The 72,089-nt window shown below is 44.7% G+C and overlaps 1 protein-coding gene across 1 annotated transcript; it reads left to right on the top strand.

Annotated features, from left to right (window-relative positions):
• Window positions 1-45,772: 45,772 nt before the first annotated feature.
• rcn1 (reticulocalbin 1) lies at window positions 45,773-71,812 on the top strand. The gene is made up of 7 exons (XM_033038773.1): window positions 45,773-45,940; window positions 46,044-46,284; window positions 55,688-55,881; window positions 64,040-64,218; window positions 68,413-68,473; window positions 69,059-69,258; window positions 71,423-71,812. The coding sequence occupies exons 2-7, from the start codon at window positions 46,052-46,054 to the stop codon at window positions 71,528-71,530; spliced, it is 975 nt and encodes a 324-aa protein (XP_032894664.1). The 5' UTR covers window positions 45,773-45,940; window positions 46,044-46,051; the 3' UTR covers window positions 71,531-71,812.
• The last annotated feature ends 277 nt before the right edge of the window (window positions 71,813-72,089 follow it).

Raw genomic sequence — 72,089 nt, 5'->3', positions numbered from 1 at the left:
ATGAACATCCCAATCTTCGTCGTACCAGTTTTGCCAAACATCAGGATTTTATTTGTGTCGCTCTGGAGCCAAAGCGTTTGCTACTAAAATTAAAAAGAAGAACAAGCGCCTGGGCAAGGATCGGAGAAAAAGGCAAACAAAAGCATTCACGCCTCGTCAAACCGCCCGGAGATTGTCACAAAAGAATCAGTGACCTGAAATGACTTGTGGGAAAAACAAAATTGAGTACACTGCTCGAAGGGAAAAATAAAGGATGTCACCATGGTGATGTGTCACCGAAGAAAAGTCTAACTGGGCCATAGGATAAGATGCCAAAGATGTTCAAGAATGCACCTGCTGTCAAAATATATTCTTCCACTTGTTCTTGATGCCCAATGAAACTATAGCTTCGATGCACTGTCTGTACAAGAAAGGAACTTGGTAAAACATTGTCATACAAGTATAACTTCTACAGAGTGCACATAAACAGATTCACGATTAGACATGGATAATATGGATGGGTGACGTAGAGTGAATGAAGTTCTGCCTGTTAATAGTTGACACTCCCAAACAGTGATTCATAATTACTAATTTCCTTCGACCCAATTACCCTATAAAACTGTCAATTTGTCCAGCTTAAAGCACCAAACTAAATCAAGATATCTTCCCCTTATATTACTGCAGGTATTCAACCATTCTGTTCCTCAAATGTCTAAATGCCTTTAATTATTTTAACAGGGCTCACTCATACACTTGTTTCAGAGGTGGACAGATGTTTCCAAATTAAGAAGGAAATCACATGTAGAACCTATTGCCCATCCCTTTTCGGGTATATAAATGCACTTTACAGTCAAGAAAGTACTTTTGAGTGAAGTCATCTATAGATCTATAATTTTTTGGAGAATGAAGGGTGCTCGCGAAACATATACTGTAATGTCCTTAGGAGCCATGGCAGAGCAGATGTCAAGGGGAGAGTCTCAAAAGTATTCATCGTTATAGGATGACACAAGAAACTGTTGAAAAAGTTGAGCAAAACCCAAACTGCTGAAGGAACTCAGCGGCTCAGGCAGTATCTGTTGAGGGACTGGAGAGGCAATGTTTCAGGCTGGGATCCTCTTTCAGACTCATAGTTATAAGGTTGTGAGGCAATCATTTAAAACTGAGATGCATAGGAACTTCTTGCAGAGGGTGATAAATCTCTGGAATTCTCTACCCCAGAGGGTTGTGTAGGCCAGACTCTTGAATGAACCTCTCATGTGTTCGGGATCAATTCCCAATCTTTCAGCCTACCTTGTTGCGCCCCTTTGCACTTCTTTTTATCTGCACTTTCTCTGTCGTGTAACACCTTATTCTGCACTCTATTTTCTCTTTTGCACTACCTGATGTACTCATGTATTGAATGATTTAACTGGATAGCACGTCAAACCAAGTTTAACCCTAACCCCTACAATAATAAGCAAATAGCAATACCAGTTCTTAAGGAAGAAATAAATAATATTTTGAAAGATCATGGAATAAAGGACTATTGAATGGTTGGGCAGGCTGGAGGGGCCAAGTGGCTTCTACATGTGCTTCAATTTTCTTGTGTTTCTATGTTCCCCTGTTAATGCAGAAAATTTGGCAGCCTGTTGGTGCACAGCATCTATTCCAATCAGTGATGTGAAAACCTGTTTACCGAGCAAATTTACCTGCACTCTTTGAGGCTGGTACTATGTTGATTTGACAGGGTATTTGGGATCATTGTCAGAGCATTTCCTCTCTTGCTGTAGCACACCTTCTGAACTTCGCTGAAGTGTCAGCCTATAAATATCGGAGAGGCTCAGTCAGAACCTCCTACTCCTCTCCCCTTCTTCATATACTCCTCTCCCATCCTCGAGTCCCGTGTCTCCCTTTTATCCCCTCTCTTTTCCCTCGACATTTCCATTTCCACCCAGATCCCTCCCTCCATCATTACATTTCACTCCTCCTCTTCTCTCCTTATCTGACCCTTTTTGTCTCCTAGCCTTTGTCATTCACTCCACTCCTCCACACCCCCTTTTCTGTATCAATCTATCACTTTCCAGTCTTTGTCCCCCCACACCCCCCCCCCCCCCCCCCACCCCCCTCTTTTCCAGCTTTCTCCTCCCAACTCCCATCAGTCTGAAGAAGGGACCTGATTCAAGGACTTCTTCTTCTTGCGTATGGCGTGCACAGCCTAAAGTTGTAGGACAACTTGTTCTATTTGATCTTATTTGACTGTGCACACCGGGTTGATTGCATTTGTCGAAACAGGGCGGACCACGTGAAGGTTGCAATCTCCCACCCCATTCAAGGACTTAACCACAGAGACTTTACAGAAGAGAAGTGGTGCTGAACCGATATTGTCCATTCCCCCCACAGATGCAACATCGCCCATTGTGTTGATCCAGCACTTTGTATTATGCATAAGTAAGACCTTCATTGATCCATTCCTGGTGGCTATGACAATTAAACACTATTGACTCTTGGCAGATGTATTTTTATTTTTATTTTTATTTTTACGAGTATGAGTGTGTTCACTAAATCCCTACACCAAAATGTGGTGAACAACAGCCACCCTACATAGAAAGAGTTTAAAGGCAGGCACCATCCAATCCTCATACATGGAGCGAGAACGAATAACGCCCTCATGTGTAAGTATGCAAAAATAATTTCACTGTGCAGCTGCATACATGCCAAATAAAGCACCATTGAACTGTTGAGAACAAGTCATCCCAACCTTGAACAACTGGATGAAGAGAATGAGAAGAATATAAACACATTGGATGAGTGTTGTGTTTAAATATAACAAGTGAAGAGAGGTAAGCATACTCAGTAAAGGGGCTGTCCCACTTGGGCGACCTAATTGACTAGTTTAGAAGAGTTTGAAAAAATGACATGTTGAAGACCTCCTTCGACCAGCTTCGACTAGCTACGACTAACTTCGGGAAAATTGGACACCGAATAGTGGAGAGTGAAGGCGACCTCCTTCAATCTCCTTCGACCTCCCTTCGACTATGATGAAGACTATCTACGACTACCTTCGACCACCTTCGACTACCCTCGACTACATACGACTAACATGCCTACCTACTACGATTAAACCTATGAGTAAAAAAAGTATCGATTTTTTCCATGGCGACCTTTTTTTACTCGCGGGCATTTTCTAATATCTTGAAAAAAACGCCGCAACCTAGCTGAGGCCTCGAATACGCGGCGACCACTGTCGAGCATGAAGGAGAGTTACGAAGACCTCCTACGACCTCGTGTTGACCATGCTGCGAGTATGAGTCGAGGGCAAACTCGCCAGAACTCGCGGATTAGGTCGCCCAAGTGGGACAGGCCCTTAACGTCTTTTATTTAACCATAATTAATTTACAATCAACGAGGCATGAAGTTTCTGATGGAGAACATTATCCTGTGTTCCCAGTGGGGAAGCAGTGTTCACAGTGAGAATGGATTAGAGATGGAGCTACAATGTTGCAGCTTGGAGTTTTTGGTCCATTTCTCCCTGCAGGCCTGATGCCATGTAGGAAAGTCAGTGTCTGGACACAAAAGGGAAAATACTCTCATGTTGTGTTGTGAATTTCTACGCCTGTGTGATTCTACAGTGAGCATGCACCCAATAGCAAGCACTTGCTTTTCATAGTACACAAAAACACAACGAGTAATCATTTTTCATTTTTAGAGATACAGTGCGGAAACAGACCATTTGGCCCGCCGAATCTGCGCCGACCAGCGATCCCCGTACATTAGCACCATCCTGCACAGTAGGGACAATTTACAATGTTTATTGAAGCCAAATAACCTACAACACTGTACGTCCTTAGAATGTGGGAGGAATGTTTACTGTTTTAATGTTTAATGTTTTATTCTTACTGGTTTACTGTATGTCGTGTTGTTGCTTGCGAGCAGAGCACCAAGGCAAATTCCTTGTATGTGTACATACTTGGCCAATAAACTTATTCATTCAAAACTCAGAGGTCCTGGTGAAAATCCACTTGGTCATGGGGAGAACGTACAAACTCCGTACAGAGAGCACCCGTAGTCAGGATCGAACCTGAGTCTCCAGCACTGTAAGCACTCTACCGCTGCGCCACTGTGCCGCCCTATTCTGTACAAGGCGTGTGTACTTGTGCAACTGTACAGGTAAGAAATTACAGGTAAGAAAGCTCACTTTCAACCGTCATAAGGTGCAGGTTATGGGGGAAAACAGAAAAAGCTTGCATCCAAATTGTACATTTCACGATCTCTGGACCAATGCATTTCACTGCCTTAAATATTCTCTGAAATAAAAGATGGTTGAAGGTTGGACGGAGGGAAACATTTAGTTTAACTCAGGCCACATCCAGTAACAGTTTAATAAACTATTCTCCTGTGATATTTGTCCCGAGTGGCCTTAGGGTCAGGATCACCATTATGTTTAGTCGCTAACTTGCCCAGAGCCTTTCAGGGCATTGCCCTTGTACACCCGGTGGGGAAGAGGTTTTAAATAGACATATTGAGGGGTCAATTGGAGGCTAATTACTGCTGTTGTTAGATGTTTCGTGAGAATCACAGCTCCTTGTGTCCTCTCCTGAGGAGGGTAATAGAGGTACTTGAAAGGAGGCAAAACAAGCAGGCAATAAATAGAGCTATTTTCTTCTTTAAGAATGTTAAGCTACAAGTTGTTTGCATTTGCAACAAAGTGTGATGGCAAAACTACAATGGGCAGCCTTCGGACTTCTATGGATATATTTCAGTTAGCCATTTGGTTTTCAATATTATTTTCCCAAGTTTTATTCGGATTTATGTTGGACACAATTACACCATCATTAGTAAGCTGCTGAAAAGGAAATGTTTTAATGCATTACATGAGAAACGTCCATACTATTTTGCAAGATTAGTTAGAGGGGAGAGTCATAGAGTCATTGAGCTGTACATTACAGAAGCAGGCCATTCGGCCCACCTTTTCCATGCCAACCAAGTTGGCGTACAGGGCTAGTCGTATTTACCATTGATGTGTTCATCCTGCAAATGAATAAAAAGATTATTTTAACAACACGTGTTATAGTTTGTGTTTCTATGCCACTCCTAAAAATGCTAAGAACACAACCCTGTCCATTTTCGATTCCACATTGAAAGAATGGACCAGTCCTTCTAAACTAACTATAAATGAGAAAAAAAAAGGATTGGTTGCTTTTATATCATATGTATAGAACATATCATAAATATTTCGAACATCATCTTTGCTACAAATAAATAAAATGACCTCTTAAAAGTTGAAACGATGAATGACGATGTTGGCATGTGTGATTTGTTAGCCTCTTTGATGAGAAGATAAAACCAAACCTGTATTGGGCACATGTCCTGCACTTTCAGCAGCAGAGAAGGTTTGTATATCAAAGATAGGCATAAAATGCTGGTTAGTTGTTTAAGAAAGAATTGCAGATGCTGGAAAAATCAAAGATAGACAAAAATGCTGGAGAAACTCAGCAGGTGAGGCAGCATCTATGGAGCGAAGGCATAGGTGATGTTTCGGGTCGAGACCCTTCTTCAGGAAGTGCTGGAGTAACTCAGTGGGTCAGGCAGTATCTCCACCCGCTACCAATACTCGAATTAACAACAAACTAACTTTTGGAAATATGTGATGAGAACTTTACATGTTTCTCATTTCGCAAGTTCCATTTATCATTACAAATGTGACCATTCTCTGCATGTTCGGCTGGGTGAACTCCCATCCGGGATTGATTAGATTTTAAACTTCTCATCCTTTTGTTCCAAAACCTCTTTAGATGCTATTTTTTTCTCCACCCTACAATTCTCAGTGACCTTTACGCACCAACTTTGACCTGTCGTGCTTTCCTGATTTTCAGCTGCACAAGCCCCAAGTTTTAGAATTCTGGGTCCAAATCTCTTCCCCTCTATCCCTCTCTCTCTCTTTCACCAATCGCTGCCCTAATTTCCTTTCAACTGGTTTGGCATATTGCTCTTGCAGAATGCCTTCAGATATCTTCTGACGTTAACTGCATTATATTAATAAAAGGTGCAGAATTGCTGTCTTTCCAATTAAAATTGTCCTGCTATTCTGTTTTATGATATCCGTCTTGTGAATGAAAGAATGAAATACTACACCTAACGATACTGTCAATGATATCGGCAGCAGGTAGTCAGTGATATCACACACCCATATGACACAGTGTCAACTGTTTTAAGGCAGGTATAGAGCTTCTGTATCTTATCACACCACCCTCACCATGCTCTCATCCCGCCATTCCCAATGGAAAGAAGGTACAAGACCCTGAGAATTGTGACCTCCAGGTTTAAGAACAGCTTCTCCCCATCAACCATGAGGCTCTTAAATGAATTGTACAACTTTAACCTCAACCCTACTTCCGCAACAAATGACTATTGACTTTGTGCGTAGAAACATAGAAACATAGAAAATAGGTGCAAGAGTAGGCCATTCGGCCCTTCGAGCAAGCACCGCCATTCAATATGATCATGGCTGATCATCCAAAATCAGTAGCCTGTTACAGCTTTTTCCCCATATCCCTTGATTCCCTTAGCACTAAGAGCTAAATCTAACTCTCTCAAGGAACTGCAGATGTAGGTTTATACCCAAAGATAGACACAAAGTGCTGGAGTAACTCAGTGAGTCAGGCAGCATCTCTGAAGAAAAAGGATGGGTGAGGTTTCGAGTCGAGTCGGAAGAAGGGTCCTGACCCGAAAAGTCATCCATCCTTTTTCTCCAGAGATACTGCCTGACACACTGAGTTACTCTATCACTTTGTGTCTTCTATTGACTTTTTATAGGTTGCACCACGTACTTTGGCTTTAGTATCGGGGTCTGGTTTGCCTAAAATAACTGACAATTTATTGGATATTTATTTGTTGTGTTGTTGCATGAATGTGCCCTTAAAAGTGCATTCAGTAAAAATTCCATTCTTCCATGCCTGGTGCTTTTGACAATTAAACACTCATGATTCTTGACTCTTGATGCTGTACTGGGGTGAGCTTCACTGCTCGAGGCTGTCAGAGTGCATACAAAATGTCCCATGGAATTACTTTGAAGGCCAGAGGAGTTATCTCGTGTCTCAACCACAACAAAAATTCACGACCAGCATTAAAAAAGACAATTAATCTGGTTATTGTGTTAGTGGATTCCTCTTCTGCATGATTTAGCAGCTGCGTATCGCATTCCATGAGAAACTACACTTCCAAAGTGTTGATAAGCATTCAATGACTTGAAACGGTAAAGTCTGTTTCTCTCTCCATTGGCTGCGGTCATTCACACAGAATGAATTCCCGGCCAAATGCAGGCTCCGATTAAATCCAGGATCCCTGGGTGACACTCTTCCACTTTGACAAGTAAGTATGATTGTCCTTAAAGTATAGAAAGGACAAACTTCTGGAGACTTTGCGCCCCACCCAAGGTTTCCGTGCGGTTCCCGGAGGTTGCAGGTGGTTGCCGGAGGTTGCAGGTAGTGGAAGCAGGTAGGGAGACTGACAAAAACCTCCGGGAACCTCCGGGAACCGCACGGAAACCTTGGGCGGGGCGCAAAGTCTCCAGACATTTCCGTTCAGGTTTCCTAAGTGGGACAGGGGCATTACTGAACTGGTAAAAAAGAATTTCACTGTACCAAGGTAAATGTGGCAATCCAGTACCATTGGACATTAAACCATCAATAGATGCCATCGCATTCATCAGTGCACTCCATCGCTGGTCCACAGTGGCGGAGCCCAGTTTTGCTGCATGCTCTAAACATTGCCACTTGAATACTGCCTAAGATCCCAACTCTCTTTCTTAACCTGTAGAATGAGGGCTTCCATAAAAAGGAATAATTTTGCTTTAATGTGTATATATTATTGTGATTTCTAAATAAGGCGACGCAGTGGCGCAGCGGTAGAGTTGATGCCTTACAGAACCAGAGGCCAGGGTTCGATCCTGACTATGGGTGCTGTCTGTGCGGAGTTTGTACATTCTCCCTGTGACCACGTGGGTGTCCTCTGGGTGGTCTGGTTTCCTCTCACATTGCAAAGACGTGCGGGTTTGTAGATAAATTGGCTTCTGTAAATTGCTCCTAGTGCGTAGGATCCAAAACTGGGATATCAATGGTCAGCGTGGACTCGGTGAGCCGAAGGGGCTACTTCCATGCTGTATCTCTTAGAAAAACTAAATGTTTTTGATTAAAGTATTACATTTTAAATATATATTTTTTGATATTATTAACCTCAATTTTAATAGTCTTTAAATGTCTCAGGTTTAAAACAGTTTACAACCCTCATAGTTATGACATGAGATACAACTCTAGCCCCAGCACTGCTGTCTACCAAAGCCTGTCAGCATTTGGTGGGTGGAACCTCACACCTCTGGAGGACCAGTTGCTCCTGAACTCCCAACAACAGGTACCTGACTCCCAGCTTTCTGCATCCAAGCCAGGTGGGTGTGAGAAATGGTGCATCTCCGGCCGTGAAACAGGTCAGGGAAGTTTGGCTGCAGTATGTTCGAATATACTTCATTTGGTAGGAAGGAAGGAAGAAGGGTGAGAAGGATCTCGACCTGAAACATCACCTATATTGGATGAGAGGGGATCTCATTGAAACATATAAGATTGTTAAGGGCTTGGACACGCTAGAGGCAGGAAACATGTTCCCGATGTTGGGGGAATCCAGAACCAGGGGCCACAGTTTAAGAATAAGGAGTAAGCCATTTAGAACGGAGGCGAGGAAACACTTTTTCTCACAGAGAGTGGTGAGTCTGTGGAATTCTCTGCCTCAGAAGGTGGCGGAGGCAGGTTCTCTGGATGCTTTCAAGGGAGAGCTAGATAGGGCTCTTAAAAACAGCGGAGTCAGGGGATATGGGGAGAAGGCAGGAACGGGGTACTGATTGGGGATGATCAGCCATGATCACATTGAATGGCTCGAAGGGCCGAATGGCCTACTCCTGCACCTATTGTCTATTGTCTATTCCTTTTCTCCAGAGATGCTGCCTGACTCGCTGAGTTACTCCAGCATTTTGTGTCTATCTTAAATGTACTTCATAGTTGGTTAAGTGCACTGAAGTGTCTCAACTTCTGAAATACAACACTTGTTTTCACCCGACAATCCTGAAAGACCTGCACTCAATTGGTTATTATAAAATACAATATTTATTTTTATCACCACTTCCTTCTCCCCCATAATATATAATTCCTGCTATTTTATCTTTTTTTTTCCTTCTGGGAAATTCAAGATTTTATAGTCATTGGTGTCCCTGTTGAAAGATTGCTTTCATTCCGTTGGAGTGCTGTGGGGACAACCCAGGGCACCACAAATTCAGAAGCCCGATAAATTATTGAACCATCAATTATCTTTGACCTGTGCCTTGTCCTAGCTTTCTAAAGGATAGTCAAAGTCACCATATCCCCAAGGTCTAGTTATTCAGCAGTTTTACTTGGAATTTAAAAGAGCAAAATCTATTCCTCATTTTGCTAAAATTCATCATAAATTTGAATTGTAGCTTTGCGTTTGAAAATAGTAATATCTCCTTCAGAATTCTCAATGGTAATCACTGATATCACGTCGAGCAGTACACAGTGCAGGAAGGAACTGCGGATGTCGGTTTATACTGAAGATAGACACAAAACGCTAGAGTCAGGCAGCAACTCTGGGGAAAAGGAATTGATGACGTTTCGGGTGGGAACCCTCTTTCAGACAGTCTGAATGACTGCGGCTTAGTTACCGCAACATTGTGTGTCTATCATAGAGCAGTGCAGCACAGGAATACATTCTTCGGCTCACAATGTCTGTTCCGAGCACGATGCCAAGTTAAACTAATCTCCTCTGCATGCACATGTTCCTGGGATCACACCAGACTGATTCCTGGGATGTCAGGACTTTCATATGAAGAAAGACAGGATAGACTCGGCTTGTACTCGCTAGAATTTAGAAGATTGAGGGGGGATCTTATAGAAACTTACAAAATTCTTAAGGGGTTGGACAGGCTAGATGTAGGAAGATTGTTCCCGATGTTGGGGAAGTCCAGAACAAGGGGTCATAGTTTAAGGATAAGGGGGAAATCTTTTAGGACCGAGATGAGAAAAACATTTTTCACACAGAGAGTGGTGAATCTCTGGAATTCTCTGCCACAGAAGGTAGTTGAGGCCAGTTCATTGGCTATATTTAAGAGGGAGTTAGATGTGGCCCTTGTGGCTGAAGGGATCAGGGGGTATGGAGAGAAGGCAGGTACAGGATGCTGAGTTGAATGATCAGCCATGGTCATATTGGATGGCGGTGCAGGCTTGAAGGGCCGAATGGCCTACTCCTGCACCTATTTTCTATGTTTCTATGTTTTTATGTAAAAGCCTCATTAATGCCACTATCATATCTGCCTCCACCACCAACTCTACCAGGCACCAGGCACCCACCAACCTTTGTCTCCTTTAAACATTGCCTCTCTTACCTTAAAGCTACATCCTCTAGTCTTCGACATTTCCACTTTGGGAAAAAGGTTCTGACTGTCTACCCTACCTATGCCTTTCATAATTATACAGTAATTATACGGAATTAAACCGATTTATGGACTGGGTGATGGGTGAGGTGAGAAATGAAGCAGGTATATCATCACTTTTTGTTTTTTTTTCTTTTTTTCATTTTTGTCTTTTTCTTTTTTTCAGTTTTTATCTACTCACTCTTTGACCACACTCATTTGGTAGTTTAGGGGTTCTATTCTTACACGTTCACTTTCTCCTTCACTTTCTTTCTTTCTTGCTCTTTCTCTCTTTTTCTATTTCACCTTTGCTAAAATTAAAATGGAAGCTGTACAATAAATGTATCATGTCATATGCCCCGGTCTATACTTTTGTACACTGCCTCTAATAAGAATATAACTAAAAAAAAATAAAAAATAAAAATATTTATACAGTGCATGCTGCTATCAGGTCTCCCCTCAGCCTCAACATTCCAGAGAAAATGATCTAAGTTTGTCCAACCTCGCCTCATAACTAATATCGTCTAATCCAGGCAGCATTCTGGTTAACCTCTTCTGCAAACTCACCTTAGCATCCACATCCTTCCTGTAACAGGGTGACCATAGTGGACACAATAGCCTCCCTGAAAGAAATAAGAAAGATTTGCATTAATATAGCACCTTATCAACCTCATAGTGAATAGTGAAAGGCTTTGATAAAGTGGATGTGGAGAGGATGTTTCTAATAGTGGGAGAGTCTAGGACTAGAGGTTATAGACTCAGAATTGAAGGAAGTTATTTTTGGAAGGAGATGAGGAGAAATTTATTTAGTAAGAGGGTGGTGAATCGGTGGAATTATTTGCCACAGAAGGCTGTAGAGGCCAAGTCAGGGAATATTTTTGAGGCAGAGTTAGATAGATTCTTGATTAGTACCGGTGTCAGAGGTTATGGGGAGAAGACAGGAGAATGGGGTTAGAAGGGAGGGAAAGATCAGCCATGATTGAATGGCGGAGTAGACTTGATGGGCTGAATGGCATAATTCTACTCCTATTCCTTTATGACCTATGAACCTCAGTATGCTTCAGAGTTTACCAGGCAATTAAGTCATTGTTAAGTATATTCACCGTTGCAATGCCTGACCAGCTGAGTTACTCCAGCATTTTGTGCCTATTTTCAGGTTTGGAGGTTAATTGGCTTCGGTAAAATAAAAAACATTCCCTAGTGTGTAGGATAGTACTAGTGTACGAGGCGATCGCTGGCCGCTGTGCTCGGTGGGCTGATGGGCCTGTTTTCACGCTGCATCTGAAATCCAAAGTCTAAAATCAACGAGGCCGTGTTCCTGGGGGCAGAACTGTCTCAATTATACGGTTCATGCAAACACTTCTGTTGATCCATTTGCTGCTTTAGAACTCTTCGACAGAACCATTTTGTGCTCACCGTTTGAGTGTAATAATCAGTCTGTAATGCAATAACAGGGGTTAGTTAAATAAAATGTGAATGACGGTATTAATGAACTCCTAGTTGTCCAAAACTGAATTTAATTTGCCTTTGTGGGCTGCGTAATTTGCAATAGAAGAATAAATTACAGATGAAAACCCATCATATGTTTATAAATACACTAACATTAGCATTTTTCTTCATCATAAATCTATCTTCGACAACATTTAAGCTCAAGAACTGGAGCTCTGTAGAACAATGATATATTTCTCTCTGGCAGCCAAGAGTAGTGGCCCATTCATTGCCTTCACAGTTATTCAAACTGTACTTCCTCTGTTGATGTCCCCTCATTTAAAATCCATTTTAATTGAAAGATGCTCAGTGCAGACACAGTGGTACATTTACTCATCCTGGTTATACATCATGGAGCACTAGGAGGAAATTGTTTAATCTGGAGGAACAGTTCATGGTGGTCACCATTGAGCAGCAGAGTAATTACAAGATCAGATCTGCTCAAATGGCACTCAGAGTGTTCTGTGACCTATCATCTCCTAATCTGCATAGTGAAGTATAGCTTCATAACTATAAATTGCTGATTTAATTAAAACCAGGACCTTTCTGTCATTTAATTACAGGGAGAAAGGTTATTGCTTAAATGCAATTTTCCAAATGTGATTTCTTAACAGTTATTAACTGCTTTGCCATCATTTATTGTTTCTGACTTTCAATTTTAAAATGGTCTTGTGACAGAAGTAATGACTTTATGAAGAAGTCAATCTCGTGAGCAGAGCACTCCCATTTGTTTCTCAAACTAAAACAGACAAAAGTTGATGCGAAAATGTCACAGGAGGAAACTATAGCTTTCTAACACAAAGCAATAACCTTCCTCGCTATCTATTCTGTCCAGGCCTTTGCGATTTTAAATACCTCTAATAGATTCCCCTCTCAACCTCCTATGTTCCATGGAGGACAACAGTAGTTTTCCAGTCTATTCACTGAAATCTCTTTAATCATTTGCGAATGTCTCCCAATAGGTGCAATGGAACTTTAGAAAACTGTAGTACATGACTGGCTTCTTCTTTAGTTTAGTTTAGAGATACAGCATTGATCCATTTAGTCAGCTTTGAAACAGGCCCCTCATCCCACTGAGTCTATGCCGACCATTCACCCGTGCACACTAGTTCTGTGCTATCCTACTTTTGCATCCACTCCCTACCCACTAGGGGCCATTATACAAAGGCCAATCAACCTACAACCTACAACCTACAACCCACGTCTTTGGGATGTGGGAAGAAACCGGAGTACCCAGAGGAAACCCACATGGTCACAGGGAGAATGTGCAAACTCCACACAGTGACCGTCCCTGAGGTCAGAATCAAACCTGGGTCTCTGGTATTGTGTGGCAGCTCTACCTGCTGCCCCGCTGTGCTGTGAACAGTCTTGTGACAATTAAAGCATATCGTATCACGCAAATCTATCGACTAATATTAGTTGCTGAAACAAAAGCCTTAATCTGTTATTTAAAGGAATGGTGGACATGTTGACAGGGTGGTAAGGCTTTATGAAGGTTCATCTGCAGTATAAATGAACCATTTGGGCCGTATTACCTTTTTCTGATCTAGTGTCTCGGCCAGAAGCATCGACAATATCTTTCCCACCACAGATGCTGCTCAACCCACTGGGTCCCTCCAGCACTTTGTTTACTGCTCCAGATTCCAGCATCTGCAGGCTCTTGCTGTATGTCTCATTGTCTATTTCTCTGCTACAAAACACTTGTTGCTTTTATATGTTAAATCTTATGTTATAGCTTTCTAATTGTCAAGACATGAGTTGTTTCCCTGGGTGGAAATGTCAAAGACTTGAGGGTGTAGCTCTAGGGTGGGAGGGGCAAGGTTTGAAAGAGATGTGCAGGGCAGCTTTTTTTACACAGTGAGTGGCGGGTTTCCTGGAACGCGCCGCCAGAGGTGATGGTGGAGGCTGATAGGATAGTGGCATTTAAGAAGTTTTCATGTAGGCGCAAGATATGCAAGGAATGGAGGGATGTAGATCACATGCAGGCAAAAGCGATCAGTTTAACTTGGCATCATGTTTGGCATAGACATTGTGAACTGAAGGGCTTGTGCCTATGCTGTTCATCCTATGTTCTATGGGGTAGGAAGTGAAAGGCTTCTCACCTCAAGGCCTAATGACTGAGCCACTTCTTGAATGAGTGCAGCAACGCTGTTCTGGCTGTCGCCCGCTTTGACAGTTCGTGGGGTTGCATCGTATGATCACTACATAAGTCATTGTTCGTTGCTGCCCTCCACACACAGGGAAGAGCACAGGCACAATCTTAATGACATGTCGGGGAAGTGCAATTCAATGAATGATATTTTATTGTCACATGGACCGAGGTACAGTAAAATTCTTTGTGTTTGCATTCAATCCGGTTAAATCTTACAGCAAACCTCACCTGGGCAGTACACAAAGAGTCGCCATGTTTCTGGCATCGAATATCAGAAGGAAAATATTAAAGGGACGCTTTTTTTTGTCTTGTTTCTTTGCACAGTCTACGTTCTTTAGAAATGTTATGCTTTATTTGTTTCTGTGTGTCGTCTGGGTCTATGTGCCCGTGATCCTGCTGCAAGCACAATTTTAATTGTACCTGTACCTAACTGTACTTGTACGTATGACAATAAACTTGACTTGTTTAACATGGAACCATATAAATTTATAAACATATAATGGTCTTTCATTTTTCTATTCCAAATTACACATCTCATTAAATTGTCTGAAGAAGAGTCTGGACCCGAAACGTCACCCATTCCTTCTCTCCAGAGATACTGCCTGTCCCGCTGAGTTTTTTGTGTGTATCTTCAAATTAAATTTAGCTTTGGACAGAGAGGAGTTCATTAATACTGTCCTTCACATTTTATTAACCAACCCCAGTTTTTGCATCACTGACTGACTACTACATCCAAAGTGGCAGAGATTTGATAGATCAATGTGCCCAGGTACTGTATGCCTCTATTATGCTTCCATTAAGGATGGGCAACAGGAGCTGTTGCTTCCAATGATGTCCATACCCTACAAATGATTTCATTAAAAAAAAAAATCAAATCAAAATCCTCTCCACCTCCTTCCTTTTGAAAAAAAACTTCCCAATATAAATGGGTGCATTGAGCAAAGATTGCATTTGGAAACACATGAAACTGCAGATGCTGGAATGTTGACCAAAATACAAAGTGCAGGAGGAATTCAGCAGGTCAGCCATCCTCAATGGAGAGAAGGGACAGACAATGGTTCGGATCGGGACCATTCTTCAGTGCAGAATATACTTCCCAGTTAATTTCAGAAAAGACATTTTGAATATTTTTTTAACCAAATTAAGTGGCAATTACTGTTGTTCAATATTTATTGCAAAATATTAAAATCTATTTTAATGAGATGAATGCAATAACTTTACACTTCTGCACCATCAAACTAACAAAATGTAAGCATGTAAGCCATTGAAATTCTTGTAAATATGTAAAATATTTATGAATATTGCAGCATGCATATCAGGTGCGAGTATGGAACATAGGTTTAGCAGGACAGAAATATGAAGCACTCTGCTTTAATATTAATGTATTGGAACTGTATTCCTTCTGCTAATAAAATTTAACAGTCATTATTTCAATGTTTTACATCAAGTACTTTTCAAAATAAATTGAACATTCTTAATGAGGTGGTGTTAATGTTGTGTGCACAGCAATTTGCTACATGTATATTATTATTTTATGGACTTTTCTCCCCAGCAGAAAATGATTTTTCTCAAATAGTCGGGTACAATCTCACTTCCTCCAGAGCATGAACCTTCAGAGCCTTGACTGCAGTCTATTCAGGCTTCCTGAGAAGTATATGAAAGGTGCCACATAAATACAAGACCCATTATCTCTGTTTCTCCAGCATTTTTGTCTACCCATTCTTTCTCTCTCTCTCTCTCTTTTTTTCCTTCCTTCCTGATTTTACTATTCTTCCTTTTGTTCTTCAGTTTCTTGCTTTCTCTCTGTTGTTCATTTTTTCTGTCTTTCCCTCTTGCTCTCTAATTTATTTTTTCGTGCTTATTTTCTAATTCTTGCGTGCTCTAATTCTTTCTTTCTTTCTGCCTAATTACTTCTTTCCTACCTGCTTTCTCATTCTTTGTATCTTTCTTTCTTGCTATCTCTCAAATTTGTTCTTCCCTGTTCAGTTTAGAGGTACAGGGCGGAAACAGACCCCTTCAGCCTTCTGAGTCCGCGCTGACCAGCGATCCCTGCACATTAACACTATCCTACACACACACTAGGGACAGTTTACACTTATACCAAGCCAATTAACCTACAAACCTGTATGCCTTTGGAGTGTGGGAGGAAAATGAAGATATCGGAGAAAACACATGCGGTCACGGGGAGAATGTACAAACTCTGTACAGACAGCACCCGTAGTCGGGATTGAACCCTGATCCCCGGCGCTGCAAGCCTTGTAAGGCAGCAACTCTATCGCTGCGCCACCGTGCTGCCCCATGTTCTCTAAATTTTATTTTTTGTGCTCATTTCCTGTTCTCAAATTCTTTCTTTCTTTATCATTGATTCGTTCATTGATTTTTTTTTTTCCTTTTTCTCTCTCGTTCCATCTTTCTTTCACCCTTTCTTTCCATGGCAGACTATTGTTCACTTTAGTCCGGCTATAATAATAGTCCAGAGAATGGAAGTGTTCACTGTCCATTGACACCAACATCAAATGTGGCTCAGTTGGTTGCACTCTTATCTCTGAGGCTGAAGATTGTGGATTTAAGTGACTTTTGCACAGAAATCCACGTTGATCGCCTACTGTTCTACTGATGCGTACTCTGGGTGATGGGTGTATGGAATGAGCTGCCGGAGGTGATAGTTGTGGCAGGTACTATCACAACATTTAAGAAACATTTAGACATGTACATGGATAGGATAGATTCAGAGGGATATGGGCCAAATGCAGATGGGGCAAGTGTAGATGGGACATGTTGGTCAGTGTGGGCAAGATGGTCCGTGTGGCCTGCTTCCTCACTGTTTGACTCTATGATGAGATTGATGCACTGTTGGAGATGTTTGCTCAGTAACTCAACCCTGATGGGTAACGCTGCTTTGGAACTGCATATAACATACAGGGGTGACTATGTGGTAAGTGTGGCTCCGTCTACAGAGGAACGTGGCAGCCTTTACACCCAAGCCCCGTCTGTGCCCTCAACTATCTATAAAAGGCCACCTTTGCAATTGATCCCAACCAATATCACTCATCCAGATCATCCAGCCATAAAACAGATTGCTACTTCTGCGAGCTTGCTCGATGCAGGAAAAATGTTCCCAATGTTGGGCGAGTCCAGAACCAGGGGCCACAGTCTTAGAATAAAGGGGAAGCCATTTAAGATTGAGGTGAGAAAAAAACCTTTTCACCCAGAGAGTTGTGAATTTGTGGAATTCCCTGCCACAGACGGCAGTGGAGGCCAAGTCACTGGATGGATTTAAGAGAGAGTTAGATAGAGCTCTAGGGGCTAGTGGAATCAAGGGATATGGGGAGAAGGCAAGCACGGGTTATTGATTGGGGACGATCAGCCATGATCACAATCAATGCTGGCTTGAAGGGCCGAATGGCCTCCTCCTGCACCTATTTTCTATGTTTTTATGTTTCTATGTTTCTATGTTTCTATGTCCACAATGGGCAGAGATGAATCGGACAGTAAATTAGCTTATGGAAGGACCGATCAGAAGAAGCCTGATAACAGAGGGGAAGAAGCTATTCATAAGTCTGGTGGTGCACACCTCCCAGCTTCTGTACCTTCTGCCAGACGGGAACAAGGAGTAAAAGGAATGACTGGGGTGGGGCTCCACCTTCCACTGACTGGGAATTTCTGCTTGCTTATTGGAAGGGGTACAGTGGCTGTATCTTGGTTCCCTCCGCAACTCCCTGGTTAACTCATCCCTACCCACCCAAACCACCCAGGTACCTTCCCCTGTAACCGCAGAAGATGTAACTCCTGTCCCCTATACCTCCTCCCTCGACTCTGTCCAGGGACTCCGACAGTCCTTTCAGGTTAGGCAGAGGTTCACTTGCACCTCCTCCAACCTCATCTACTGTATCCATTGTTCAAGATGTGGGCTCTTATACATCGGCGAGACCCAACGTAGACCGTTCGATCGTTTCGCGGAACACCTTCGCTCAGCCCGCCTGAACCTACCTGATCTCCGGTTACCAGGCACTTTTAATTCTCCTTCCCATTCCTACACAGACCTCTCTATCCTAGGTCTCCTCCATTGTCAGAGTGAGGCAAAATGCAAATTGGAGGAACAGCATCTCAGAGAGTTAGATTTAGCTCTTAGGGCTAAGGGAATCGAGGGATATAGGGAAAAAGCCAGAATGGGGTACTGATTTTGGATGAGGATCCATGATCATATTGAATGGCGGTGCTGGCTCGAAGGGCCAAATGGCCTACTCCTGAACCTATTTTCTATGTTTCTATATTTCGCTTGGGCAGCTTACAGCCCAGTGGTATGAATATTGATTTCTCTCACTTCAGGTAGCCCCGGCATTCCCTCTCTCTCTATCCCTCCCCCACCCAAGTCGCACTAGCTTCTAATTTTCACCCTGCAAACAGCTTACAATGGCCCGTTTCCTTTATCATTGTTCCTTTTTTGCATATCTTGTATTAATTGTTCTTTATCTCTCCACATCATTGTCTATATCTCTTGTTTCCCTTATCCCTCACCAGTCTGAAGAAGGGTCTCGACCCGAAACGTCAACAAATTCCTTCTCTCCAGAGATGCTGACTGCCCCGCTGAGTTACTCCTGCTTTTCGTGTGTATCTTGTGCTGTGTATTGCCAGTGGCAGATTCATTAACACTCCTCCACAAAATCCAGCTAACACGTATTTGCCTGCACTTCCCCTCCTACTCTAGTGGAGATTTTAAGTGAATGAATTCACAATGAAAGTGTGTGTTTTCCGTCTTATTTTGCAGAGCACAGATTCACTGTGATCTGCAACTAGTTGAGCTACAATATGTGCTCCGTCAGGATCCACCATCAGCTACTAAAGACCTTCGCTGCCACCAACAGGTCTAAGTATTCTTCCCTCTCTGCAACATTTTTCAGAAATCCACCGTTCATGACATCGGGCAAGCAATTGGTGAAGAGATGGTGAGAAAAGACCAGGACTGATCGTGGCCAGCCGCGAATGACCTCAGGCAGGGCGGAGCCTGGTAGGTCCATTGTTGGCTAGGGAAGTTGTGATCTCAAGAGAAACAATGTGGAGAACTGTGGAAATTACTAGGGTGGAGGAAGGGAGTCCAAGGAGGGAGGGGGGAGGGGTGTGTAAGATAAAGTTACTTTAAAATAGTACGGCTCTAATTTTTGGTGATGCTTTAGACTTTAGAGATACAGTGTGGAAACAGGCCCTTTGGCCCACCGAGTGCGTGCTAACCACCGATCACCCCGTACACTAGCACTATCCTACACCCTAGATATCATTTACAACATTACCAAAGCCAAATAACCTACAAACTTGTATGTCTTTGGAGTATGGGAGGAAACTGGTGCACAGGGAGAAAATGCATGCGGTCACAGGGAGAATGTACAAACTCCACACAGACAGCACTCGTGGTAAGGGTTGAACCAGGATCTGCCACTGGACCACTGTGCCACCCCTACACTTCTGCATCTGCGCATTGTCAGTACCTCAATTAGGTTATCATTTCATTTTCCATACTCAGAGCGGCACAGTGGCGCAGCAGTAGAGCTGCTGCCTCAAGGCACCAGAGACCCAAGTCCTGACTATGGGTGCTATCCTACAGAGTTTGCATGTTCTCCCTGTTGGTTTGCTCCGGTTTCAGTATTTCAGTATTTCAGTATTTAGTATTTCAGTATTTCATATTTCATTTCCTCTCACATTCCAAACACATGCAGGTTTGTAGGTTAATAAGCTTCTGTAAATTGCCCCTAGTGTGTAGGATGCGGAAGTGAGATAACATAGAACCAGTGTATGGCCAGTTTCCACGCTGTATCTCTAAACTAAACTACAGAAACAGAAATCTCCTGTATGCATGGATAGGACAGGTTTGGAGAGATATGGACCAAGCGCAGGCAGGTGGGACCAGTGTAGCTGTGACATGTTGGCCGGCATGGGCAAGTTGGGCCGAAGGGCCTGCTTCCACATTGTATCACCCTATGACTCTATGACTAGTCTATTTTACCACTACTATTAACCTGCATGTTACATTTTCTATCTTTGTACTTACTTTATACTTCCTTATCACATCATGAACTAGTCATTACTTAACACCTCAGTTTACTAACATGATTACTTGGTCGCATTGGAAGATGGCTACCGAGACGTATTTAATATTTCCATTTTCTGATGTCAAGGAAGTGACAATCAGACACTTGGAGTGACATTTGCTGATTTGGTCTCATTTGCCTATTAGGCGATGCAGGGCCTTGATGGTGTAAAGCTGAAGATTCCGTTTTTTATATTACGTCAGGAAGCGATGATATTCACTCTTGGAAGCATTTGTAAATCGGAGCAAATTCAGGAAACTGCACTGTAGCAAAATCCCAAAGTGCAACTGTGGAAAACAAACATCACCTTTAAGATATGACGGGTAACTGTTGACAAGAAAATTATTCCCACATTTGCATAACTGTAGAAAAGGTTAACTTAAAATTAATTTACTCAATCACAATTACCGTTTAAAAATTTAAAATCTGGGAGTCATTGATTCATACTGGGCTTGTTTAAAGTGAATCGCATAAAGATTCATCTTTTACTGTTGGTTCTTATAAGGACTTTTTTAATGTTTAATATTCAGACTGAAAACTTTGAATATGTTTAACATTTTAACTGCTTGTCAAGGTCACCGCTGTCTCCTGTCACATTCATAATTACATGTTCTGATAAACTTTCATTAGTGTCTCCACGTCCCTCTTTTATACAATTGTAATACTGTCTCCCAGTTCGGGAAGACAAGCAACATTTTACATCAGATCATTTGACCAGTTGACAGCCATTGTGCGATGGAGCTAAAATGTGAGGAATTCGGAGACGGTGAAGGAAAGAGAGAGGGAGGGAGAAAATCTGCAGTATTTTTGCAGTTGGAAAACACCAGACACACACACACACACACACACACACACACACACACACACACACACACACACACACACACACACACACACACACACACACACACACACACACACACACACACGCACACACGCACGCAAAAACAAGTAATGAGGTAAACTGATTCACTTTATTCATGATTTATTCCCTACTGTAATTACAAATAACTGCATGGCTGTGTTTAAATACATTGCCAATTAATTTATAAAGTGAAGTACTGTATATGACTTTGTGGCATGAAGTGCAGCATCTTGTTTTGACGTTGTATCTGCGATGGAGGTGGAGGGATTAAAAACCACAATGCAGTATTGGTGCTTTACAAGATCACTCTGCCTTGATGTAATTATTCATCTCACGTTAGTCCACAGATCTAAAGGAAAATATAGATCTAATTTTTTGGTTCAGCAAGCTGCAGATATGTGAGATAACATCATGTTGCTGTTTATCTCAAACTGATACCAATTGTGACCTGGAATTATGTTTTATTGTCTGGAACTCCGAAATGCTGACACGGACATAGATATCTATCCAGGCATCAACAAAACTGGTGGATGACACAATGGGGAGAAAGGTTGTTGTATTTAATGGGGATTTTCAGTGCAGAATGTGAATAAAGCAACTGTTTAGATACCAATGGAGTAAATATAACCTTCATTTAAATAAATCTCAGATTCTATTGGTATTCATTTAGATTTTTATTGTCAAATGCACCTAGATACAGTGAAAAGCTTTGCCTTGCGTGCTACCAGTCAAATAATACTATACATGTGTACAATCGAGCCATACACAAATACAGCAGACAGTGCAGAGAAAAATACCAGAATGCAGAATAAGGTGTTAGAGCATTATAAAGTTGCAGCTACAGAGGAGATGTTTAAAAAGTGCAAAGGTTGCGACAAAGGCGGTTGGGTTATCGTTATTACACATTTTTAGCGTATTTAATCATTCAGGAGTCTTATAATAGTGGGGGGGTTGGGGGGGGGGGGGACTGCTACTGAATCTGGTGGCATGTGCATTCAAATTATTGTATCTTCTGCAGAAAGGGAGAGGGAGAAGAGAGAATAACGGGTGGAATTGATCCTTGAATAAGTTGGCTGCTTTCCCGAGGAAACGTGATGTGCGGATGGAATAATGTGAGGGGAAGCTGGTTTGTGTGATGGGCTGGGCTACATACACCACACTCTGTAATTTCTGTAGTCTTGAGCAGAACTGTTGCCAAACCAAGTTATGATGCATCTAGATAGGATGCTTCCCATGGTGCATCTGTAGAAATGAGTAAGTGCTGAAGACATGCTGAACTTTCAAGGATATTTTATAGTGAGCCTTAGTTGAAAACAACTGTGATAACAACCACAATTGATAGAGTAGAAACAAGGAACTGCAGATGTTGGTTTACAAAAAAAAGACACAAGGTGCTGGAGTAACTCAGCAGGTCAGGCAGCTTCCCCAGAGAATGTGGACATGTGACATTTCGGGTCCTTAGGGTCCTTAACTGCCAGTGTACTAAGGTCCTTTCCTTAAGTGCACAGTTGATGACGATGGATCAGTCAAATTAAATGCAGAGGGATATAGTACAGAGTTAATTTAGTACAAAGGGATCTTGAGGTCAAGTCCACAGCCCTCTTAAAATGGCAACACAAGTAGATAGAGTGGTATATGGTATGGTATAGGCATATGGTATAGGCATATGGTATAGGCATATGGTATGCTTGCCTTCATTGGTCGGGGCATTGAGTATAAGAGTCAAGAAGTCATGATGCAATTCCATAAGACTTTGGTTAAGGTGCATTTGTAGTATTGCGTGCAGATCTGGTGACCCCATTACAGGAAGAACGTGGAGGCTTTGGAGAGGGTGTAGGGAGGTTTACCAGAATGCTGCCCGCGTTAGAAGATACTAGCTATAAGGAGAGGTTGGACAAAATTGGATTGTGTCCTCTGGAGTGCCGGAGGTTGAGCGGTGGCCTGATAGAAGGATATAAAATTCGGAGTGACAAAACAACCTTTTTCCCTTGGTGGAAATGTCAATGACGAGAGGCATAGCTTTAAGGTGAGAGGGGCAAAGTTTAAAGGAAATCTGCAGAGCATATTTTTTACACAAAGGATGGTGGGTCCCTAGAACCTGCAGCCTGGAGTTGTGAAGGAAGCAGCTACTATAGTGGATAGTGGCATTTAAGATGCTTTTAGATAGGCATGTGGATTATGGAGGGATATGGATCTTGATTATTGCAAATTAGATTAATTTGTCTTGAAGTCTGAAGAAGGATCTTGACCCAAAAAGGTACCTATTCCTTTCCTCCAGAGATGCTGCCTGACCCGTTAAGTTACTCCAGCATTTTGTGTCTAACTTCGGTGTACACTAGCATCTGCAGTTCCTTCTTATACATCATTTAACCTGGCATCATGTTTGGCCTTTTTCTATATTGTACAAGGTAGAAAAAGGCTGTTCAGCCCACAATGTCAGCGGCAAGCAGAATCCCCAGATAAACGAATCCCATGTTCTACGTCCCAACTCTATGTTCCACGTAAAGATGGTCATGGGGCCGAATTTGGGAACCGGAGCAATTTGGAGGAGTGGAGATAGAAGGGCAAAAGCATGGAGGAAATTGAACAGAAGTGTGAAGGTTTTTAAACTGGACCAATACATCATCAGCAGTGGCTGATGTTGGTCTGAGAAACGGTATTGTTAACTGAATGGGAATTAGAGGAAAGACCATGAGGTTTTGTAGATATTCATAAATTCTAGGAACAGAATTAGGCCATTCAGCCCATCTACTCTTCTCCGCCGTTCAATTATGGCTGATCCATCTTTCCGTCTCAACCCCATTCTCGTGCCTTCGCACCATAACCCCTGACACCCGTACTAATCTAAAATTTGTCAATTTCTGCCCTAAAAATATCCATTGACTTTGCCTCCACAGCTGGCTGTGGCATTGAATTCCACAGATTCACCACCCTCTGACTAAAGAAATTCCTCTTCATCTCCTTTCTAAAGGTTAGCACACATCAAGAAGGCTTCAGCCATGGCTTTATTGAAGCCGGTGGTTCGGGGGGGGGGGGGGGGGGGGGGGGGTTGCGGGCAGCTGTTGAGGTTGAAGGATGTGGTTGGGGAATGGGGAATGGAGAGGGAAGGAAGATTGCATTGAATGCTGGGGTTAGATGTGGGATGGGGTTTGGCACTGTGGATCCCTCTTGCTAAAGTACACAGTGAGGCAAATCCATGGAGAACATCAGCTAATAACCTGTACATCTCCCTCCTCCCAAAGGCTCTGGGTGTCAGCGGGAAACAAAATCCAGTTAGCAAGGAATTTGCTTCCCATCACCTTTCCCAGCCGTACTACTGATCAAAAGGACCCAGCGTATCCTGAGCAGTTACATGAAACCATGAGAGATTACAATTTAGGACTTTAGAGATACAGCCTGGAAACAGGCGCTGCGGCCCACTGAGTCCGTGCCGACCAGCGATCCCCGTACACTAGCACTCTCCTACATGCTGGGGACCATTTAAAATTTACTGAAGTCAATTACATAGAAACATAGAAAATAGGTGCAGGAGTAGGCCATTCGGCCCTTCGAGCCTGCACCGCCATTCAATGTGATCATGGCTGATCATCCAACTCAGTATCCTGTACCTGCCTTCTCTTCATACCCACTGATCCCTTTAGCCACAAGGGCCACATCTAACTCCCTCTTAAATATAGCCAATGAACTGGCCTCAACTACCTTCTGTGGCAGAGAATTCCACAGATTCACCACTCTCTGTGTAAAAAATGGTTTTCTCAAAACGGTCCTAAAAGACTTCCCTCTTATCCTTAACCTACGAACCTGTACATCTTTCGAGTTTTGGAGGAAACTGGAGAAAACATATGTAGGTAGATACAGGTAGAACGTATAAACTCCTTACAGACAGCACCCTTAGTCAGAATCGAGCCCAGATCTCTAGCGCTACTAAGGCAGCAACTCTACCGCTGCGCCATCGTGTCACCTCACTGTGCCGACTACCTGTTCCTATTTTTAAAATGAGATAATAGAAATAAGCTACTGGGCATGTATGTTAGCTTGTGGGGAGGAGGATAGTGAGAAACAAGGTTGATTCCAGACAGTGAATCATTGTTTACAGAAAGAACTAACCCCCCGAGGAGATTGTACTGTGGAAAACAATCCAAACATTCCAGACATCTCCTGCCAAGGTTAAATCACCAGCTCTCACTTTATTATGATGAACCTTTCAAAATTGAAGATCTCAATCCTTGGAAACTCTCCAGTCTGATTATCAATTTATATCGCAACTACAAAGTGCAGTACTGCAATTACAAAGTGTAGCTAGCCTGCATTTTTCTGTTGCATTCTTTCCGATTGAAAGAAATAAGAGGAGAAATTCCTGGTTGTATTCTCTAGCTGCATCATGAAAGGCAGTCTTTCATTTATGTAGCGTCTTTCACAAACTCGAGATTCCGAACACTCAACAACTTATCAAAGCCCTAGTGAACATTTGATATGCAGTCTGTGGCAGAATTGATATCTAAGAGAACAGGTTACATGCAAACATCTCACATTAAAAATGATCGCTTGATAATCCCAATGATATACTGGTGTGTCTACACGCCTAGTTTTTGTTGTCCCATAGTTTAATTGTATAAAGGCATCTTAGGTTCTCACGTGGCATTGGGATTGGGTTTTTTGGTTAATCATTTAGCTTGTGTGTTTGTTAACATGTAACTCACACGCATTCACACACAGGCAAAGGTGGGTGAAGTGTCTTGCCCAAGGACACAACGACAGTATGCACTCCAAGCGGGATTCGAACCGGCCACCTTCCGGTCGCCAGCCGAACACTTAGCCCATTGTGCCATCTGTCGTCCCTGCGCCATCTGTCGTCCAAAATAGATAGCTTATTACTGAATATTGAGTTACTTTAGATGATGAGCCCACAGACCAGTGATCCCCACACATTAACGCCATCCTACACACACTAGGGACAATTTACATTTACACCATGCCAATTAACCTGCACACCTGTACGTCTTTGGAGTGTGGGGGGAAACCGAAGATCTCGGAGAAAACCCACGCGGTCACGGGGAGAACGTACAAACTCCGCACAGACAGCACCCGTAGTCGGGATCGAACCCGGGTCCCCAGCGCTGCAAGCGCTGTAAGGCAGCAACTCTACCGCTGCGCCACCGTGGCCGCCCTAAGCTATTGTCCTATGGCATAAGTGTGTATAAGCATTTACATACTATTTTGGCTTTGGGTTTAATTTCCTTGCTTGGTTGAGCGCTTATCCTGGTGTTATAGCACAAGTACTGTTTTAACAGTAATCATGGTCTTAATTTTGAGGCATTTTTGATTTAGATCTTAACATTCTCCAAGAGACAAGCCCTCACTACATCTGAAACAGCCCGTCCCTTTGTTTTGTACAAGGTATTAAGAATCAGGAGACCAATCTTCCTTCACACCTGCTCTCCCATTCAAAATGTTGGCCTCAACACCCTTTCCTGTTCTTTCCCTACACCTCCCATTTCCTTTCTGGATTACATTTCTATCAATCTCCATTTTAGCTAACTCTACTTCCACATCTCCTCCGGTGAAGAAAGTTCCAAGGATTTGTGATTCTCTGAAAGAAGTTCCTCCTCATCTCTCTCTGGAATGGGCGACCCTTTTGTTATAAAACTATGCTGCATGGTCCCAACCCCCCCCCCCCCCACTGAAAAAACATCTCCTCATTCCCCCTCCGAATATTATTATCTTTTTTCAATAACCTCACCTCTCTTTCTTTAAAATCCTGGTAGATATGGCTTAACCACCTCAACTTCAATTCATCCCAGAATTATCCCACTGAATCATGTTTAGATTAGTTTAGAGATACAATGTGGAAATGGGGCCTGAGGCCCACCGAGATCACCCGTACACTAGTTCTATGTTATCCCAGTTTTGCATTATACACACTAGAGGCAAGTTACAGAAGCCAATTAACCTACAAACCTGGACGTCTTTGGAAAGTGGAAGGAAACTGCAGCATCCAGAAAAAACTCACGTAGTCACAGGGAAACGTAAAAACTCTGTGCAGACAGCAGCCGGAGTGAGGATCAAACCCAGGTCTCTAGCGCTGAGAGTCAGCAAATCTACCGCTATTGTCATAGAGCTAGAGAGTCATACAGCATGGAAATACTGTAGACTTGTCAGCCCAACGTGCCCATGCCAAATCATCTATATTCATACCACTTCCCTGCATTTGGCCCATATCCCTCTGAACCTTTTGTATCCATGTGCCTGTCTAAATGCCTTTTAAATGTTGTCATGCCTCAACTACCCCCTCTGACAGCTCATTCCATATTCCCATCACCCTCTGTGTGAAAAAGTTGCCCCCCAGGTTCCTGTTAAATCTTTCCCCTCCATCTTGCTTCAAGAAACCATGTTCAATTTCATTCGCTGCACTGCTTTTCCATTTAAATGGAAAAGATAGAGTTTCCACAACAGCGGGCATTCCTAACGTACACAACTGGACGGAATAAGAAGCTGAGCCACATCTGGAGATAACAGCTGGGTTCTCCAACAACTTATCCAAAGCTATAGTTTTGAAAAACAATGTTAGAGTCATAGAATGATAGAGCGATACAGCACAGAAACAGGCCCTTCAGCCCACCTTGTCCATACCAGCCAAGTTGGCATACTGGTTGGCTCGAACCATTTGCCTGCATTTGGCCCATAGCTCTCTAAACCCTAAAGGACACAAAGTGCTGGAGTAACTCAACGGGTCAGGCAGCATCTCTGGAGAACAGGGAGAGGTGACCCTTCTTCAGACTCAAAACTTCATCTATCCCTGTTGCCCAGAGGTGCTGCCTGACCTGCTGAGTTACTCCAGCACTTTGCGTCCTTTTGTGTACTAACCAGTGTCTAGTTTGTTTCTGCTCTCTGAACCCTTCCTGTGGGGCTTCCTCCGAGAATAATCTTATCCACCAGCAGGTGGTGCTGGTATCACCGCAGGAGAATTCCCATTACAAAGTCAAAGATAGACTTACGTTTCCATTGCACCTTCCCTGTCCCTTCCAGAACACCCGTGTGCGCTTCACACTCAGTAATAGACTTTAGAACAAGAGCCACTGCTGCAATGGTGGAAAGAAGCAGATAATTTTCACACAAAAAGCTCAATGTGAGATTCAGCTCAGGTCAGAGAGGATCAATGTTGAGAGGCAAACAATGTCCGTTTGAGTGAAACATTTCCTTTCATAATTACGAAAATCTTAAATATAAATTCAAATGATGAGGAATTCTAAATATGGTCTGCAAACACTCTTAGCCAACTACCTATTCGATTTAAACCTTGCGCACAGCCCCAATGTGGTAAAAACAATTTAATGCACAACTCTGAAATAACAAAAAATTGTAATTCATATTAATATTTATAATTAAATTATCAATGCAACTTTCGTAACAAACACATGGCAACACTACAGCAATTATGCCAGGATGGAAGTACGACCTCACAGAATGTATGCTCCTGTCTTTTCTGGCTGTCTGCCTATTAAAGTTCTTATTTCAACCAGCAATCTTCTCTCATTTAAACTCATGCATAAATTTCATTTATATGCCAGTGTTTTAATCTGTTTACCCCACCCCCTGCAGTTAATTACTTTAATTAATCTTTTTTTTTGCTCTACACAGCCATAAAATTATACATGGAAAGTCATAAGTTCAGCAATAAATAATCCTTATTAGCTTACCCTTTTCCAATCAGTTTGATAGATTTGCTTCTGGTGCATGTCAGCATGGTTGCATTATGTTTTTCTTTTCCTTTCCGACCACACAAACCCCTGAAACCAACAGATTGGCATTTTCTGTCACCTTCCATAAACTTCCCACCTGTGCAGCGTTAGGTCATCCAGAACAAAATTAGTTTGTAAGACGTTAGTCTATTCCATGCTACAGTGAGAACGGTGATAAATTTTATGGAGAAATATGGATGCGAGGTACTGACTCACACAACATCACCAAATGGTCAGTCTCTCTTATGCGCTCAAAGAACAACCCTCATTTAAATACCACCTTCTTTATATTAAACAGTGCAATATGGGTGGCACAGTGGCACAGCTGATAGAGCTGCTGCTTCACGACACCAGTTACCCGGGATCCTAATCTCGGGTGGTGAATGTGTGGATCTTGCACATTCTCTCTGTGACTGCATGGGTTCCCTCCAGGTGCTCCGGCCTCCTCTCACATTCCAAATAAAGTGCGGATTTATATGTTAATTGGTCCGAGTGTGTAGTGAGAGGTTGCAAAAGTGGGATAACATAGAACTAGTGGACTCGGTGGGCCAAAGGGCCTGTTTCCATGCTGTACCTTTTAATCGATCACTCAATATTTGACCAGCCTACAAATTTCGTTCACTGCGTTGGCATGAGGGTACGAAAGGCACTAAGTAAAAGCAAGACTTCCTTTCCTTTTAGCAAAATAGCCCATTAAGAAATAACACTGAGCCACATAGGAGATATTAAGCAGGAGGAGCAAAGGTGCAGTCCACAAGGTTCGGCTTGAAGGACCATTTTAGGACTAGAGAGATGGTGAATTGTAAGGAGGGATTTTCTCAGCACAAGTGCATTGGGCACCAACCACTCTGAATTGAATAAAACTTGTTCTGCACATCTCCATTAAACAATGCTCCTCTCACCTTAAAGCTATGTCCTCAAGTACTTGACATTTCCACTCTGGGGAAAAGATTGTCTACCCTGCCTTTGCCTCTCATCGTTTTATACACTTCTCAGGTCTCCCTTCAATCTCCAATGCCCCAGAGAAAACAATTCAAATTTGTCCAACCTCTCGTTATAGCTAATACCCTTTAATGCAGAAAACATTGTAAGCTTTTTCTGCAACCTCTCCAGAAGCTCCATTTCCTTCCTGTACTGGGCGACCAGAACGACACAATACTCCAAATGTTGCCCATGCATGCAGTTTCCTAAAGCAGCATCATGACTTCATGACTCTTACACACAATGTCCCGACCAATGAAGACAGGATTACCATATACGTTCTTATCCAGTTCAGCCACTTTCAGGGAGCTATGGACTTGGACCGCAAGGTCCCACTGTTCATCAATGCTTTTAAGGGTCTTGCCATTAAACGCTCCTCTTACATTTGACAAGTGGAAGTTAGTTTAGTTTACTTTTCTTTAGTCTAGTTTAGTTTATTGTCAATTGTACGAGGTACAGTGAAAAGTTCTTGTTGCGTGCTAAACAGTCAGCGGAAAGACAACACATGATTACAATCATGCCATCCACAGTGTACAGATACATGATAAAGGGAATGACGTTTAGTGCAAGGTAAAGTCCAGTAAAGTCAGTTCAAAGAGAGTCCAAGGGTCTCCAATGAGGTAGATAGTAACTCAGGGATGCTCTCTAGTTGTTGGTAGGATGGTTCAGTTGCCTGATAACAGCTGGGGAAAAACTGTCCCTGAATCTGGAGGTGTGTGTTTTCATACTCCTTTACTTCTTGCCTGATGCAAGAGGGGAGAAGAGGGGGTGGCTGGGGTGCGACCCGTCCTTGGTTATGCTGGTGGCCTTGCCGAGGCAACGTGAGGGAGACAATGGAAGGGAGGTTGGTTTGTGTGATGGTCTGGAATGCATCCACAATTCTCTGCAGTTTCTTGCGGACTTGGATGAACCTGTTCCCAACACATGCTGTGATGCATCCCGATAAAATTGGAGGAGAGGGAGCAAAAAGACAGGTCTGTGTACCCTACAGTCTGTTTGCCTTGGAAGATGCTGTGGAAAGAGTCGATGTATATCTTCTCAATCCCTCCAGCAATCTGTCCACAGTGAAATTTTAGAAAGATCACAGCTATCCTTCCTGGTGCTGAGTTAATATTTCTCACTCAGTCACGAGCACAAGAACAGATCATCTGGTTAATTCTGAGATCTTGCTGTGTGCAAATTGGTTGCCCTGCTTTCTGCAAAAAAGTCCACATGCCAATTCATAGGTTATAAAATGCATCGAGTCACAAGGAATGCTATATAAATCCAGCCGTTTCTTTCCCTTTTCTTCCAAATTAGTTTATTTTGGCATCATGGTCGGCACAGACATTGTGGGCCGAAGGGCCTGTTCCTGTGCTGTACTGTTCCATGTTCCTCAATATGTTGCTCCACCCCGAGATGAAACGGACAAAGACAGGTTTATCAAACAATTGTTTCCCATGCATCCGATGCTCGGCACAAAGATTTAGAAAGAGTTAACATAAAAAGTCGGCTTTGTTAAATAGTTTAAAAAATCAAAGGTCAAAATAAAGAGAATCAAAAGCCATAAATTCCTTTTCTGTTGAAGAATAAGTCACCAGAGATTGTGATCAATTATTGTAAACTCTGCTATGCACATCTCTGCTCCACCTTGGCCAGTGCTCATGAAAAAGGGTTTTTTTTGGAACTTGGCAGCAGCTCCTGGCTTGTGTTTCTATTCTGGGACCGTGACATCACAGGGGATTACAACCAGACTGAGAAGCTGCTTTGGGAGGTATTGCACAAGTGCACTTGTCATGCCCATTATGTTGGTCAGAGAGAGACCGAGAGAGAGAGAGAGAGAAGGAATGAAGCAGCAAGAACCCAGGAACGAAAATAGTGTGGTAGACACTACCCAGCCCATCACAGGTACTGACCTCTCCACCCCACCCTCCAACCCCATCGTAGGTATCTATAGGAGGCGCTGCCTCAAAATACACAAAATTATGGGAGGCATAGATAGGGTAAGTTAGTCTGAACTTTCTTCCCAGGGTGGAAATGTCAAAGACTAAAGGGCAGAGCTTTAAGATGAGAGGGGCAAAATTTAAAGGAGATGTTTGTGGCAAGTCGTTTACGCAGAGTAATGGGTGCCTGGTACAAGCTGCCAGGGGTGGTGGTGGAGGCAGATGCAATCGGGACATTTAAGAGGCTTTTATTATATATTATTATATTATTATTATATAACTTTAATTGTCATTCAGGTATACACATAGACACAGTGCACATTGAACGAAATTTCGTTGCATTGACTCTTCAAGTAGCAGCAAAATATAACATTTATATCAGGCGATCAGTAAAAATGCTTAGTGTGTCCATAAAAAGTACTTCATGTGCATAGTTCTGTAAAATAGATATGTAGGAAAGTTTTTAAAAGTGGCAATGTATAAGAAAGTTCTAGCCTCGGTTTGATTGTGAGTTCAATAGTCTTATGGCCTGGGGGATGAAGCTGTTGCAGAAACTGGTTGTCCCGCTCTTCATGCTGCGGTACCTCCTCCCAGAGTTCAGCAGTGTAAACAGTCCATATTGTGGGTGTGTGGGGGCTCTGGTAATGCCCTTAGCTCTTGTCAGACAGTGTTTGTAACCAATGTCCATGATGGTGGCCGACTAGGAAAAGGGGAGTAGACAAAGTGTTCAAAAGGGAACTGCAGATGCTGGAATATCGAAGGTACACAAACTTGCTGGAGGAACTCAGCGGGTGCAGCAGCATCTATGGAGCGAAGGAAATAGGCGACGTTTCGGGCCGAAACCCTTCTTCAGACTGATGGGGGGTGGGGAAAGAAAGAAGGAAAAAGGGAGGAGGAGGAGCCCGAGGGCGGGCGGATGGGAGGGTGGGAGGAGACAGCTAGAGGGTGAAGGAAGGGGAGGGGACAGCACAGGCTAGCCAAATTGGGGGAACTCAATGTTGATGCCATAAGGGCGCAAGGACCCCAGACGGAATATGAGGTGCTGTTCCTCCAATTTCCGCTGTTGCTCACTCTGGCAATGGAGGAGACCCAGGACAGAGAGGTCGGATTGGGAATGGGAGGGGGAGTTGAAGTGCTGAGCCACCGGGAGGTCAAGTAGGTTAAGGCGGACTGAGCGGAGGTGTTCGGCGAAACGGTCGCCCAACCTACGCTTGGTCTCACCGATGTAAATAAGCTGACATCTAGAGCAGCGGATGCAGTAGATGAGGTTGGAGGAGATACAGGTGAACCTTTGTCGCACCTGGAACGACTGCTTGGGACCTTGAATGGAGTCGAGGGGGGAGGTGAAGGGACAGGTGTTGCATTTCTTGCGGTTGCAACGGAAAGTGCCCGGGGAGGGGGTGGTGCGGGAGGGAAGAATTGACGAGGGAGTTGCGGAGGGAGCGGTCTTTGCGGAAGGCAGACATGGGGGGAGATGGGAAGATGTGGCGAGTGGTGGGGTCACGTTGGAGGTGGCGGAAATGGCGGAGGATTATGTGTTGTATTTGCCGGCTGGTGGGGTGAAAGGTGAGGACCAGAGGGACTCTGCCCTTGTTGCGTGTGCGGGGATGGGGAGAGAGAGCAGTGTTGCGGGGTATGGATGAGACCCTGGTGTGAGCCTCATCTATGGTGGCGGAGGGGAATCCCCGTTCCCTGAAGAACGAGGACATTTCCGATGCCCTGGTATGAAATGTCTCATCCTGGGAACAGATGCGGCGTAGGCGGAGGAATTGGGAGTAGGGGATGGAGTCTTTACAGGGGGCAGGGTGGGAAGACGTGTAGTCCAGATAGCCATGTGAGTCAGTGGGTTTATAATGTATGTCGGTCAGGAGTCTGTCCCCTGCGATGGAGATGGTGAGGTCAAGGAATGGTAGGGAAGTGTCGGAAATCGTCCAGGTGTATTGGAGTGCCGGATGGAAGTTGGTGGTGAAGTGGATGAAGTCAGTCAGTTGTGTGTGGGTGCAGGAGGTGGCACCAAAGCAGTCGTCAATGTAGCGGAGGTAGAGGTCGGGGATGGGGCCCTGGTACGCATCGAACAAGGATTGTTCGACGTACCCGACAAAGAGGCAGGCGTAGCTGGGGCCCATGCGTGTGCCCATAGCTACGCCTTGTGTTTGGAGGAAATGGGAGGAGTCAAATGTAAAGTTATTGAGGGTGAGGACCAACTCCGCTAAGCGGAGGAGAGTGTCAGTGGCTGGGTGAAGGTTGCTCCTCTGGTCGAGGAAGAACCGGAGGGCTTTGAGGCCATCCTGGTGGGGGATGGAGGTGTAGAGTGACTGGACATCCATGGTGAAGATGAGGGGGTGAGGGCCCAGAGAGTGGAATGCGTGGAGGCGGCGGAGAGTGTCTGAGGTGTCTAGAACAAAGGTGGGGAGGGATTTGACCAAGGGGGATAGGATGGAGTCAAGGTATGTGGAGATGAGTTCGGTGGGGCACGAACACGCAGAGACAATGGGTCTGCCGGGAGAGCCGGGTTTAAAGGGGAGATGCAGCGAGACCTGGGTGTCATGGTACACCAGTCATTGAAAGTAGGCATGCAGGTGCAGCAGGCAGTGAAGAAAGCGAATGGTATGTTAGCTTTCATAGCAAAAGGATTTGAGTATAGGAGCAGGGAGGTTCTACTGCAGTTGTACAGGGTCTTGGTGAGACCACACCTGGAGTATTGCGTACAGTTTTGGTCTCCAAATCTGAGGAAGGACATTATTGCCATAGAGGGAGTGCAGAGAAGGTTCACCAGACTGATTCCTGGGATGTCAGGACTGCCTTATGAAGAAAGACTGGATAGACTTGGTTTATACTCTCTAGAATTTAGGAGATTGAGAGGGGATCTTATAGAAACTTATAAAATTCTTAAGGGGTTGGACAGGCTAGATGCAGGAAGATTGCTCCCGATGTTGGGGGAGTCCAGGACAAGGGGTCACAGCTTAAGGATAAGGGGGAAATCCTTTAAAACCGAGATGAGAAGAACTTTTTTCACACAGAGAGTGGTGAATCTCTGGAACTCTCTGCCACAGAGGGTAGTCGAGGCCAGTTCATTGGCTATATTTAAGAGGGAGTTAGATGTGGCCCTTGTGGCTAAGGGGATCAGAGGGTATGGAGAGAAGGCAGGTACGGGATACTGAGTTGGATGATCAGCCATGATCATATTGAATGGCGGTGCAGGCTCGAAGGGCCGAATGGCCTACTCCTGTACCTAATTTCTATGTTTCTATGTTTCTATGGAAGGAAGAGAAGTCCCAATGATTTTTTCCGCTGTCCTCACCACTCTCTGTACAGCCGCCGCACCACATAGAGATGCAGCTGGTCATGACTGATTCAATGGTGCTTCTGTAGAATGTGGTGAGGATGGGAGGGTGGAGGTGTGATCTTCTCATCCTGCGGAGGAAGTACAAACGCTGCTGTGCCCGTTTTACCAGAGATGTGATGTTTGTGGTCCAAGTTAAGGTATCCGTTATATGCACTCCCAGGAACTTGATGTTTTTCACCTGCTCCACTGCTAAGTTGTTGGTGCACAGCGGAGTGTGACTGGGCTGATTTTCCTTTCTGAAGTCGACGACAATCTCCTTGGTTTTGTCCACATTTAGGAGAAGGTTGTTCCTGCTGCACCAGCTCACCAGCTGCTCCACCTCCTCTCTGTATGCCAGGTCGTCGTTGTTGCGGATGAGGCCCACTACTGTTGTGTCATCCGCGTATTTGATGATATGGTTAGGAGTGGACCTGGCGACACAGTCATGTGTCATCAATGTGAAGAGCAGCGGACTCAGGACACAGCCCTGAGGGGAGCCGGTGCTCAGTGTGATGACCGAGGAGGTGTTCTTCCCCACCCACACAGACTGGGGTCTTTCAGAAAGGAAATCCAGGATCCAGTTGCATAGTGTGGTATTGAATCCTAGGGGTGCCAGTTTGCTCACCAGATGCTGGGGGATTATCGTATTGAATGTTGAGCTGAAGTCAACAAACAGCATCCGCACGTGGGTGTTCTTCTCCTCCAGGTGTTGTAGGCTCAGGTGGACTGCAGAGGAGATAGCATCCTCTGTGGAGCGGTTCGGGCGATAAGCAAACTGGAACGGGTCAAAACTGGAGGGGAGTTTAGAGACCATGTGCTGCTTAATAAGCCTCTCAAAGTACTTCATTATTATTGGTGTGAGTGCTACGGGGCGGTAATCATTCAGGCAGGTTATTGTGGACTTTTTGGGAACTGGTATGATGGTGGCTGTCTTGAAACATGATGGAACAATGGCCTGGTTCAGGGAGTTGTTAAAAATGTCTGTCAGAACTAGGGCCAGCTGGTCGGCACATCCCCTAAGCAGACGCCCCGGTATGTTATCCGGTCCGGCTGCCTTTCGCTTGTCAATGCCCTCCAGGATTCTGCGGACTTCAGCAGTTTCAAAAGACAGTGTCTGTTCTCCTGGTTGTGGCTCTAATTTCCTCACTGTAGTGGTGTTCAGTGCCTCAAACCTGCCGAAATTATTATTGAGTTCATTGAGAAAGTCTGTGTCATTCTTACAAGACATCTGAGGGGCCTTGTAATTTGTTATAGCCCGGATGCCTTCCCACATGTTCCTGGTGTTGGTATCATCCTGGAAGAAACCCTGGATTTTCTGTCCGTGGGCGTGCTTTGCTTTCCTTATTTCACGGTTGAGGTTGGCTCTCGCTGTTCTCAGAGCCCCCAAATCACCAGATTTAAAAGCCGCATTCTGTGCTTTCAGCATGGCACGCACCTCTGCAGTAATCCAAGGTCTGTGGTTGGCCCGGGTTGTGATGTTCCTGATGACAGTGACGTCCTCCATGCACTTCTGTATGTATCCCGACACAGACATGGCATACTCATCCACATTGATGTTTTGGTTGTAAGTGGCTGCTGTCCTGAACATGTCCCAGTCCGTGCACTCAAAGCAGTCCTGGAGTGCTTCTGTAGCTCCCTCAGACCAGACTCTAACCTGCTTCACAGTGGGTTTCTCTCTGATCAGCAGGGGCTTATAGGCTGGGATGAGCATTACAGAGAGGTGGTCAGAGGAGCCGAGGTGAGGCCGGGGTGCTGCTCTGAAAGCCTGCTTGATGTTACTGTAGACCCGGTCCAGCGTATTCTCTCCACGTGTAGCAAAGTCCACATATTGATGGAAATGAGGGAGGACAGTCTTCATGTTGGCCTGGTTAAAGTCCCCAGCAACAATGACAACGCCCTCTGGATGATTTCTTTGCAGCTCACTGATGGAACGGTAGAGAATACGCAGAGCCTCCTTAGTGTTGGCCGCGGGGGGGATGTATACAGCAGTAATGCTAACCACAGTAAACTCCCGTGGCAGATAGAATGGCCTGCATTTCACAGTCAAAAACTCTATGTCCGGAGAGCTGTGGCTGGAAACAGCGGTAGCATTATTACACCAGCTGTTGTTTGTGTAGATGCACACACCCCCACCCCGGGATTTACCAGTCAAAACAGTGTCCCTGTCGAGCCGGAATGTTGTTAGCCCCCCTAAGCTAACAGCCGCATCAGGTACAGATGGGTTTAGCCATGTCTCTGTCAGAACTATAGCGCAGCAGTCTCTCACCTCCCTTTTTGTTGTGAGATCCAGATGTAAATAATCCATTTTATTTTCCAGAGAGCGGACATTCGACAGGAGAACGGATGGGAGCGGTGTCCTCCACGGGTTAGCCTTTAGCCTCGCCGTTAGCCCCCCTCGACAGCCCCGCTTCTGTCTTCTGTAGCGCCGCCTCCGTGTCCTTCTGTAGCGCCGCCTCCGTGTCCTTCTGTAGCGGCCAGTGTTTGTGAATGTCTCCGCGGCTCTGCAGGCCGCTGGGTCCTCCCGACGCAGCAGTCCGAGACAGTGCAGGCGTTCCTCAAGTTCAACGTCCACGTAGTCTCTACTGCTTAACTGTTGTAATTCTAGTAATGACCCACGATCGTACGTTAACTTGCAACCGGCCCGCTGCAAGTTATGAAGCCGGATTGTAGAAAACTTGTCACTAATCGTAGAAAACTTGTCACTATCGCTATCGAGAGTCAATGCTGCCGCAGCCAACCAGGGCGCCGCCATCTTCGCCGCCATGTGCCCATTTTAGATGGGCACATGGATTTACAGGGAATGGAGGAATATGATCACCTCCTGATCAGGCCAAGATTTGTTTATCTTGGTATCATGTTCAGCACATACATTGTGGGCCGAAGGGCCGATACGTGTGCTGTTTAGTTTAGTTTAGTTTAGAGATACAGCGCAGAAACAGGCCCTTCGGCCAACCGAGTCCATGCCAACCAACGATCCCCGCACACTAACACTATCCTACACTGACAAGGGACAATTTACAATTTTACCATGCCAATTAGCCTGCAAACGTGTACATCTTTGGAGTGTGGGAGGAAACCGGAGCTCCCGGAGAAAATCCACGCAGGTCATGGGGAGAATGTGCAAACTCCGTTCAGACAGCACCCGTAATCAGGATGGAACCCAGGTTTCTGGTGCAGTAAGGCAGCAACTCTACCACTGCACGACTGTGCCGTTGCATATTATCAGAGGATCAAGAGACGGAAGGGTCTGGTCAACATCCTCTGCGGGCATCTCATCAGATATTTGGCACGTCTCACATCGAAGCATCGGCTTGGATTCCACGTGGGGCTAGGACTTGAACCATTGACCTATCTGCGTCAATAAGCACAAGTTATTTCCTCATGTAAATGCAAATGGGAGCATCGTGGCGGGTGAGGGAGCGCTGAGTCAAGTCACCGCGGGGCAGTGGGGCGGGCAGCGGGAACTGTGAGACATGATACATGGCGTTGAGAATGAGGGCAACAAATGTCAGTGCCATGGGGCATCTCTGCGGGACAGAGCTGGCTCAGGGATGATGCTGCGGCTTCTGAGGGCTGCCCCCCCCCACCCCCCCCACCCCCCCCCAATGATGCCCAGCAAGGTGCAAGGGCTTTTCACAAGATTACTCCAGGAACAAGTGTCATTGCTCATCCATGTGAGCAATCAGAATGTCACACAGAGCCATTGCTGGGAGGATAGACAGAAACTCACAATCTCCTCTGTGATTTAATCTTCACCAAACCACAGACGTGTGTGAACAGGCAGCCAGAATTTATTCAGGTATTCAGTTCTGCCATCGAGTGACGTCTTCAGGCGGTCAAGAAACAAGAGAGAAGGATATCATTTGGCAGACCAGTAGTCATGGCTACATGGGACATTAGGACAAGGCAATGGGACCTATCCTATATGTATGGCCGCACGGATAGGCCTTGGGACAACATTGGACTGGAGAAACATAGAAAATAGGTGCAGGAGTAGGCCATTTGGCCCTTCGAGCCAGCAGCGCCATTGAATATGATCATGGCTGATCATCCAAAATCAGTACCCCTGTTCTTGTTTTTTCCCCATATCCCTTGATTCCGTTAGCCCTAAGAGCCGTATCTAACTCAGGCAGCATTGCGTCCCATTCTCATACACCACCCTACTGCAGCCTCAGGAGGTGCCGCACGCCAGAGGCCTTCCCGCGGCTGCGAGGCTTGTCGGTCAATGGGACCGTGAACCCACCCGAAGGCTCGTTGGTCTCGGAGGACGGCGTAACCAGGGGGGAGCTGGAGATGTCGGGTGCTGGGAGTGGGCTGGTCGGAGCATGAACATCTTCTTCAGCGCCTTCAAGATAGGCTGCAGGAGGCATCCCCGGGACACAAGGATGGCCAGGCGAGGAGAGGAGAGGGACGTCAGTTCGTGGGAACAGCTCCAGTACATCGAGTGCGTGGGCCGGCTGGACTTTGGCCTTTGAATAATGGCACCAAAAATGGCGGCGCCCGCATGTGTAATACACGCAAAACGAATTTCACTGTGCAGTTGCATCTGTGACAAAAAAAGCTCCTATGAACTATTGAACTATATAACAGGCCCCTTCAGTGGAGTGTAGAGACAACACATCTGTCATCCAAGCCATTTTATTTCTGCCAGAGAGCCCCGCCTTACCTCTCTGAGCTGCTCCACCTATATGCTCCTGCCCGGTGCCTCAGGTCAGCTGATCAGCTGCTCCTTGAGGTACCAAGGTCTAAGCGGAAGCTCAGAGGGGATAGAGCCTTTTCTGTTGCTGCTCCGGCACTCTGGAACACCTTGCCGTTGCACATCAGACAGGCCCCCTCACTGTCCATCTTCAAATCCTCCCTAAAAACATATTTTTATTCTTTGGCTTTCGACACTGGCTGAGGCATTGCTCCTGTTTTTAGTGCTTTTAATGTCTTTTAATTTTTAGTGTGTTTTTTATAGTCCTTCGTTTTACGGTTTTTAATGGTTTTTAATTGTTTGTAATAGCTTTTTGTTCATGATTTCTCATGTACAGCACTTTGTGGCAACTGTAGTTGTTTAAAGTGCTTTATAAATAAAGTTATTATTATTATTATTATTTTCAGGTGTTTTAAGACATAGATTATATCGCTCGCGTTTCTGCATTCAATGTCCCCCACTCTCTGCTCTCACCCCCCATTAAATTCTCACCGTCCCCTCTCTCTCCTTCACTCACCCCTCACTGCCTCCCATTCCCCCTGTCTATCGCCCTCACTCCTCTCACCCCTCCCACTCACTCCACCTTCATTGCCCCCATTCATTTCCCATCACTCCCCTCCCAGTGCCCTCTCATTTCCCTCCATTCATTACCCATTGGCCCAATTCCTCCATCTCAACCGATGCCTACCTGGGCTAGTCCCATGTGCCTCTCTGTGGCCCATATCCCTCTAAACCTTTTCTACCCACGTTCCTGTCCAAAAGTCTTTCAACCAATGTAATTGTACCCACCTCTACCACTTTCTCAGGCAGCACGTTCCACATACTCACAACTGTGAAAAAGGCCCTTTGTATCTTTCCCCTTTTTCCTTAAATCTATGTTCTCGAGTTTTAGATTCCCCTACCCTAGGATATTTGCAGGTAGACAAAAATGCCGGAGGAACTCAGCAGGTGAGACAGCATCTATGGAGAGAAGGAATTCCTCTCAGTAGGTGAGGCAACATCAGATCAGATGCTGTCAGCATCAGCATCAGCATCAGATGCTGTCTCATCTGCTGAGTTCCTCCAGCATTTTTGTCTAACCTGCAAATATCCTGACAAAGCCTAACAAGAATTTTGTATGTTTCAGAGATCACTTCTTAGTCTCCTGATTCAGTGTCGGCACAATCTGGTTAGGATCTGTTCATGGAACAAACCCTGGTCTAAGATTTAATCCTGGGAACTTTCACGGACCTCCCTCTATGTGCATTTACGAAGGGTTCTAGATTTCTGCTTGTCCAAAGATGTACCAAAAATTGCCCAGAGATTGGACGCCAATGTGCTCATTCTTTTCATACAAATTCCTGAAAGATTCAATGTCTGCACGTTATGTACCACCAGCTATCTGGGCCTGGCTGATTAATGACAATCAGGAAATTGGCCTGAGTATTCCAGGGCTTGACTCACCCGGCACCAATCCCATGCCTTCGCCATTGCCAGAAGAAATGAGAGGATTTGGGAGAAACCCATGACTTTTGTTTTTCCTTCATTATACCTTCAAACTCTTCAGTGCAAATACCTATTGCCTCAGATATTATCCCTCTGTCACAGGTTCTGTGTATAACCTGCAGGTCAACACCTATGAGTGTCTGGCCAAATGTTGTGCCTTCCACCACAGTGATGAATGCTGTGGTGGATGTTTGTGTTAAAAAAATGTATTATGTTTTTATGTGTTCTTTTTCATTGTACTGCTGCTGGCAAATTCATTTCACTTGCACTTTATGTGCAAGTGACGAATAAAACTGTAATTGATATTGTCTTAAAAACAGCAGATGTTGGAAAGACTCAATGGATCAAGCAGCATCTGTGAATTTAGTTTAGTTTAGAGATAGAGAGCGGAAACAGACCCTTTGGCTCACCAAGTCAGCGCCGACCAGCGATCGTCGCGCACTAACACTATCCTACACCTACTAGGGTGAATTTACAATTATACCATGCCAATTTACCTAGAAACCTAGGTGGTGTGGGAGGAAACTGGAAATCCCGGAGAAAACCCACACAGGCCACGGGAAGAACGTACAAACTCCCTACAGACTAGAACCCGTATTCAGGATCCAAGCCGGGTCTCTGGTGATGTAAAGCAGCAACTCTACCTCTGCGTCACCGTGCCACCTATGGATAGAGAATCAATGTTTAGGTCTGAGAGCCTTGAACAGAAATGGGGGAGAGAGAAAAATATATTATTTTTCTTTCTCTTTCCTAGTTTTCATGAAGGGTCTCAGGCACTGTGTAAGGCAGCAACTCTACCACTGCGTCACCCTTGTCCTTGCCGACCAAGTTGGCAAAAGGGGTAAGTACCGTTTGCCTGTACTGTCCCATCAGTGTATCAAACTTTCCTATCCACATCTCTGTCCGAATGTTTTAAAAGTTATAATTGGGTCCACTTCTATGGCTTTTTCTGGTAGCTCATTCCTGCTAGGGAATACCCCGAGTGAAAATGTTGCCCTTGAGGTCCTTCTTAAATCTCTCCCCTCCGACCCTAAACCTATTCTCTCTAGTTTTAGAATGCAGGGAAAAAGACTGCTAGCATTTACTTTATCCAGGCTGATCATGACCTTGTACACCTCAGTAAGGTCCTACGCTTCCTACACTCCAAAGAAAAAAGGTCCCTGCCTATTCACTCTCTCTCTGTAACCCAAGCCCAGAGTTGCTGCCTTACAGAGACCCGGGTTCGATCCTGTCTACAGGTGCTGTATGTACAGAGTTTGTACGTTCTCCCCGTGACTGCGTGGATTTTATCCGGGATTTTCGGTATCCTCCCATACTCCAAAGACATACAGGTTTGTAGGTTAATTGGCTCTGTATAATAGTACATTGTCCCTAGTGTGCATAGGATAGTGTTAAGGGGCTGTCCCACTGTGGCGACCTAATCCGCGAGTTCAGAAGACTGTCTTCGATCTTCATGCTCGAGGGCACTCGCCTGAAAAACCTCGCGCTGGATCGACTGACCGCACACACACACACACACACACACACACACACACACACACACACACACACACACACACACACACACACACACACACACACACTGCAAAGGCGGGGGACAGGGAAAGCAGGGGAGCGCTGTCTGAAATTCACACCCGCGATGAACAGGAAGGTAAAAGACGGCTGGCACATAACGGTAAGTCCTTTAGAGAGCGCGGAGGGGGGAGAGAACGGGAGAGAAGGAGAGAGAAGGGGGGAGAAGGGGGGGAGAGAAGGGGGGGAGAAGGGGGAGAGAAGGAGGAGAGAAGGGGGAGAGAAGGGGAGAGAAGGGGGGAGAAGGGGGAGAAGGGGGGGAGAGGGGGGGAAAAGGGGGGAAGGAGGGGAGAGAGGGGGGGTGGGGGGGGGAGTAGGGGGGGAGAAGGGGGGGGGGGGGGGGAGAGAAGGGGGGGAGAAGGGGGGGAGAAGGAGTGGAGCCATGCCAGACAGCTTTTAATAAAGTTTAGCGGGCATTTAACGTTACCGGTCGGTTTAGAAACATAGAAACATAGAAAATAGGTGCAGGAGTAGGCCATTCGGCCCTTCGAGCCTGCACCGCCATTCAATATGATCATGGCTGATCATCCAACTCAGTATCCTGTACCTGCCTTCTCTCCATAACCCCTGATCCCTTTAGCCACAAGGGCCACATCTAACTCCCTCTTAAATATAGCCAATGAACTGGCCTCAACTACCTTCTATGGCAGAGAATTCCAGAGATTCACCACTCGCTGTGTGAAAAATGTTTTCCTCATCTCGGTCCTAAAAGATTTCCCCCTTATCCTTAAACTGTGACCCCTTGTTCTGGACTTCCCCAACATCGGGAACAATCTTCCTGTATCTAGCCTGTCCAACCCCTAAGAATTTTGTACGTTTCTAAAAGAACCCCCCTCAATCTTCTAAATTCTAGCGAGTACAAGCCGAGTCTATCCAGTCTTTCTTCATATGAAAGTCCTGAAATCCCAGGAATCAGTCTGGTGAACCTTCTCTGTACTCCCTCTATGGCAAGAATGTCTTTCCTCAGATTAGGAGACCAAAACTGCACGCAATACTCCAGGTGTGGTCTCACCAAGACCCTGTACAACTGCAGTAGAACCTCCCTGCTCCTATACTCAAATCCTTTTGCTATGAATGCTAACATACCATTCGCTTTCTTCACTGCCTGCTGCACCTGCATGCCTACTTTCAATGACTGGTGTACCATGACACCCAGGTCTCGTTGCATCTCCCCTTTTCCTAATCGGCCACCATTCCGATAATAGTCTACTTTCCTGTTTTTGCCACCAAAGTGGATAACCTCACATTTATCCACATTATACTGCATCTGCCATGCATTTGCCCACTCACCCAGCCTATCCAAGTCACCTTGCAGCCTCCTAGCATCCTCCTCACAGCTAACACTGCCCCCCAGCTTCGTGTCATCCGCAAACTTGGAGATGTTGCATTCAATTCCCTCGTCCAAATCATTAATATATATTGTAAATAGCTGGGGTCCCAGCACTGAGCCTTGGAGTACTTCACTAGTAACTGCCTGCCATTGTGAAAAGGACCCGTTTACTCCTACTCTTTGCTTCCTGTCTGCCAGCCAGTTCTCTATCCACATCAATACTGAACCCCCAATACCGTGTGCTTTAAGTTTGTATACTAATCTCTTATGTGGGACCTTGTCGAAAGCCTTCTGAAAGTCTTACTTACCTTTACTCACCTTTTTTTTCTCAACAAGCTTTACCTTCGACTACCCTCGATTACCTACGAATAACATGCCGACCTGCTACGAACTACCTCGACTAAACCAACGAGTAAAAAAAAAATGATATTTTTCCATGGCGACCTCTTTTTACTCGCTGGCATTTTTCAACATGTTGAAAAATACGCCGCGACCTAGCTGAGGCCTCGAGTACGCGGGAACTACTCTCGAGCATGAAGGAGAGTTACAAAGACCTCCGAAGACCTCGTGTCGACCATGCTGCGAGTATGAGTGGAGGGCAAACTCGCCTGAGTGAATGGAGCAGCTGGGCTTGTACGCTCTGGAGTTTAGAAGGATGAGAGGTGATCTCATTGAAACATATAAGATTGTTAAGGGTTTGGACACGCTAGAGGCAGGAAACATGTTCCCGATGTTGGGGGAGTCCAGAACCAGGGGCCATAGTTTAAGAATAAGAGGTAAACCATTTAGAACGGAGACGAGGAAACACTTTTTCTCTCAGTGAGTGGCGAGTCTGTGGAATTCTCTGCCTCAGAGGGCGGTGGAGGCCGGTTCTCTGGATGCTTTCAAGAGAGAGCTAGATAGGGCTCTTAAAAATAGCGGAGTCAGGGGATACGGGGAGAAGGCAGGAACGGGGTACTGATTGGGGATGATCAGCCATGATCACATTGAATGGCGGTGCTGGCTCGAAGGGCCGAATGGCCTACTCCTGCACCTATTGTCTATTGAACTCGCGGATTAGGTCGCCACAGTGGGACAGCCCATTTAGTGTGTGAGGATCACTGGCCAGTGTGGACTCGGAGAACTGAAGGGCTTGCTTCCACGCTGTATCTCTAAACTAAACTAAGCATCTGCTGACTGGATAGCACGCAACAAAAAAGCTTTTCACGGTACCTCGGTACACGTGACAATAATAAACTAAACTAAATCTATTCTGCGCCCTTTCCAACTGAATGACATCCTTCCTGTAGCTGGGCGATCAGAATTGCACAAAGCACTCCGAGACATCCGATCATGCTGTCCCAATGTGGTGAATGTGGAAAGTGTGAGGCTGGCGTGCGATGAGTTGGATTCACGAAGTTTGAAGACGTGGACGAAGGTTTCAGCAGAAGTAAAGCTGAACTGATGTGGACAGTGATGGCCGGGTGTACGTGTGGAAGCCCATCACGGTACACGTGCAGCCTGTTGACACGTCTAACACACAATACACAATTTGCATCTTGGAGCGGGATTCAAACAAACGCATTAGGAAGTTGCCGTGCGCCTGCATTTACACCTCCAGCCCCTGCAACGTGGCGATTCCACCCCCCTCCCCTCCCTCCGGGTCGCGGACGCGCCCTCTCGCCAATCGGAAGCGTTTTAACAAAACCTGACAGCGCTGACTGGGAAAGGAAGCCGTGTGTTGAGTGGCTCAGGCCGGGATCAGAGGGGCCGGAGCGGCGGGGAACCCAGCAGAGGCAGCCGCTGGGTTTGAACTGAGTGCAACTTGCACAGGACAGATTGCTGAGTGCGTGGACTAAAAGGCAGTTCAGTAAATTCGAGGGGTGGTGTTTTAAACGGGAGGGAGATAGGACATTGAATAGAAGGGGAAAAAACTTGCTACTTTTCACGCATTGTATATTTTATGTGCCCTGTGTTTGTATCGTGTTATTTCCACTTGTAGGTTACAATGTATCCGAACGCGGGCCGTTCCAGGGCGCTGTATCTGCTACTGTTCTATGTCACGGGCGGCTGCTCCAAGCCCACGCTGAGGAACGAGCGGGTCCAACAGGACTCTGTCCTGAGCGACAAACTGCACCAGGACGTGGCCAACTTCGAATACGATCACGAGGCCTTTCTGGGCAAGGAAGACGCCAAGACCTTCGACCAACTCAGCCCGGAGGAGAGCATCGAGAGGCTGGGGTAAGTTTAGCACGTAAGGGGGAGAGTGTTGCAAGAGTATTACAAGTGTCAATTCAACCAGGGTGAGGTTTCAGCGATGCCACCCACCCCTGCTTATCACTCGCTGGTCAGTTAAGTTAATGCTCTTGACTTGACTAATGAGCGCTGGAGTTGATGAAATGTTGTCAGCGCAGAACAAGCCGGAGAGCGTTTAGTCACTTGCAATGCAAAGTTTCCAACTCCCACTGTTGCAAAGAAAAACTCCCGGGAACATTGTGGGGAAGTGTCATGTTAATACCAACACGTGGCAGTCGGCTCTTTTCCAGCTGCTCTGGCATGTAAAGGGTGGGGGGTTGGGATCCGACCGTGGCTTTAAATAGCAAAAGGGGACTTGGCACTTTGCAGCCAATAAACTATTTTGAAGTGCAGCCACTGTTATAACGTTAGGAAACATCGCCGCTTATTTGTCCCCACAAACAGCAAAGTCACAGTTATCCAGATCATCTGCTTTTAAGAACATAAGAAATAGAAGCAGAAGCAGGCCATTCGGGCTCTCACCAATTTCCCTCATGGGAATCTCTCTCATTGGATCAAGGCAGGAGAATGGGGTTAGGAGAGAGAGATAGATCATCCATGATTAAATGGCAGAGTAGACGATGGGCCGAATGGCCTAATTCTGCTCCTATCAAATGACATTTTACCTCTGCACCACTATTCCCTCCATTATCAACCTCTGTCTTAACTACACTGAATTGGATTAATTGAAAGAAACAGCTTTGAAACAGGCCCTTCAGCCCACAGAGTCCACACCGATCATCAATCACCCATTCACGCTAGTTCATTGTTATTCCCATTTTAATATCCATTCCCAAAGTACATGGGGTAATTTACAACGGCCAATTAACCTACATGCCCGCTCATATTTGGGATGTGGGAGGAAACTGGAGCACCCAGAGGAAATCCATGCGGTCACGCAGAGAACATGCAAACTGAGGTCAGGATAGAATCTGGGTCTCTGGCGCTGAGAGGTGGCGGTTCTACCGGTGGCACCACTATGCTGCTCTCTTGGGAATCGGTTATCCTCCGGCTGATGAAATTTGTTCAGTCCTGTATGGCTGATGTGTAGTTTTGTGTCTCTGATCCTTGGTTCCAGGCGCACTGGCCAGGGGGGAATGTCGTAAGTGCATTTGCTCTCTAAGCCTCAGAAGAATCGTGTATGTTTCAGAGAGATGGTCTCTCCAACTTCGAAACTGTAGCGAGCACTGGCCCTGTTTGATGAAGCCAGCCAACTCCGGGATCATTCTGATGAACACCCCTTCTATAGGCCACAGCCTGGTAATGAACAGGTTCTGTTCTTATAGGCGTCCTTAAGTCAAATATGTCCATAAGTCAGACAATAGGAACAAACCACTCAATATGATAACCACACCTCCACGGTATTGTGATGAATGGCACCAAAATCACATTAAACTGATCAGAAAAAACAATTATTTTAAAAAAAGGTAGCGAGAGTTCTGCCATTCATAGGAAGGAACAAGATATATAAATGTACAAAGATAGACACAAAATTATTCCAACCTTTTGCGTCTTTAGACACAAAATGCTTGAATAACTTGTGTCCCTCTTCGGTATAAATCAGCATCTGACATCCAACACAAGATATAAACACATGTTGGACTTTTGGAATTTAATAATTTCAGGGAGCTTGTTCATGTGTAGGGGTATCCTTAAGTCAGGCATTCATAACCCGAGGGCAGCCTGTGATTATTTATGTTGGTTAATTAATTGTGTTGGTCAATTCAAGTAAAGTTTGTGGGCACAGGCACAAGATAAGTGAGGAAAAGGTATAATGAAAATCTTGCTTGCAGCATCGTCATAGGCAAATGGACTCATACCATGCATAGCTACATAAATTATGCATAAATCACACACAAATTCTGCAAGACAGTAAAAAGAGATAATAAAATAACAAGTTGGGAAAGTTGGTGTCAAGTTTGGAAAAGGGGAAATACAAAGAGATCTGGGGGTCCTTGTTCATCACTCACTGAAAGTAAGCATGCAGGGACAACAGGCAGTGAAGAAAGCCTTTGCTCCATAGATGCTGCCTCACCCGTTCAGTTTCTCCAGCACTTTTGTCTGCCAGTGAAGAAAGCTAATGGCATGTTGGCCTTCATAACAAGTATAGGAGCAAAGAGGTCCTTCTACAGTTGTACAGGGCCCTAGTGAGACCACACCTGGAGTATTGTGTATAGTTTTGGTCTCCAAATTTGAGGAAGGACATTCTTGCTATTGAGGGAGTGCAGAGTAGGTTCACGAGGTTAATTCCCGGGATGGCAGGACTGTCATATGTTGATAGAATGGAGTGGCTGGGCCTGTATACTCTGGAATTTAGAAGGATGAGATGGAATCTTATTGAAACATATAAGAATATTAAGGGATTGGTCACGGGACACGCTAAAGGCAGGAAACATGTTCCTGGTGTTAGGGGAGGCCAGAACCAGGGGCCAGTTTAAGAATAAAGGGTAGGCCATTTAGAACAGAGGGGAGGAAAAACGTTTTCACCCAGAAAGTTGTGAATCTGTGGAATTCTCTGCCTCAGAAGGCAGTGGAGGCCAATTCTCTGGATGCTTTCAAGAGAGACCTAGATAGGGCTCTTAAAGATAGCGGAGTCGGGGGATATGGTGAGAAGGCAGGAACGGGGTACTGAATGTGGATGATCAGCCATGATCACAATGAATGGCGGTACTGGCTCGAATGGTCTACTCCTGCACCTATTGTCTACAAGGCATTAGTGGCAAACACAATTAGTAAACAAGTCCATGGTAGTGCAAGAAATGGTCCGTGGTGTTCTGTTGCCAAAGCACGATTAGTATTGTGTGAGCTGATTCAAGAATTTGATGGTGAGGAGGGCCATTCCCATGATGGACCAGGCTGCATCCACCCTTCTCTCCAGCCTCATGTGTTGCATTGCAATTGCCATACTGTAGCAGATCATGATGCAACCTGTCCAGATTCCTTCTACGTGGCAGTAGGCTTTTTTCCAGCGATCGGCTCTCTCTGGCATGCACAGGCTAGTGAGGCAGGGCAGGAATGGGTACTGACTGTTGTTGACTCGGAAGAAGGAACTTGGTACTCTGCAGGCAATAAACTCTTTTGAAGTTTAGCCACCATTGTAGCATTGGCAAACATGGCAACCAATTTGCCCCACTAAAGGCAAAGTTACAATTTCCACAGTCGTACAAACAACAAGACGTTGGTGCAAAACACAACTAACAAACAAATCCACGGTAGCACAAGAAGTGGTCTATAGTGTTCCATCGCCTATGTAGGATTAGCATTGTATGGGTCAGTTTAAGAAGCTAATGGTGCTTTTGATGATATCCCCGTGTGGAGTTTGTGGATGGATGGCATGTTGGTCACCACTCTCTGCAACCTCTTACATGCCTGTTCATTGAAATATCAGTACCAGGCAATGATGTGTCTAGTCAGGATATTTGAAGAATTATCAGTGCATCTGAAGAGGTTTGGTAGAGTATTCTCAGACATACTGAATATTTGTGAACTTCGAAAAAATTAGAGATACCCGCGTTCCATGTTCAAGATTACATCTATGTACTGGCTCAGGGGGCAGGGCATTGGAGATGTTATTGCCAGGATTTTGAAGCTATTAACTTTCAGTTAATTATGTTGGTTGATGAATAACACCATTTCTTGAGAACCCACCGACTGCTGGCATTTTTCATCAACGCAAAGTGCGGAGAAGTGCCTCGGGGGTCAGGCAGCTTCTCCGGGGGACATGGATAGGAGATGCTTTGGGGATTGAAAGAAGGGTCCCGACCCAAAACCTCACCTATCCTTGTCCTCCAGAGATGCTGCCTGATCCTCTGAGGTACTCTAGCACTTAGTGTTCTACGCAATATTCCAGCATCTACACTTCCTTGTGTCTACATTTATATTTCTCAGCTTGGCTTGCGCCGTGGTGCCACTAAATTATAGCACGTTCTCGCTGTTAGCATAGAATATTTCCTCAAGGCTTTTGGAGTGAAGCTTGACCCATTGTGCTCTAAATCAGAGGCTGAGGGGCTTCCCAGTGAACATAGTGGGGATGGAGTTCAAAGTAAAAGATGAGTGAGACTCAGATATGATTCGGACCCAGAAACGAGAAACTAGATGCTGGAAGTAGGAGCAACGGACACTGTGCTGGAAAAACTCCATCGACAATGCCATTCCATCCACAAACTCTGCTCCACCCGTTGAGTTCTTCCAGCATATTGTTGGTTGCTCGTTTATGAACTGTGTTGTTTTTCTTCTCGTGGTGCGGTTTTAAGGAGTTTGTAATTGAGGTAGGTTTAAGATGTAGCAGAGAGATATTTTTCTGGAACTTTGTAATAAACTAATATGGAATAACATTGCAGTAGGAGGTATGGCACAACATTTCCACTTGTGTGCTAAATTTCAACCTGATGCAGTTCAGGTGCAGTACATGGCCAACTTGATTGTAAACATCTTAAGCCTGTCTCTGATTAATACAAGCCACGTCGACAGCTGCCCACAGCTTTCAAACTTTCGACAAATAGTTAATAGTGAGAGAGTGGACGTGGCATTCTTGGTCATAACACTCCCGCATGGACACTGAAGAAGGCTGAGCTCTGGTCCAAGGCTCGACCGCAGGGCAAGTGCCAGCTGTCTTATTATCACAAAGCAAAATGCTGCAGATGCTGGAAATCTGAAATAAAACAGAAGCTAGAGACGCTCGGCAGATCAGGGATCCTTTGTAGTGAGAAACGAAGCAAATGTACGAAACAAAGTGCTGGAGGAACTCAGAGGGTCAAGCATCTGTACAGGGAATGATGATTTGGATTAAAGAAGGATCCTAACCTGTAAATATCTGTCCAATTCTTCCACTGATGCTGCCTGACCCACTGAGTTCCTCCAGTATTTTTTTTTTTACAGCACCTGCAGTTCCTTGTCATGGCATGATCAGCCATGATCTTATTGAATGGCGGTGCAGGCTCGAAAGGGCCGAATGACCTACTCCTGCACCTATTTTCTATATTTCTATGTTTGTCCCGATAGACCTAATGTTCCTGATTGATGACCTCTAATCAGAACACTTCAGAACTTGGTCTGTTTCTCTTCTCTTCTCACACACTTTCCATTTTCTATGATAACAGACTTGGGGACATGGCGATTTTCACTGGGAGTTTATACCTGTCAGTATGTACTCAAAATAACTGGTTGGGTCTCTTTGCTTTACAATAGCAGCAGATGGAAGTCACTTAAACTGCAGTTGCTGGAATTACATCAATATAAATGAAACATTAGTTACATGCATAGATACATACGTGCATGCATACATACCAGAGATACCAGCATGGAACTGAGCATTAACTTTGTTTCCAGATGTTATTCTCCAGCATGTTTTATCGAAAAGTAATTTGAGTGAGAATTTTCTGATTCTGGGAGGGTTTGATAGAGTGTGCGTACATCAAAACTAACAACTTGAAAATGGAAGGACAACATCTTATCGATGGTTACAGATTAGAAATGTTTAGGGTACAAATTTCTCCATCTATAAACTTCATAATTAGTCAATCTCCAAATCAATAGATGTCGGTACAGTTTAGCATGTTCCTCTACACTACCACAGTAGAGGAACTTGGTTTGATGTGGTGACCTGAGGACTTATCTCGGTGGGTACCATGTGTCGTATTCCAGTAAATCTGTAATGATTTACAACAGCACTTCTAAATGCAAACTTATTCCATGACCAATAATGGTTCTTGATTTAATACAGTTCTGGTCTCCGCTACAGAAAGGGTGTGGTAGCATTGGAAAAAGGACAGATGCAATTTGCCAGGCTGTTGCATGGAATGAAGGTCTTTAGTTACAAGGAGAGGTTGGATAGGTGAGGATTGTTCTCACTGGAGTGTGGGAGGTGGGAGGGGTGACCTTGTAGGATTCTGAGGGGCATAGGTAGGCTAGGTAGTCCAAAAAAGTTTTTGATGATAGGGAAGTCTAAAACTAGAAGGCATGGGTTTCCGATGAGAGAGGAGAATATTAAAGGAGATCTGAGGGGCAGGTTTCCCACATAGAAACTGGTGATTATTTGGAACAAGCTGCCAGAGGAGATGATAATGACATACAATGACGATGTTTAAAAAGCATATGGACAGGAAAGAGGTGGCGGTGTATGGGTCCAATGTGGGCACAAATGGGGTCGGGGAGATTAGCTTGGGTCCAAGGTCGGCATGGATGAGTTGGGCTAAATAACTCATTTCAGTGCTGTACAGATCTACGACCTTAATTTAAACGCCCCCATGTTCAACTCTCTCCGAGACCTTCCCGTCCCTCTATAACATCATACGGCTCTGCAACAACACAGCTCTTCTCCAATGTTGGCCTTTTTATTAACTCCAAACTAAAATGTCCGACCATGTTCAGTCGCTTTAGCGAAGAAAGTCTAAATTCTGGAATTTCCCAACTGAATTTCTCCCCCTCTCCACAACTTCACTTTATCTGCTCATTAGAAAAGTGTAAGCAAGAAACAATATTTACAGAATTAGACCCATATCCCTCCAGTCCTTTCCTGTCCAAGTACCTGTCCGTATGCTTTTAAAACATTGTAATTATATGTCTTTACCATCTCCTCTGGCAGATAGATCCACATAACCACCAGTCTGTGTGTGGAAAACCTACCTCTCATCTCTCCTTTACTACACTATTGGGGCTATATACAACATCGAGCACATATGACAATCGCGTTTATGCTACCTGGTAATGGAATTGATGATATAAAGATAATTAAGATCGAATTTCATGGAACATTCATCACATCATTTGCCATTGATATATTACTTACAACTTCTCTGCCAAATAATCTGGTAGGTTGTAAATGCAATGTTAGACACAGAGTGGCGCATTTCCGGAGTTCTGTTTTTGGGATCAGCTGTTAGACCAAGTCTGGCCTATGTCCAACTACCTGCAAAGCAAACCCACCCCTCACCTGTGTCCACCTCACCTATCACTCGCCCGGCTTTGCCCTGCCGCTCACCTCTTCCAAGCTTTCTCCTCGCCCCTCACCCTCTTTCCCCCCCCCCCACCCCACCCCCCTCCCCCACCACAATCCATCTGAAGAAAGCTCCTGACCCGAAATGTCATTGTCCATGTTTTTCAGAAATTCTGCCTGACCTGCTGAATTACTTCGGCACATTTTGCCATTATTTTGTAAATCAGCATCTGCAGTTCCTTGTATCACCTCTGAATGCTCTTCCAGGTTGGCATTAAAAATCTCATTGGACTATTCCGAATAGCAGCCGGAGGAATTCCGAATGGCGTTTTGAGAAATCTTTATCTCCCAAACAGTGATTGCTGTTTGCGGAATCTTGCTCTGCTTAAGTTGGTTGTGTAATAGTGACACTACTTCAAAGTTGCTTCATCTAACATGGTCTCTAATTACAAAAAAACTCCCAATGCAACTGTGCATGGACCGATTGAAATATGAACCTCTATGGAGTCCTGTACCAGTATAGAAAGGCATTTGAGTGACGCATATGGCTTGGACTCTGATTATTCAGCATTGAAAGGCTTGCACTGGTATATATGTTAGGTTGCAGTAATCTAACTTTAGGTCTTGGCTGCACCAATTCCAAAGTACTTCATTTTTATCAAGGACAGATGCAAAGTCAGCATTTATGTCTTAGTATGTTGTTACTTTGTGTAATTTTGTTGTTTTTTATTAAAGCCAGATTTTATTATTGTGAGTTTATCCCCCTCTAAAGAGCTTTATTAATTATGTTTACATTTGTGCGCTTGCTCATGAAAAGTCATGGTTCAATCTCATCGTTTTCCTCACAAAGAGGTGGCATTGATTCTTGATCAGTATATTGTACAAGCAACTTGGAAAAATATAATAAATCCAGAAGCATTTTATAATTGTGTTAAGGGCAAGAAGGTAACTAGGAAAAGAGTAGGGCCCATGAGGGACTTGGGGCTATCACTCAATGGAGCTAGAAGATGCAGGAGAGGTCTTGTACGAATTCTTCTTATCTCTGTGTAGGAAGGAACTGCAGATACTGGTTTATACCGAAGATAGACACAAAGAACAGCCTGTGAAAACCTTGTTGGATTGATTGAATGAATTGATTGAAAGATACAGCCTGGAAACAGGCACTTTGGCCCGCCAAATCCAACATACAGACTGCACCTGAGGTGAGGATTGAACCTGGGTCTTCTGCGCTGTGAGGCAGCAACTATAACAGCTGTGCCGATCAGTGAAGGTACCTGGGATTTCTGTGTTGCACTGCTTGTGTGCAACAATCCCACCCCCCTCCTGGTTACACGGACAGATGACATTAAACACCGATCTTTACAAGACAGTAATGGGCAGCACAGTGGTAGAGCTGCTGCCTCATAGAGCCAGAGACCTGGGTTCCATTCCTGACCTTGGGTGCTGTCTGTGCGGAGTTTGCGCGTTCTCCCTGTGGCCGCGTGGGTTTCATCCAGGTGCTCTGGTTTCCTCCCACTCTCAAAGATGTGCGGGTCTGTAATTTAATGGGCCTCTAAATTGCCTCGAGTTTGGAGGGAGTGCATTAGAAAGTGGGAAACATAGAATTAGTGTGAACGAATAATCATCGGTCAGCATGGATTTGGTGGGCCGAAGGGCCTGTTTCCAGATATCTCTAAGATTTTTGCAAACGACTGTGGTTTCGTGTCTTAGTTGTTCTCAATGTTTCCTTGATAAATCAGACCTTATTCTGCACTATTTGTCATCTTCAGGGCTGATTTCCCAACCAACGCAAAACCATTGATGTTATCTTGGACCACAGGAATGCGTGAAAGTCTCTTGCCCTTCCTTGGCAACGAAAAGTCAGTGTCCAGGAAGTCCCAATTTAATGGCCTGTCACTTTTAAATTCTATGAATCTCAGCATTAGCCATGCATCCCCATGGCTCAAGGACTTCAACGAGTTTCCTGACACCATCGGCCAATGCCCACGCAATGATAGTATCAAGGAAGTCATTCATAAACCCACAACCATTCATTACTTGATCCCAACTCTAACCCTGTGAGAATATCATCTACTCTTACTATACAATTGTTCATGGTCTACTGACTGACAGTGGACACGGAGACATTCTGACATTATATTATGATGATAACACTATTCGGTGTTGAGTTAAGAGTTTCACTGGTAAGGCCAGCATTTATTACCCATCTCTAATTACCCTTAAGGTAGTGGTGGAGCTTATGGTAGAACCACTGCAGTCTTTCTGGTGAAGATACTGCTTCAGTGCTGTTTGGACTGGGTTTCTGGATTTGGACCCTATGATAACAAAGGAACGGTGATGTGTTTCTGTCCGGATTGTTTTTAACGTTGAAATACCCAATAAAACTAAGTGTTGCGTTTTTTGTGTCTTTCGTAGGAAAATTGTAGAACGGATCGATGAAAACAACGACAATTTCGTGACATTGGAAGAGCTGAAGGCATGGATTATAAGGGTGCAGAAACGTTATATTTATGAAAATGTAGCTAAAGTTTGGAAGGACTATGACCTTAACAAAGACAACAACATTTCCTGGGAAGAATTCAAGAAAGCAACGTATGGCTATTACCTTGGTATGTCTAACCTTTTTCAGCATTGCTACGGCCTGTGCCACTGGGGTAAACATTTCTATTCATAATAATCAGTTGTGACCCTGGACAGAACAACTCTGGGCGTGGGTGGGAATTCAAATCTTGCCTTTCCAAGTAGGAACATTTAATACATCCATGAAAGTTGATGAGTTGTTGTAAAAAACAAATGCGATCAATAAACTCGTAGTCATGCAGTACAGGAACAGGCCCTTCGGCCTAATTCGTCCATGCTGACCAAGGTGCTCCAATCTAAGCTATTCCCATTTGTCCTTATTTGGCCCATATTCCTCTAAACCTTTTCTAAACATGTACCTGTCCATGCATCTTTTAAATGCTGTCATATTGGATGCCCCAACTGCATCATCCAGCGTTAGATACGACAAATAATCGGCAGCTGAATCTGATATTATTGGATTCTAGAAAATATTTGGAAGAGAGTGATTTGCACACAGTCTGGAACACGCTGCCTACACAGGTGGTGAAAGCAGATAAGGAGCTTGTAGAGAAGCACTAGAATTGACAAGGAAGGCTGTGGTTCTAATGTGGGTAAGTGGGATGTGTTTAGACGGGTGCAATGGTGGACCTGGTCACGGTACATTAAAGGGCCTGTTCAATGAGCACTGTCCTCTCCACCATCAAAAGCATCTACATGCGGCGCTGTCTCAAGACAGCACCAACTATCGTCAAGGATTCCCCACCATCTAAGCTATTCCTCTTCTCATGGCAGGAGGTATAAAATTCCTGAAGTCCCACACCGCCAAGTTCAGCAACTTTCCTACAACGGGAAGGGGGAGGGGATGGAGAGAGGGAAAGCAAGGTCTACTTGAAGTTAGAGAAGTCAATGTTCATACTTGAATGTTCATGAAGTTAGAGAAGTCGACTGGTAAATTAATTGGCACGGAAAATGACCGGAATTGTAACTGAATGACAGCAGAATGGAAGGTGTTGATAAACGTGAGGGAAAATAAGTTATAGAAAAATAAGTGGAGCAGTTAAACTGATGAGAATGCTCTGATAGCTGCCGTACACTCAATGGGCTGAATGGATTTTTTCTGTGGAACTCCTTAACCTGGTGAAAATGGCCACACAAGTGGATAGGGTGTTAAATAAGGCATACTGCGTGCTTGCCTTCATTGGTTGAGACAAAGATTGGCAAGTCATGTTGCCGTTGTATTTTTGGTTATGCCACATGTGGAGTAGATAGATCCCCTCGATGGAAGGAAGGTCAGAGCCGATGATGGACTGGGCAGTGTTTACTACTTTTTGTAGTCTTTTCCTTTCCAGGGCGCTCAAATTGCCGAACCAAGCCACGATGCAACCGGTCAGCATGCTCTCGACTGTGCACCTGTAGAAGTTAGAGAGAGTCTTCCTTGACAATCCGACTCTCCGTAATCTTCTCAGGAAGTAGAGGCGCTGATGTGCTTTTTGATGATTGCATTAGTGTTCTCGGACCAGGAAAGATCTTCAGAGATGTGCACGCCCAGGAATTTGAAGCTCTTGACCCTTTCAACCATCGACCCGTTGATATAAATGGGGCTGAGGGTCCCCCTCCTACTCCTTCCAAAGTCCACAATCAGTTCCTTGGTTTTGCTGGTGTTGAGGGCCAGGTTATTGCGCTGGCACCATATGGACAGTTGCTCGATCTCTCTTCTGTACTCTGACTCATCCCCATCAGTGATACGCCCCACAATAGTGGTGTCGTCAGCGAACTTGATGATGGAGTTCGCACTGTGGTTCGCTACGCAGTCATGGGTATAGAGTGAGTACAGCAGGGGGCTGAGCACGCAGCCTTGAGGTGCTCCCGTGCTGATTGTTATTGAGGCTGACACATTTCCACCAATACGAACAGACTGTGGTCTGTGGACGAGGAAGTCGAGGATCCAGTTGCAGAGGGATGCGCAGAGACCCAGTTCTGCGAGTTTGGTAACCAGTTTGGAGGGGATGATTGTGTTAAATGCTGAGCTGTAATCAATGAATAACAGCCTGACATATGAGTTTTTGTTGTCCAAGTGGTCCAGTGCGGAGTGGAGGGCCAGCGAGATCGCATCCACCGTTGATCTGTTGTGGCGGTACGCGAACTGCAGTGGGTCCAGGTTTTTGTCGATGTAGGAGTTGATTTGCTCCATGATCATCCTCTCAAAGCACTTCATCACCACCGGCGTTAGTGCCACTGGTCGATAGTCATTGAGGCATGTCACCTGTGGACAGTTGGGATCACCACATGACTGTAAGGATGTAGAAGCTTTCGAGAGAGTCCAGAAGTGGTTTACATTACAAGGATAGTGCCTGGATTGAAATATATTCGCTACATGGAGAGGATGGATTATTTTCTCTGGAGCATCTGAGGCTGAGGGGGTCACCTGATCAAAGTACAGTCAATTCTTAAAATGTAAGGCAAAGATGGGTAGAGAGTCGGTCTTTTTCAAAAACTAGAGGCATAGGTTTAAGGTGGACAGTTTAAAGAAGTTTTGTGAAACAAGTTTTTTATTAATACAGAGTGGTAGTTCCCTGGAACTGGGTTCCGTGACTGCAATTTCCCCTCTGCAAGCGGAGGTGGAGCATGGATACGAAGACACAATTTTGGTAATTAGATCGACACAAGCAGGAAACGGAGGGAGACGGAACATTTGCAGGCAAATGGGAATGGTTTATTTTGGCATTGTGGTCAGTACTGCCAGAGGTGGTGTTGAGGCAGATGCGATAGTGTTGTTTAAGATGCTTTGAGATAGGCAGGAAATGGCAGGATACAGCTTGCGTATAAGCAGAGGAGATTGGTTTAACTTGGCATCATGTTCGGCACAGACAATGTCGGCTGAAGGGCCTGTTCCTTGTGCTTTGCTGAAGGGCCTGTTCCTGTGCTGTTCTCTGGATCAAAGACCTGCAATGTTTGTTCTATATCTATGTGTTGTAGAGAAATATGGGAGAAATCACTCATTCCTGGTACTTCAGCAATCAGTAATGCAATGTCTGAAGAAGGATCTCGACCCGAAATGTACCTTTTCCTTCTATCCAGAGATGTTGCCTGACCCGCTGAGTTACTCCAGTATTTTGTGCATCTCTTCGGTGTAAACCAGCATCTGCAGTTCCTTCCGACACAATCAGTAATGCGTCTTGTTCCTTGGGGAAACACTTTTTCTCAATGTTAGTTTCAGCGATGAACTGAATTGCTCCAGGATGCTGTACAAGCTCTTGTTTAAGAATAATTTAATGTTGTCAGTAGTTTTATTCCTCCTGTTTGGCTGGGGCTGTGCTGGAACGTAACTCTCGCTGTGTGCGTCCACCATCACGGAGACGCCAAATGCCACTTCCACTGTTTGGTTGACTGGTTTCCTCTCACTACTTTGGTGCTTCCTTTTATAAAGCACGGTGATGTATGAGGGAGTGCAGACTGCCAGTGTGTCCCCTGGGAACTGAATCTGAATCGGTGGAGATTCTGTGTGCTGAGGCTGGAATGCACTGAAACAGTCCCTGAAACAGCAGTGAATTCCGAGACGTGATTAATAGAGTCTAAAGTTGGCAATGTTACCAGATGAATGCCGAGTGAGTTCATGACATTCCCCGTGACTGCAATTTCAGTGCAGCTTCCTTTGAAATACGCAGGATACTTGCACAAAGGAAGGTCGTTCTTCTTTAAATATTGATTTACTATCAGCAGTAATTTCCAGATTTATAATCGATGATAAATAAAACACTTGCCCACCTCTTCATTTTTAACTATTAGAAAGTTTGGCTTTTTAGGAATAGCTTGTGGCAAGTATGCTCTCTTTAGACTTTGAGAGATATAACAGGCCCTTCGGCCCACTGAGTCTGAGCCGACCAGTGATCATCCTGTACACTAGCCCTATTCTACACACTCGGGACAATTTACTGAAGCCAATTAATCTACAAATCTGTACGTCTATGGAGCGTGGGAGGAAACCGGAGCACCCGGAAAAAATCCACAGTCGCAGGCAGAATGTACAAACTCTGTACAAACAGCACCCGTAGTCATGATCAAACCCGGGTCTCTGGCGCTGTAAGGCAGCAACTCTACTGCTGCGCCACTGTGATGCCTGTCTGGGACAGACCACAGATGGAATGCAATAGGAAGACAAATTATGGGCAAACCTTTCTATGTGAGATCACTTTAATATACACACAGAATGGAGTTATGTCATCAATTGGGCTCCTGGAATCTTTCAGCAGCCATTCCCAGCCTGATCCAGAGACGGATGAATAAAACCGATTGTTCGAGATGAAGAGAGAAAGAATTGCAAATGCTGGTTTACAAAAGAAGACACAAGGTGCTGCAGTAATTCAATGGGTCGCTGGAGAACATGGATAGGTGATGTTTCTGGACAGGACCCTTCTTCTAACTTTCTTTCTTCCCCCACCCCCCCCCCCCACCACTCCTACAATCAGACTCAAGAAGGATCCCGACCTGAAACGTCACTTAGCCATGTTCTCCAGGGTTGCTGCCTGACCCGCTGAGTTACTCCAGAACTTTTGTGTCTTGCTCAAGATTAAGTCGGCTGTGGGTACCACTATCCTGCTCCGCTCAAAGGGTCTGAGTTCAAAATCCACTCGGGAACAAACGCCAAGATCCAGGCTGATCCTTCAGTGCAATTTTGCAGGAATGCTGCTCTGTTGGAGGTGCTGTGTTAAACAGTAACGCTATCTGCTTGCTCTGCTGGACATTAAATATGTCAATGCCGCTGCTTTGAAGGGAAGCAGATGAATTGATCAAAATGTCCTGCCCCCTCTGTAGCCCTGAACCAATGTCACAGAAACAGATTACCACATCGCTGTTTGTGTAAACTTGTTTTGAGCAAAATAATCAATTTCCCAAATAATAGCAGTGGAGTAGACACATTTCAAGTACCGAGTGAACTGAAATGGCTGTAGAAATACTATTCTCTCTTAATGAAGAAACCCAATTCCTTGTTTTGTAAAGTCAACCAATAAGTGCTGTTGCAATTTTCAGCGAGTCACTAGTCCGTGTCCTGTTGCCTCGCACCTGCGGGAGCAGATCTTGGTCAAGTGTGAGCTGGAAGCCCCATCTTCATCGCTGCTGATTCTTTCTTCCATTGACTTTCACCAATCTTGCGTTATTGCACAGAATCTGGATATAGCGCATGGAATGAGAACTAAACGGCAGACTCATTGTACGGGCAGCACAATGCCACTATCTCGCATCGCCTAGATATCTGGATTCAATCCTGACCTCTTAGTCCTGTCTGTGTGGAGTTTGTGTCATTTTCCCCCCTGTTTTCATTCAAATGCTCTGGTTTCTCTGTTTCCTTGGAGGGCGACACGGTGGAGCAGTGGCAGAATTGCAGCCTTGCAGCACCAGAGACCCGGGTTCGATCCTGGCCACGGGTGCTGTCTGTATGGAGTTTGTACATTCTCCCCGTGATCACATGGGTTTTCCCCGGGTCTTCTGGTTTCCTCCCACACGTAAAGGGTTGTAGGTTAATTGGCTTCAGTAAAAATTGTAAATTGTCCCATGTGTGTGCGGATCACTGGTCAGCGTGGACTCAACGGGCCAAATGGCCTGTTTCTGCGCTGTATTTCTAAACTTAACTAAACGTGTGCATGGTTTACGGTTAATTAACTACCATAAATTGTCCCAACCTTTTTCATCCCGTTTACCCCTGGCAACTTTAATAGCACATAACAATGTTATTTCACTTATTTATGTACAAGTAATGATGAACAGATACAGGTATACCAGAACCAAACACAGTCAGTCGATGAGAAAAAATATGTACAAATCCAGAATCAACAAATTTATCCTCTGGGTAGACAAAATTTAGTCCCTGGGGGTAAATTTACCCCAGGTTGGGAACCCTTGCCCTAGTGTGTGGGTGAGCGGTAGAATCTGGTCGGGGGCTAGGGTTAGCACGCAACAAAAGCTTTTCACTGAACTTCGGTACACGTGACAATAAACTAAAACTGAAACTGAGTTGATGAGAACATGGGGAGAGTAAAATGGGATTAGTGTCGAATTAGTGTAAAATGGATGCTTGATGGTCAGCATGCACTTGGTTGGCCAAAGGGTCTGTTGACATTGACTCCCAAGCCGTATCTCACATTAACTTGATACCTGGCAAACTCTCCCGGGTCTGATGGCAGAATAAAATCCTGATGTAGTAAGAACACATGCAATAAAATGGTTTTACAATTTCCATTGGGAGCTATGGGAGCCACTTGTTTCATTAGATGATTGGATTACTGACTTGCAGTGACCTGTTCTACACCATTTCACATTAATCGAAACTGTCCCGTTCTCATTGCCATTGTTGGCACTGTCTAGGGTGAAAGCTTGTGAATTACTAACATGGTGCAATATGTGAATTAAAGTCCTCCGCCCTGCAGTTATTGCATCCATAACCTCTACATTTGGCACAACAAGACAGGGCTTGTGGGGTTTATGAGGCTCTTTCTCCATGTCCTATTTTAAGTGGCGGTGGTTCATAGATTCGATACAGTCAACAAATATGTTATCCATAGCCTCTAAGTACCAGTTATGAAAGATATAACTACCTACCCAAACCATGGTTGCAACACTGCTCAAAGTCCACTAATAGAACAGAATTAAACTTCTGCAGGTGTATGGTGGAGAGCATACTATTGGTTGCATCATGGCCCAGGAGCAAAAGAGGTTACAGAGAGTGGTGGACATTGCCCGGTCCATCACAGGTACGGACTTCTCCACTATCGACAGGATGTGTAGGTTGCATTGACTCAAAGTTAACCAGTATCATTAAGGACCTACTCCACCCTGGCCATGTTCTCATTTCAATCCAACCATTGGGCAGAAGGCGCAGGAGCCTGAAAACTATGACCACCAGGTTCAGGAATAGCAACTTCCCCACAACCATCTGGTTTTGAACAATACACAATACTAACCTCAGTAACAATGAACTTCTATGGAATTTCATGCACTGCACTAACTTTTTTGCACTAATATTGTGGTTAATGATTTATAGAATATTTAAGGAATTTATATATATCATCTACGTGTATTACATTTACAGGCCCGTTAAACTGCTGCAAGTGAAAAAATATTGTTCTGTTGTCAGTACATGTAACCATCTAACACTCTTGACGCATGAGAACTGTTTTATTTTGCCAGCCACAGCTGGTAACTATCAAGGTGAATTTAAGACTTCAGCTAGCCAATCCCTATAAATAAACATAATATGACTTGCATTCCAAAATAAGAAGAATGAAGAGTGTTTGAACTGCACTTAATTGCAATGTAGAAATCCTAAAGGGCCTGTCCCACATGGGCGACCTAATCCACGAGTCCTGAAGAACCTCCCTCGAGCATGAAGGAGAGTTCCAGCCACCTCATACGACCTCCTAGGACCTCTTGTCGACCGTGCTGCGAGTTTGAGTCCAGGGCAAACTCTTCTAAACTCGCAGCTTAGGTCGCCCAGTGGGACAGGCCCTTAATGCTTCTGCTTCTGTAGCGATCCAAATTCCAATATATTGTGATGTTAACTTGGTGTTGTAATTGGAGATTATAGTGCTATTGGAATTGGCTGTTTGTTGTGTCACTTGTGGCTTTGTTACTGCTCTCTGAATCTTAATATTGTAGATGGAGGTGTCAGTTCTGAAGCTTGAAGATAGACTAACTGTCCACAGCAGCGCTGAATGAGTGCTGCATTATCAGTGCCGCCATCTGTTTGTTGAGATCTGATTGGCGTGCTAGAACGCTTGATGTTGTATCAAAGGAGGGACGGAAAGCTGGAATAAAAACAGAATCTGGTGGAAATACTCAGCAGGTCAGTCGGCATCTGTGGGAAGAGAAACAGTTGACGTGGCGGTTCGGTGACCCTTCATTCTCTTCTTCCAGATGCGACCTGCCCTGCTTAGTATTTACAGCATTTAAAAACAAATTAACTTCCAGCATCTGCTGTATTGTATTTCACTTAGTAAAGTAAATCTTGCCTTGATTTCCTGCCTAATATCGTTATCTGCCTGTTGTTTGTTGGCTCTTTCTGTGCACATATTTCCTACATTGTAATAGGGAAACTTAAAGAGTTCATTATTGCAATTCTTTTCCCCTCCGTGTAGCGAAATGTGGTGGGGGAGTACAGTGCAGTGGGATTGCAACCTCCAGTAACAGAACCTGTCCTTCTGTAAACCGCAGAGAATCCAGAGGAGTTTCAGGACACCGTTGACCAGTTCAGCTTAAAGAAGATGTTGCCTCGCGATGAGCGGCGATTCAAGGCCGCGGATATGAATGGAGATATGGTGGCGACCAGGGAGGAGTTCACTGCCTTCCTTCATCCAGAGGAGTTTGATCACATGAAAGACATTGTTATTTTTGTAAGTACCGGAGTCTCCTGGCAGCTCCTTAATCTCTTCAGAATTGTACAACCTCTCCGTGCAGGAGGAGGCCAATTGGCCCCTAATATCTGTCGTAGCACTTTGAAAGATTGTGTTTTCAATTTATGATGCATCGTCTGCAAAGAATTTTGTTCCCTCTCCTTCTGCATCCTCCCCGAGATCTTTTGGTTCCAATTTATCTGGAAAATCCCAACAATGCATACGGATGGCAACATCGGGGCAATCCAAGATGTGCCACTGTGTACCTGGCATATCTGGTAAGAGTTGCTGCCTCACAGCTCCAGAGACCCGGGTTCAATCCTCATCACCCACACCAAATCTTGGCATCACATCACTCCAGTCCTCAAACAACTTCACTGGCTTCCCATCTCCCACCGGATCACCTACAAAATCCTGGTCCTCACCTACAAAGCCCTCCACCATCTGGCCCCCCCCCCCCCCCATATCTCACTGACCTCCTCTCCCCCTACCAATCCTCACGGTCCCTCAGATCCACATCAGCCGGTCTCCTCTCCATCCACAAATCCAACCTCCGCAGTTTTGGGGACAGAGCCTTCTCCAGGGCAGCTCCCAGGCTCTGGAACTCCCTCCCCCAACTGATCCGCAATTCCGTGTCCCTCGCCATCTTCCAGTCCCGCCTCAAGACCCATCTCTTCACTGCCTATCCTTAGCCCCACGTCCCCCTCCCTTTTCATCTGTGCTTGAATTGCCTCATATTGTGTTTTGAATTGAATTCTGTCTTTAATTTGTGTACTAGTCATGTCTCTACTATTTATTTCATTCCGCTTACATGTTTTTTCTCTACTTGCTAAATTTTTGTAAGATGTCCTTGAGGCTCTTGAAAGGCGCCCATAAATAAAATTTATTATTATTATTATAATCCTGACTTTGGGTGCTGTCTGTGTGGAGTTTGCACCTTCTCCCTGTGACCCCGTGGGCTTCCGCTGGGTGCTCTGGTTTCCACCCATATCCCAAGGACGTGCGGATTTGTTGACTAATTGGCCTTGGTAGAGTGGATGCGAACGTGGGGATAACACAGAACTTGTGTGAAGGATGAATGCTGGTCAGTGCAGAACCAGTGAGACATAGGGCCTGTTTCTATGATGTATCACTCAAAAAAAAAACCCATAATCTCTTACTGAAATGTATATATATTTTTGGCCTTGCTTCCCTCATTGCCTCTCCTGTAGGCACTGATGAAAATGAAATACTTAACAGCTCCACAGTTACATTGCAGGAAGTCAACTGCACACAATTGCCGCTCTAAGGGCACCACATATAAGAAACCAGCACATAGCCCAATAAACTACAATGTGATCAAATTAAAGCAACAAAGTCCAAACCAAAACAACATAAATCTTGAACATTAAATCTTGATGTTAAATGAGTCAACTTGTATATCAGTTACCATATAATGGCAGCTTGTAAACTATGCATGTGCGTTTCTTACTGCATGAGTCCTCTGTCCTACTTCTGTTTAACCTACCAGGTTATTCCTCTGCTACGGTCTCCCAAGGCAATGTCTGCACTTGTTACACCTCATCACACGGAGACCACGTGATGCAACTGTTGGTTCAGACCGTTGATAAAATTAATTAAACAGTCGTTCTTGCTTCAATATTCCCCTGATAACTATCAGTCAAACAATAAGCTGTACTTTCACTGCCATATTACACCAATGGTTCAGCACTGAATCAACGTTGTTGTATCAAATACATAGAGCAGTCTTGGACATTTCCACCCTCGGACTATTTACCCGATCTATGCCTCCCATAATTTTACATACTTCTACTGGGTCTCCCTTCAACCTCCAACGCTCCAGAGAAAACAATCTGGTCAAGTGATGCCATCGGACATGTGGCGACTGCATGGCCAAAAGGGATAGAAATGTATTTATAACATAACACAGGTATTGTTTATACACACAAAATGCTGGCGTAACTCAGCGGGACTGGCAGCATCAAAGAATGGCTGATATTTTGGGTCAAGACCCTTCTTCAGAAGAACTTCTTCTTCATCAGAGATCCTTCTGAAGACCCTTCTTCACAGGGTCTCAAGAAGGGTTTCGACCCAAGACGTCACCCATTCCTTCTCTCCAGAGATGCTGTCTCTCCTGCTGAGTTACTCCAGCATTTTGTGTCTATCTTCGGTTTAAACCAGCATCTGCAGTTCCTTCCTACACGTATTGTTTAGATAAAGTGCTGAAACATGTCCTGTGGCCCATCAAGGCCGCACCGACCAGTGATCCTCGCGCACTAACATGGTCCTGCACACACTAAGGACGATTTACAATTGTACCAAGCCAATTAACCTACGAACCTGAATGCCTTTGAAGCATGGGAGGAAATCAGAAATCCCAGATAAAACCCACGCATGTGACAGGGAGTACGTGCAAACCCCATACAGACAGCATCCATAGTCGGGATCGAACCAGGATCTCTGGTGCAGAAAGACAGCAACTCTACCGCTGTACCACTCTGCCGCCCTCGTTGTGGATGAAAGTCTGTGAAGGTGTAACCTAGTGGGAGGAGCAAACACAACATTTCACTCTGTTGTCCCAGTGAAATGACAGTCTAAACAAACTGAGAAAATAGCATAAGTGGCTGTTTGTGGCAAATGAGAAAATAGCATGCTCTTTAGACAAAAGTGGTTAACATTATGTAAAACTGGGCAATCAGTTAGTGCACATTTAAAAAATAAATTAAAAAAAGCAGAGGGACTATGGGGAGAGGGGGCCTAATTGGGCAGCAAATGGGGGCCAGAGGAAAGATGGGGACAAAAGGTTTACTTAAAATGAAAATGGTCTCTTATATGGTGGTGTGAATAGTAAGACGATAGTGTTGATTTTCAGGAAGAACTCACCGCATTCTTTCAGTTGGAAACTGAATATTGAGGATCAAATATCTGAAATTTAATACATGCAATCTAGCTATAGGTTGCAGTGCATGGAGAACACTCCCTAACCCCATTGTGTGGCTTCCCTAGTAAGGCGCAGTGTGTGTTCATTATTCTGCCTTGCTCGTTCACTGTGCCCTGTTCTTCATGCTTCCCTTGTCCCAGACAGTTGCAGTTTTCACTTTACCGCCTATCCATTCAGATTTAGTTAACCTTTGACGCAGTATAAACTGTGGGACAATTCACTGAATAGGCAGAGGGTAGAAATTCCCTCAAACTCCCTCTCCCTAACTCTCAGTCTGAAGAAGTGTCTCGAACTGAAACGTCACCTATTGCTTTTCTCTAGAGATGCTGTCTGACCTGCTGAGTTACGCCAGTGTTTTTTTTGTTTTTTTAATATTAGAAGTAAGTACAATAATGTAGTACATAAGTATGGAAACAGACCCTTCGACCCACTGAGCATGCTGATCATTGATCACTTGTTCACACTAGTTACCACACTACACTAGGAGCAATTTACAGAGGCCAATTAACCTGCAAATCCACACATCTTTGGGATGTGGGAGAAAACCAGAGCACCTGGACAAAACCCACGCTGTTGCAGAGAGAACGTGCAAACTCCGCACAGAAAGTACCCAAGGTCAGGATCGATCCCGAGTCTCTGACGTTGAGAGGCAGCAGCTCTACTGCTGTGCCACTGTCCAGTCAAATCACAATCTACGAGTACAATACAAGTCATGCAAAGAGAAAAATACCAGAGTGCAGAATATAGCATTGCAGTGTTATAGCGTTACAGAGGGAAAAGTCCAAGATCCACACAGTGGCAGGTTGGAAGATCAGGAATACCTCCTGCCTCATGGGAGGACCACAAAAGATGAAGTGCTTTCAAGCTTTTGCATCTTCTGCCCGGCGGGAGAGAGGAGAAGAGGGAATGACGAGGGTGAAAATGGTCATTGAATATGTTGGCTCCAATCTCCAGGCAGTGTGAAGTGTAGATGGTGGGGAGCCTGGTCTGTGTGACGGACTGGACTACAGACAGAGAGATATCGTGTTTGGCTGCATTTTAAGGCACTCGTGTGTCAAGAACGTCACTGGGGCGCAGGAAGTCGTAACCCCCAAGAGATCAGGGGCCGGCACTTTGGGAGGGAATGAGAAGGAATCTCTTCCCTCAGGATCATGAATCTTTGGAATTTGCTTCTTCAATGAGCTGTGGAGGTTGAGTTGGACAAAAATGCATCCTGCGTCTCCAAGCAAACTTAAGATTGTTTTTATTTCTAGGAAACACTTGAAGACATTGACAAGAATTCAGATGGCTATGTTGATGAGGATGAATACATTGGTAAGGATTAGTGCCTCTCTAACCGTTTTCTCCGGGTGCTCCAGTTTCCTCCCACACACCAAAGATGTACAGGTTTGTAGGTTAATTGGCTTCAGTAAAATTGTAAATTGTGTAGGGTAGTGCTAGTGTACAGTGTAAATGCTGGCCCAAAGTGGACTTGGTGGGCCGAAGGGCCTGTTTCCACACTGTATCAATGTATCTCCAAAGCACATGGCCCAGAGGGAGAACATCTAGCCCAAGTGGTTCCACTTATAGGAGGGGAAATTGGAACTGTTCCCCCGTGGCTGTTTGTGGCAACCAATGTTTCTTTGGGCAGCCTGAAGTAAATCCATTTGATAGTTGAGCCTTGGGTTAGGATTGCTACAGATTTTGGGATAGAAGAGGGTTCACGGAGGGCGAGAGAAGAGATTAGAGAAGGAAATGTGAATATTGAAATCCGACCTTGATAAGTTAATAAGCAGAGGCTGGGGGTATGTGGAAGGCCACCACTTTGGTCTGTTAACGTCTCTCTCGTGCATGGCCTCCAAGCTCAGAAATACCAAGGGTCACAAAGCCATTCTGCCTCACCGCACTCTGCTCTTCCAGCTGATATGTACACAAAGGAGGACGGTGCGATCGAACCGGAATGGGTCAAGACCGAGCGGGAACAGTTTACGGATTTCCGTGACTTGAATAAAGACGGGAAGATGGACAAGAATGAAATCCGGCACTGGATCCTCCCAGAAGATTATGACCATGCCCAGGCTGAGGCCAGGCATCTCGTCTATGAATCAGACAAAAATAAGGTGAGTGCAAGTATATTCTCTAAACTTTGTGTCTATCTGGGCATAAACGGTCATTTGCAGTTCTTTGATTCTATATATTCCATAAACTCCAGAGTGATCCATCTCAAACACAAAGAAGGCTGTGGGGCCTTGAAAGGGTTCTCTTTTGAAGGGTGGCACAGTGGCGCAGCTGCTGGAGCTGCTGCCTCATCACGCCAGATACCTGAGTTCGATCCTGTCCGCAGGATCACTCCATCTGATTCTGCTGCTTTGCACTGACAATTTAATAACTCTGGCACTAAGTAATAACTGGCACTTGCTCTGGCCACTTAAATCAGATGCCCTGGACATTTTATGACTGTTTTTACTTGTATTTTAATGTATTTTACCTGCACTTTTTTAAACTATTCGTACTGTTTTATCAGGAACTGGATTGTTTTTTTATTGTTTTTTTTTTATATGTGTGAAATGTTTTATGTGCGATGCTCCGGTATTCCCTGGGAAAACGTCTTCTCATTTTGCACTGTACAACTGTTGCTTTGCAAGATGACAATAAAGGATGATGATGATGAGGTGCTGTCTGTGTAGAGGTTGCACGTTCTCCCTGTGACCACGTGGGTTTGCTCAAGTTTTCTCCCAGACACCCAAAGGCATGCGGGTTTGTAGGTTAATTGGCCTCTGTAAATTTCTTCTAGTGTGTAGAGAGTGGATGCAAAAGTGGGATCATACAGAACTAGTGTGAACAGGTCGGCATGGACTCGGGGGGGGGGGGGGGGGGGGGGGGGGCGGGCAAGGGCCTGTTTCCATGCTGTATCTATCAATCAAGGTTTTAGTTTGGTTTATCATTGCCACGTGTATTGAGGTACAGTGAAAATGTTGTATGCTCTGCAGTCAAAGAAAATACTATGCATGATTACAATCAAGCTACCCACAGTGAACAGATAAAGGATAAATTAAGCAATGTGCCATCAGGCAATGTGTCTCAGTTCATCATAACACCATGAAGAAGGGACCCGATCATGAAGACGACTTCATCCATTGCCATTCGGCCATTCAAACGGGAGTAAATCCCGGATTTCAGTGAAAGGCAGAAGTCTGGAACTTGCAGGCTCTCAGTCTGAAGAAGGGTTTCGGCCCGAAACGTTGCCTATTTCCTTCGCTCCATAGATGCTGCTGCACCCGCTGAGTTTCTCCAGCATTTTTGTGTATCTCAGATGGGATCTATTGATTCACTGGACTCCACACAAATATCCAAGGTGAGGGCTTAGTCTTGCCGAGATTCCCAGGTATTCCTCGTGAATACTGTGTCCGGACCCATCTGCAACACGATCATTGATTTCGATGAGGATTGTGGTTCAACGTTGCAGGATCATTGATTTTAGTGGGGACTGTGGGTCAAAGTCTCAGGACAAAGACAAAGGAAAGTTGTTTCTTGGGAACGAATTTTGCTTTAATTTGATAATTTTTATAATTTTGTATTTATCCTATGCCAACCATCAACAGTCCATATTGACTGATTCTACATTGACTCCATTTTGTTCCCACCACATTTCCCCAGATTCGACATTCAAGATGAATGATAAGAATAATCAGTTAAAAAGATTTTCACTGTGCCTTCGTAAATGTGATAATAAACTAGACTAAAATGGAGAGAAAGAGGAAACTATCTCTAGGAGGGAGTGTTTGTATATATTGCTGGCCCTTTGACTTTAATAACATATTGGGTGCTCTATATTATGTAAGGGTGATTGTAAGGTGGGAATTCTTAACCTGGGAATGGCCCCGACAGCACAAAAAGGGTCCATTTGGCCCATTTCACCTTTTTATAAAGGTTGTCCAAAAATAGCCTCACAGTGTTACCCACAACTGCAGTTTAATCCTTTTCAAGTTCATCTGCAGTTGACTTTTGAAACCTCGAGTGGAATCTCATTCCATTGCCCTTCCACATTCAATTTCTGTTTTTGGATCTTGCTGTATATAGATTAATAGTCTTATTTCTTATGTTACGACTGTGACTACACTATACTTGACTCGGCAATACTTTCTTAGTCATAATGTCCTGTGAGTGTGAAAAGCATTTTAGCAAGTCAGATACTTTTTAAAGATCAAACCCTTTAGAAGGCAGTTGACTCTTTTTTTTTTTTTTAACCCCAAAACCTTTTCATTTGATTTCTTTGTCAAATAGGATAAGCGATTATCAAAGCATGAAATCCTGGACAAATGGAGTATGTTTGTTGGTAGCCAAGCCACCAATTATGGAGAAGATTTGACTCGAAACCACATTGAGTTGTGAGAAGACAGCAGAAGAACCTGCTTGGGTGACGAGATGATTCTCCTTCCACTCACAAGTTTGGACACGTCTCTGTTGAAGATGAAGAAACGGATTAACGGGCTGCAAGTTCCTACCGTGTGTCACGTGACTGCAGCTGTTCGACCAGCTAATATAGTCGACTCTTTACCTCAATAACTCATGGGCTGCCTTTGCCCAAATATTTGTTTGCACCCATACCGATCAATGTAAAAAAGACTTCTCTGCAGTAGGGTTGTACAGTTAAGAATTTTGGAAACCATTGGACACCTTGTTTTTTTTTTTCTCCCCAAACAGGACTTTGGCTGCAGGATGATTCTTGCTCCGTTATATATATTCTGTTGCCGTAAAGGACAAAGCCCCAGAACAACAATCACATGGTGGGGTCAGCCAAGGGTCAGCTGTCTCCCATCCAAACTGTATTCTTGTTGATCCTGTTATGGGACCCAAAGGTACAAGAGAACATAGTCATATAACTTCACCCCTGTGATGGCCACCACTTGGTGGGGGCAGGGGCAGTATGTACATTGGAATGCCCAGAACT

The sequence above is a fragment of the Amblyraja radiata genome, chromosome 20 (assembly GCF_010909765.2).
Source record: "Amblyraja radiata isolate CabotCenter1 chromosome 20, sAmbRad1.1.pri, whole genome shotgun sequence".
NCBI lineage: Eukaryota > Metazoa > Chordata > Chondrichthyes > Rajiformes > Rajidae > Amblyraja > Amblyraja radiata.
Note: the sequence above shows the minus strand (reverse complement) of the source record. Positions and strands in the feature narration are given on the sequence as shown.

Coding starts and splice junctions, on each gene's coding strand:
- rcn1 (XM_033038773.1), top strand. CDS start 46,052: ATGTATCCGAACGCGGGCCGTTCCAGGGCGCTGTATCTGCTACTGTTC. Junction 64,219..68,412: donor TGAAAGACATTGTTATTTTT/GTAAGTACCGGA, acceptor TTTTATTTCTAG/GAAACACTTGAAGACATTGA. Junction 68,474..69,058: donor TGATGAGGATGAATACATTG/GTAAGGATTAGT, acceptor CTGCTCTTCCAG/CTGATATGTACACAAAGGAG.